We start from the raw sequence: 72,089 nt of genomic DNA on the forward strand, positions 1-72,089 counted from the left end.
CGTTCTCTACTAAGTATTTCTACCATGCTCGTCCACCTTTTTTTGCTGAGCATGAAGTGATCAAGAACAAGCATGGTTATGTAATAGTTTGAAGTTTATTTCTACTTCTGTTTGTTATAGCAATATCCTACAAAACTCTATTATGACTATGTAACTTTTGCTTTAGTAATATAATCTCTGTGTTTTACGTTAAAAAAATACAAAATAAATAAGGGGAATTTTACCTCTAAGAAACTGATACGACCAAAGATCGTTTCAATATTGTATTTTATTCGATTCTGACATTCCTACTTAGTTATACATTTTCTTTGTTAATTTTTCACATAAGGAAGGTTTCATAAATGCATATAATTTAGATGATTTCATATTACTAAATATTAGGAGAAATAATTAAATAACTATTCCCAAAATATTAGGTTAAAATTAAATGATTATTTTACGTAGCGTGAAATCGATTTTGTCACGACCTGGAATTCCCACAATCGGGACCGTGATGGCGCATAACATTTCACTTGCTACGCAAGCCAACTTTAAAGGGTTAGTAATACCAACTTTAACCAATTTCAATAATAAGAACAGTTAAGCTAAACAGAAACCAATAAAGCTTTGCGGAATAACATAAACCCGAAATATCTAAAACATATAGGATCTGGAGTCACAACTCACAAGCTACTATGATTCCCTACAAACATAATCTGAAAGGAAATACACTGTTCTAAAGTAAAAGAAACTGTAAAATACTAAGACTAGGGAGAGACTCTAGGCTCTGCGGACGCCAGCAGATCTACCTTGGATCTCTGGTCACTCAATCTAGCAGTAAACTCACAATCAGCTCGGGCCAGTACCAAAATCTGCACAGAAGTGCAGTGTAATATCAGTACAACCGACCCCATGTACTGGTAAGTGTCTAGCCTAACCTCAACGAAGTAGTGACGAGCCTATGACAAGACATCCACATAATAAACCTGTGCAATTTAACAGTATATGTACAAAATAGCAATAAATAGAAGCTAGACAAGAAATATCGGGAGGGGAACATGATGAAAGGGTTACAAGATAAAGAATCACAACAATAATAAGAACTTGACAAAATAATATACCTTGTACCAATAAGAACAAGTAAATGCAGTAAAGGAAAATGCATGGGATCACCCTTCGTGCTTTTACTCCCAACTTCACCATATAATCAATAGAAAAGGTACGACATCACCGTTCATGTATTAACTCTCATAACATGGCACGACATCACCCTTCGTGCATTAACACTCACAATATGACACGATATCACCCTTCGTGCATTAACACTCTCCCTTACCATAAAGCAATAAACAAAAGACAACAGGGAGATAGAAATAACAAGAACAAGTCTTACTTCAATATTTGGATCCACAATACACACCTCAACTTTGAAATCATTACTCAATTATTACCAAAAGATCTATAAACATGATAAGAGCGATCAACTTGATTATACTAGTCTAAACAAGGATAACATGATCAAGGAAAGCAATAAGAAAAAGAAACCAAGTTCACATGTATGCTTTAACCCGACAACAACGCATAGGTACTCGTCACCTTACATATACATTGTACCCAACATCTAAACACGTAGCAAATAGGCAGATAAGTCCTAATCCCTCAAGTTAAGGTTAACCAAGACACTTACCTAGCTCCAATGACCAAACTCAAAGCTCAACCACAGCTTTGCCTTTAAAAAAAGCCTCCGAACTAAAAGAATCTAGCAATTTACCCACCAAACGATTTAAATTAAGCCTTAGAAACTACCCACGAATGTAAAAAATTCAATTTAAGTCATTATTGAAAAAGTCAACAAAAGTCAACACCCGGGCCCGCTTGGTCCAAACTCGAAATTCGTACCAAAACCCATTCATACCCAATCCCAGTTATGTGATTTGTTTTGGAATCCGTACCAAATCACTAGTTTCTACCCAAAAACCCGCAATTTCAACCATAAGAACTTTAGATTTTAGGTTGAAATCTTAGGAAGAGTAATGAAAGATTGAAAGAAACTAGTTTAGAATCACTTACCAATGATTTGGGGAAGAAAAGTTCTTTGAAAAATTGCCTCTAAGGTTTAAGGTTTTGAAAATTTGAAGAATGAACAAAAAATCCCGTCTAAGTCATATTTACCCAGCTGCAGATATCGCATTTGTGATGCAAAGAGACCATCGCAAATACAAAGCCCTTCACACCTAGGTTTTAGTCGCAAATTTGAAGAATGGTTTGCCAATGCGAAGTCTGATGCTTCCGCAAATGCGACCCAATGATTGCATTTGCGATCACTGCCTACCCAGCACCCAATTCGCAATTGCGAAGTTTTGTTCGCAAATGCGATCTCTGGCCCCCCCAGACACTCTTCGCAAATGCGATGAGTGGATTGCAAATAGGGAACCCAACAGTGGTCGCAAATGCGATAATTGACCTCACAAATGCGGGTCTAAGGCATGCAACAAAAATTTGAAATGCCAGCTGAGTTCTAAGTCCAATTTTCATTCCGTGGTCTATTTGAAACTCACCCAAGCCATCCGGGCTCTAAACCTAAAGTGTACACAAGTATAGAAACATCATACAAACTTGCTTGCATGATAAAATTGCCAAAATAACACCAAGAACTACGAATTGAACACCAAAAATCAAATGAAATTTTCAAGAAAACTTTGAAACTTCTATTTTCACAACCGGACGTCCGAATCACGTCAAACCAACTCTGTTTCTCACAGAATTTCACAAACAAGTCATAAATATGGTATTCAACCTATACAGGGTTCCGGAACCAAAATCGGAACCCGATATCCAAAAATTCATACCTTGGTCAAACATTTCCATTTCATTAAGCCTTTAACTTTCAAATTCTGGCAAACTCTAATATATCGGACTATAGAATTCCGAGTTCGATTCCGGGCATATTCCCAAGTCCCAAATTACGATAAGGACCCACCAGGACAATCAAAATACCAATCCGGCTCCGTTTGGTCAAAATGTTGACCAAAGTTGACTCAAATGAAGTTTTAGGCAAACATTCATATTTTTATCAACTTTTAACATAAAAGCTTTCCCAAAACACCCCAGACTGTGCACGCAAATCGAGGAGGGATAAAATGAGGTATTGAAAGCTTAAAAGCATAGAATTGGATTCTAAACCACAAGATAACCTTACGGGTCATCACATTCTCCACCTCTAAAACAACTATTTGTCCTCAAACAGACATAGAAAAATACCTGGGCCAAGGAAAAAGTGGGGATATCTACTCAACATGTCTAACCTGGACTCCCAAGTATTAACCTCAACGGGCTGACCTCTCCACTGCACTCGAACTGAAGGATAACTCTTCGATCTTAACTAACGAACCTATCGGGCTAGAATAGCCACCGACTACTCCTCATAAGTCAAATCCTTGTCCAAGTGGACAGATCGCCATGATTCTTCTGGAGCATAGACACATGGAATACCGGATGAACTATTGATAAACTGGCTGGCAATGCAAGCTTGTGTAGCCACCTCACCCACTCTATGAAGAATCTCAAAAGGTCTGATGTATCTAGTGCTCAACTTGACCTTCTTTCCTAACCTCATTACACCCTTCATGGGTGACACATGGAGCAACACTCTCTCTCCAACCATGAATGCAACATCACGAACCCCACGGTCAGTATAACTCTTCTGCCTAGACTGAGCTGTGCAGAGTTTATCTTGTATAATCTTGACCTTATCCAAGGCATCCTATACAAAATCTATACCCAATAACCGAGCCTCCCTCGACTCAAACCATCCAACCGGCGATCGACACCGTTTACCATATAATGCCTCATAGGGAGCCATCTTGATGCTCGACTGATAGTTGTTGTTGTAGACAAACTCCGCAAGTGGCAAAAACTGATCCGAAGAGCCACCAAAGTCAATAACACAAGCGCGGAGCATATCCTCTAATATGTGAATAGTGCGATTGGATTGTCCACCCATATGATGATGAAATGTTGTGCTCAACTCAACCTACGTTCCCAAATCACCATGTATTGCCCTCCAGAAATGCGAGGTGAACTACGTACCTCGATCAGAAATGATAGACACGAGCACAACGTGAAGAAGAACGATCTTGCGGATATAAATCTCTACTAACTACTCTAAAGAATAGGTAACTGCCACAGGAATGAAATGCGCTAACTTGGTCAGCCTATCCACAATGACCCAAATTGCATCGAGCTTTTTCTGAGTCCGTGGGAGTCCAATAACAAAATCCATAGTGATACGCTCCCATTTTCACTTAGGAATATCTATCTTCTGAAGCAAACCACCAGTTCTCTAATGCTTGTACTTTACTTGTGGACAATTTAGACACCGAGCTACATATGAAACTATATCCTTCTTCATCCTCCTCCACCAATAATGTTGTCGCAAGTCTTGATACATCTTGGAGGCACCTGGATGAATAGAATATCACGAAATGTGGTCCTCCTCTAGTATCAACTTATGAAGTCCATCCACCTTAGGCACATAAACACGAACTTGCATCCTCAAAACTCCATCATCTCCAATTATAACCTACTTGGCATCACTGTGCCGCACTATGTCCCTAAGGACAAGCAAATGAGGGTCATCATACTACCACTCTTTGATGCTCTCAAATAATAAATACCGAGCGACCGCACATGCTAGAACACGATTGGGCTTGGAAATTTCCATCCTTACGAACTGATTGGCAACGGCCTGAACATGTAATGCAAGCAGTCTCTCACCGACTAGAATGTACACAATGCTACCCATACTCACTGACTTCCTACTCAAGGTATCGACCACCATATTGGCCTTCTCGGGATGATACAAGATGGTGATATCATAGTCTTTCAATAGCTCGAACCACCTCCTATGCCTCAAATTAAGCTCCTTTTGTTTGAACAAGTACTACAAACTCTGATGATCCGTGAATACCTCACATGACAGGCCTTAAAGATAGTGCCTCCAAATCTTCAGCGCATGAACAATGGCTGCCAGCTCTAAGCCATGGACATGGTAATTCTTCTCGTAAACCTTCAACTTCAGCGATGCAAATGCAATCACCCTACCATCATACATCAATACCGCACCAAGTCCAATACGAGATGAATCACAATATGTTGTATAAGGCCCTAAACCTGTGGGCAACACCAACACCGGCGCTGTAGTCAAAATAGTCTTGAGCTTCTCAAAGCTCACCTCACACTTACATGACCATCTAAATGGGGCAACCTTCTAGGTCAACCTGGTCAATGGGCCTGCTATCGATGATACCCCCTCCAGAAACTGACGGTAACAACTCACCAATCACAAGAAACTCCGAATCTTTGTAGCTGAAGTGGGTCTAGTCCAGTTCTTAACTACCTCAATCTTCTTAAGATCCACTTGAATACCCTCTACTGACACAACGTCCCTCAAGAAAGCGACTGAGTTTAATCAAAACTAACATTTTGAAAACTTGGCATATAACTGGTTGTCTCTTAGAGACTGAAGAACGATCCGAAGATGCTACTCATTCTCCTCTCTATTGTGGGAGTAGATCAAGATATAATCAATAAACACAATCACAAAGGAATCCAAATAGGGTTTGAACACCCGGTTCATCAAATCCATAAATGCTGCTGGAGCATTTGTCAACCCAAATGACATCACTAGAAACTCGTAATACCCATACCGAGTCCCAAAAGTCGTCTTACGGACATCGGATGCCCGAATACTCAATTGATGATAGCCAAGCCTCAAATCGATCTTTAAAAAAACCTTGGCGCCCTGAAGCTGATCAAATAAGTTATCAATCCTTGGAAATGGATACTTGTTCTTGATGGTGACTTTGCTCAACTACCAATAATCTATGCGCATCCTCATCGATCATCCTTCTCATCATAAACAACACGGGCGCACCCCAGGGCGAGATACTAGGTCTAATAAATCCCTTATCAAGCAAATTTTGCAACTGCTCCTTCAATTCTTTGAACTCTGGCGCGGTCATAGGTTATGGAAGAATAGAAATAGGTTGAGTGCCCCGAGCCAAATCAATACAGAAGTCGATATCTCTATCGGGTGGCATTCCCAACATGTCTGCAGAAAACACATCTGGAAACTCACGAATAACCTGTACTGAATTTATGGAAGGAACCTCCGCACTAGAATCACGGACAGAATCCAAATAAGCTAGACACCCCTTCTCAACCATATGCCGAGCCTTCACATACGAGATAACCATGCTCGTAGAATGTCTAGAAGTCTCTCTCTACTCTAATCAAGGAAACCCTAGAAAGGCAAAGGTAACTATCTTGGCGTGACAATCCAACATAGCATGATAAGGTAACAACCAATCCATATCCAAAATGACATCAAAATCAACCATATCGAGAAGTAGGAGATCTACACGAGTATCAAGACTCCCAATGTTAACCACACACGAACGATAACCACGATCTACAATGATAGCATCTCTCACAGGGGTGGACACATACACATGATCACTCAATGAATCACGAGGCACAACCAAATACGAAACAAAATAGGATGACACATAGGAATAAATAGAACCAGATCAAATAGAACTGAGGCATCTCTACTGCAAACAGAAACCATAGTTGTGATAATTGCATTAGATAAATCAGCTTAAGGTCTGGGTGGAAAGGCATAGCATCGGGACTAGGCTCCACCACTTTGAACTACATGTCAAGGACGGGCCCTGGCTGGCCGGCCTCTACCTCGAGCAGCATGCCCTCGACCTATAATGGCCTGACCTCCACCTCTAGCTGCCTGACCTATACCCCTAGCTGGCTGAGAGGTCTATGAAGCACCTGGTGCCGGGACCATGGCACTAGAACCCTGATGCTGAGATTTGCTTGATGCTCTTGGGCAAAATCTAGCAATGTGCCTCTGATTACCACAAGTATAACAAGACCTCGTCTACTATGGCTGCTGACTCTGAAACTGACCTTGTCAGCCTGAGTAACCACCCTAAAAACTCTGGAGCGGAGGTGAACTAATTAGAGCTGGTGGTTCACTATAGGCTAGCTAATCGGAATAAGGCATATGAGAGCCACGACCACCTGAATCACCGTGGGATGCCTGAAGTGCTGAATTAAATGGCCTGGGAGGATGGCCTCTACCAAAAGTACTCCAGCCTCTAGGTGAGGCACCGTTGAATCCACCATAATGACGAGGCCTCTTGTTTGACCATTTCCCTCTCTCTTGTGAAATAACATCCTCGATACTCCTAGTGACATTGGCAGCCGTCTAAAAAGAAATCGCACTACCGGTCTTCTTGGCCTTCTACAACTTGATGGGATGATCGAGTCCATCAAAAAACCTCCTTACCCTCTCTTTTTGCTAGGAAGTAGAAGAATACTATGATGGGCTAAATTCACAAAGCATCTCTTATGCTGGGTGATGGTCACACTGCCCTGGTGGAGGCGCTCAAACTGCCTACGGTAGCTCTCTCTCAGTGATAGGAAGGAACTTGTCAAGCAATAGGTGAGAGAACTAGTCCCAAGTAAGAGTAGTAGACCCAGCTGGTCTGGTAAACACATAATCCCTCCACCATCTCTTGGCGAAACCGACAACTCAAATGCAGCAAAATCGACCCCATGCGTCTCCACTATACTCATGTTCCGTAGCACCTCATGACAACTTTCAAGATAGTCCTGGGGGTCCTTTAAAGATGCACAACTAAAGTGAATTGGAAAGAGCTTAGTAATCCTATCCAATCGCCATAAAGCTTTAGAAAACATAGTTGATCCATCACCGGCCTATGTCGCAATACACGATTGAACTACCCCAACTGGTTGGGCTGCTGGGGTCTAAAACTAGGGAACCATCTACTCCGAAATGTGAGTAGTGGGAGTCCGTGACCCTCCCCCAGCCTGAGAGAGGGCTGGTGCCATTGGAAATTTGTCGGCATGTGCCACACTCTCCATAAGGCCCACTAAACGGACCAAAGCATCTTGAAGCACTAGGGTGGCGATGAACCCCTCTGAGACCTGAGTTGGTCCGGCTGGCATAGTCTGGGCTAGAACCTCCTCATTGAACTCTACTCGAGGCTTCACTGCTGGTGCTGCTGCTCAAGGTCTAGGCTGAGCTCTGCCCCTGTCTCGGCCTCTAGAACGACCTCGGTCTCGACCTCTTCCCCGTCGTAGGAGCTGCCACTAGGGGCTCTAGGTGCTGCTAGGCTGAAAATGCGGTACATGTTCTCGCCATCTGCGAGAGAACAAGAGTAGAAGAGTTCAATTAGCTAAGAGAGAACAAAATCTCACGACAGAAAAGAATAGAAGTGAAATTTGTTCCTAAACTGCATAGCCTCTAGAAGATAAGTACAGATATCTCTGTACCGATCCTCCAGAGTCTACTAAGCCTGCTCGTGAATTGTGAGACCTAAGCAACCTAACACTCTTATACCAACTTGTCACAACCCGGAATTCTCACTGTCGGGACTGTGATGGCGCCTGACATTTCACTTGCCAGGCAAGCCAATGTTAGAGGATTCTTAACACCAACTTTAACAAACTTCAATAATAAGAACATTTAAGCTAAATAGAAAACAATACTGCTTTGCAAAATAACGTAAACCTGAAATATCTAAAATATATAAGATCTGGAGTCTCAACTCACGAGCTACTATGATTCACTACAAACAGAGTCTTAAAGGAAATACACTGTTCTAAAGGAAAATAAACTATAAAATACTAAGACTGGGGAGAGACTCCAGGGTTTGTAGATGCCAGTAGATCTACCTTAGGCCTCCGGTCAATCAATCCAACAGCTAACCTCACGATTAGCTTGGTCCAATACCAAAATATGCATAGAAGTATAGTGTATGATCAGCACAACCGACCCCATGTACTGGTAAGTATCAAGCCTAACCTCGACGAAGTAATGACAACGCTATGACAAGCCACCTACATAATAAACTTGTGCAATTTAACAGTATTTTTAGAAAATAGCAACAAATAGAACCTAGACAAGAAATATCGGGATGGGAACATGCTGAGGGGGTTGCAAGATAAAGAATCACAACAGTAATAAGAACTTGACCAAACAATATACCTTGTACCAATAAGAACAAGTAAACACAGTAAAGGAAAATGCACGGGATCATCCTTCGTGCTTTTACTGTCAACCTCACCATATAATCAATAGAAATGACACGACATCACCCTTCGTGCATTAACTCACATAACATGGCATGACATCACCGTTCGTGCATTAGCACTCACAATATGGCACCACATCACCCTTCATGCTTTTACTCTATCGTAGCATGACACGACATCACCCTTCGTGCATTAACACTCTTACTTAACATAAAACAAAGAACAAAAGAGAACAGGGATATAGAAATAACAGGAACAAGTCTTACTTCAACATTTGGTTCAACAATACCCACCTCAACTTTGATATCAATACTCAATTATCATCAAAAGATCCGTAAACACGATAAGAGCGATCAACTTGATTATACTAGTCTAAACATGGATAACATGATCAAGGAAAGCAATAATTAAAAGAAATCAAATCCCACCCACATACTTTAACCCAACAACAACGCATAGGTACTCGTTACCATACCTATACGTTGTACCCAACATCTAAACACGTAGCAAATAGGTAGATAAGTCCTAATCCCTCAAGTTAAGGTTAACCATGACACCTACCTCGCTCCAAAAACCAAACTCAAAGCTCAATCACCATTTTGCCTTTCAAACAAGCCTCCGAACTAATAGAATCTAGAAATTTACCAACCAAACGATTCAAATTAAGCCTTAGGAACTACCCACCATTGTAAAGAATTCAATTTAGGTCATTATTAAAAAGGTCAACAAAAGTCAACACCCGAGCCTGCTTGGTCCAAACTCAAAATTCAGACCACAACGCAATTACCCACTCACCCCCAAGCCCGGTTATGTGATTTATTTTGCAATCCGACCTCAATTTGAGGTCCAAATACCCAATTTACCAAATCCTTAGTTTCTGTACAAAAACCCCCAATTTCCACCACGAGAACTCCAGATTTTAGGTTGAAATCTTAGGAAAAGTAGTGAATGATTGAAAAAAACTAGTGTAGAATCACTTACCAATGATTTGGGGAAGAAAAGTTATTGGAAAAATTGCCTCTAATGTTTTAGGTTTGAAAATTTGAAGAATGAACAAGAACTCGCGTCTAAGTCATATTTACCCAGCTCCAGATGTCGCATTTGCGACCTAGGCTTCACAAATGCGAATCCCGCAAATACGAAGGAACCATCACAAATGTGAAACCCTTCACACCTCTATTGTCTTTGCAAATGCAAAGAATGGTTCGCAAATGCGACTTTGATGCATACGCAAATGCGACCCAATAATCGCATTTGCGATCATTGCCTACCCAGCACCCACTGTGCAAATACGAACTATGGCCTCCTCAGCCACTCTTCACAAATGCAATGAGTGGATCGTAAAAGCGAACCCAACTGTGGTCGCAAATGTGATGATTGACCTTGCAAATGTGAGGTCTGAGGCCTTCAACAAAGATCTGAACACAAGCTTTGTAAGTCTAATTTTCACTCTGTGGCATATCCGAAACTCACCAGAGCCCTCGAGGCTCTAAATCAAAAGTGCACACAAGTCTAAAAAAATCATACAAACTTGCTTGCGCGATCACATCACCAAAAATAATACTTAGAACTACGAATTGAACACCAAATCAAATGAAATTTTCAAGAAAACTTGAAAACTTCTATTTTCACTACCGGACGTCTGAATCTTGTCAAACCAACTCCATTTTTCACCGAATTTAACAGACAAGTCATAAATATGGTATTGGACCTATACGGGGTTTTGAAAAAAAAAATAGACCCGATATCCAAAAAGTCAATCCTTGGTCAAACATTTCCATTTTATTAAGCCTTTAACTTTTAAATTTCGACAAAGTCTGATATCTCGGACTAGGGACTTCTGAATTCGATTCCGGATATACACACAAGTCGCAAATAATGATACAGACCCACCAGGACCGTTAAAATACGAAATCGAGTCCGTTTGCTCAAATTATTGACCGAAGTCAACCTAAATGAAGTTTTTAGGTAAAATTTTTTATTTTTATCAACTTTTAACATAAAAACTTTCAGGAAACACGTCCGGACGGTGCACGTAAATGGAGGAGGGATAAAATGAGGTGTTTAAAGCTTAAAAATGTAGAAGTGGGTTTTAAAACACATGATGACCTTTCGAGTCATCACAGATTTTTAAAGGATAAAAAATACGAGCGACATTTCGCTAAGGTGTTTCGTGCTTTTAATATAGTATAGATATAGATAAATATACATATTTCGTAGAAAAGTTACTCGGTTATTGGAATCACTTTAACCCGTAGTTTGGTAGCTACATCCGTCACTGTATGTATTTTGTGTACAAAATGATAAGAAAGACGAATGAAGATAGAAGATGAATTAAAAGCTTTCTAAATTGCAGGTGGGAAAGAGGTAGTTGAGAAGATTTTGGTTTTCCAAGAATTGACATTGTCATGCTGATGTTTTCTCTTTTTAATTTTTGTTTTGTTTTGGAAACAAATGAAATCGTTCATCACAATTGGAAATGTTAAATGTTGGTATATAGGCCATCTGGATCCATGTTAAGTAGGATGCTAAGGTCTATGTCCAAAAGGAAGCCATATTCATATAATTGGTGTAAATATAAATGCGAGTAAGTTATTATTGTCAGACTAGAATATTGGATTCGGCAGTCACCAAATAAGCCAAGTTCTGATGATCGAAGCGCGATAATAGCCTACCACACCCTGACTCGCCTTAACTTTTACATGAATGCAAAAGTAAGAAGAAGTGTTCTTTCTAAGTAGAGCCGTCAATATGGGCTTGGCCCGTTGGGCCAGCCCGGCCCAGCCCGTGATTTAGCAAGGTTGGGCTAGAATTTTTGGAGCCCATTTAAAAACGAGGTTTTTAAGCCCAACCCGAGTAAGCCTGTAGCCCGTGAGGCTTGACTGAGGCTGGGCTGGGCCGGCCCGTGGGCCTAATAAAATATTTATTTAAAATATATAAAAAATAAAAAGTATACTGCCTTTAGAGGTGAAAAATCAGAATTGGATCTTTACTAAGAGGAACCAAAACTTGATCTTGAAAAGTTTCAAGAGATGATATTGTAATGTATTGGAAGGACCATTCTAGAAAATATCCCGATCTTTCAATGATGGTGCGTGATGTACTTAGCATTTTTATTACCATTGTACCATCGGAATAACCATTTAGCATTGGCGGCGTATTCTTACAAAGTACGGAAGTTGAATTTATTATGAAAATGTTCAAACACTTGTTACTACTCTAAATTGGCTGCATATGTTTTCCCAAACTCAAACTAGTAATATTTTTTTTATGTGAATTTAAATATTATTAATTTTTAAAATTTAATTATTTTTAATATTTAACTAATTAATATTGCATATGAATTGTAGATGAAAGTGAAGATGTTAAGACAACCTTGTCACAAGCGGATTCAAATGTGTTTGATGAAGATGATGTGTTGGATATCTCATAAGCATCATGAACGTTCTCTTGAATAGTTTGTTTTAAGTTTTGACTTTTAGTGAATGAAATATAGTCCTGTTTTTACTTTTTTTAGTATATATGGTGATATATTGGAACAATATAAAAAGTTATTAAATTTTGCGAATTTTTTCCAACATGATATTTTTTTACCATTTAAATAATTATCTTTTTTTAGGTCAGAACTTCAAGAAAAAATATAAAATTATACTTTTTAAAAATGATGGGCCGGCCCGTGAGGGCTCGCGGCCCACATAGGACTGGGGTGGGCTGACCATTATAAGGCCCATCAAAATAGTGGGCTAGCCCAACCCAGCCCATCAATTGCTAAAGCCCACGTAGACCGAGCTGGACTAGCCCGACCCGGCCCATATTGACAGCTCTATTTCTAAGTGGAGAAGAAGAGTAGTAATGGCAGCTATTACTGCAGCAAAATAATGATACGAAGAAATGAGTGTACTGAAAACCAACTCAACGAAGACAATTTGAATCATAGGAAAAGACACTTCTGAATTGTTTCTTTCCTTAACAGAAGAAAAAATACCAAAATTGAGAAAAAAGAAAAATATGAATTCTGGTCTTAAGGAGTGCCACATTACCTTTAAAATATAGATCATACTAATATTATTGATTCATCCTCTCATAAATACTATAGCAGAAAGAAAACATCTTATATACGTATATACACATACATGATGTGTACAGTATACGTACATTCTTTATTATGAAGTATTCACCAACAACAGAATTTGATACTGACACATGAGGAGCGTTAAAAGCCGCCAAAGGGATGTAGTCGAAATGACCCTTTAATACAAGCTTTGACATAATTTAACTGTGGCAAGTCGGATTCTTGAACAAATTTTTTGCCCCCAATGACATTGTCAATCTCTTCTATGGCCCTTTGCATTATCATTGGTTGGTTCAACATTTCTTTGATTGTCCATTGGAATGCATATGACGGATTATCTAACATAGCAAGCATGAATTCCTGCCAAGATAATTGGTAACCAAGAAGGTTAAACAAAATAATCGTATTTGATTTTCTAATAACAAACTTAATGCTTTTCTAAAATCAAATCGAAATATTTTCCAAAAAACAAAAAATGCAAGTCTCATTTCCACATAAACTAATAAAATGATGTAATCCAAACGGACAATCGATCTTCTGACGTATGTTTCAAAAATATTTTCCAAATTCTTCTGAAACTACTTCCTCGTTCAAATTTATGTTAACATTTTTACTTTTCCAGATTCAAACTACGTATATTTTGAAAGACATTTTTTCATCATATCAACATGGGAAGAATTAAAGTTATTGTACTTTTTGTATAGTATTTGAAATCCAAATTTTAACTTTAAATATCGAGTTAATCTAATTCAATTTAGCTTCAAAGATAAGATAAATTGACTCTCGAAAAACGAAAAAGTTCAATATAAACTGGAACAGAGGGAATAAATCAAGAAAAGTCATCGAGTAATGTTGAATTTTAATTACTTATATGGTCAAAAAATATTGAAATTGGTTTTAAGCAAGATTCAAGATAGATTTAGCAGTTTCTAACGAAATCTTACTTGTCTGTTTCTCTTTATATGACTCCTTAAGAAAGAGACTTTTGAAATTTATGACTATACATATGTCGTGACATTTATAGCCGTAAAAGCACGTCACCAAGGTAAAAATGAAAATCTTAAAGTTTATCATGTTGTTCACATGGGTTAAGAGATTGGAAGTATACTCACAAGGACTTGCGCTTTAATCTCTTTAGCATTCAACATAGTATTCCCATTACTATCTCTGAGCATGATAAGAACATCAAGGATGTCTTCTTCCACATTTTTGTTGCCATGCTTCCAAATATGAATCCTCTGGTCAATTTCAAGATCAATGTGTTTTGTTGCTATGGGAAAGGCTTTCTTAATAATTGCCTTGTGACCATCTAAATAAAATCTACTTAACCATGGTAAGTAATCTGAGATACTAAAAGAATGAAAATATTCAAGTAGTGTAAAAATTGCATCAATCTGCTTCTCCTGATCTTGTTGTAATTCTACTAATGGTCCTCCATTTTCTATTATTCTTTTTCCAAGTAATCTCTTGCTGAAAATCATATTGTTAATAACATTTGCACAATAGTATCTTGTCACTTTTCTCAAGTTAATAACAAGACGTTTGTTAATGCACTGATCATAAACGAATCGAATAATATGGTCAGCTTCTTCATCTCTCTTACGAGGAAGCCATTGAAATGATGTAGCTGAGAGGACATGGGAAGGAAGGATTCTTCTCATTTTCATCCATTGATCACCCATAGGAAGAAAAAGTGAAGTCAAGCAGCCATTGCTAACGAGGTTTGCGTACATGCAAATAGGACTCGACGAGAAAATCGAGTCTTGATTCTTTAAAAATAGGCAAGCAAGCTCAGGAGAAGTGACAGGAATGGCATGAACATTACCAAGACGAATGCAAGCAATTTCAGTATTCATTTCCTCCATTAGTTTGTGTATCCACTCAAATGCTGGCTTCTTGTTTAGTACCATTTGAGGAATGCAACCAAATACTGGCCATGGTTTTGGACCTGGAGGCAATAATGGCTTATTTCTTGTAGTACCCAATAATTTGCTTGTTATCTTAAGGATTATGGAAAAGAAAATTTGCCATAGAGTAGTAATATAGCTAAAGAAAGTAGAAACCATTTGAAAAAAATAAAAAATGTGTGGCAATTCAATATTTCTGATCATGATTTTCCTTGTTATTACTGAAGGCTATGTCTCAAAGGTTGCATGCTATCTACACTATTTATACTTTGCATGAGCTTGCACATTAGTATTTTTCAGCAGTAAGACTATGTTTGGATCATCATCACCAATCATTTTATAATGTATTGTATTGTATTGTGTCATTTTTATTGATACAACGCTTGGATAAAATGTATTATTGTTGTTGTTAGATAACATTTTTCACTACTAGAAATCCGGAAAAAAGCGACCACAAAAAGCGACCAAAGTTGGTCGCTTATGGCCCAAAAAGCGACCAAAAAATGACCAAACACGCCTGGTAGCTATATTGATGGTCCCTTTTATTTAGGGATCAAAGTTGGTCGCTATTTAGTGACCAACTTTAATCTCTAAGCTAAAAGGGCCAAATATTCTGATTTTGACTTTAGTGACCAACTTTGATCGCTATATTAATTTAATAATATAAATTTAGCGACCAAAGTTGGTCTCTACATATGAAATACGTTGCTTTTAATTTATCATTAATCATTAGAAAGCGACCAACTATGGTCTCTAATCCAAATATTATATTTTAAAAACTGGACAATAGAGACCAAAGTTGGTCGCTAAATTCAAGAATTTAATTTTTTTCAAAGATAAGCGACCAACATTGGTCGCTATATTTTCAGAAATTGTATTTTTTAATAGAATCTGGGCAGGTAGCGACCAAGGTTGGTCGCTATTGCCCAGAATTTTTTTTTATAGTGAAAAGCGACCAAATAGAGACCAAAGTTGGTCGCTTTTCTTGGTATATTTTTGGCAGAAACTGCCTGTTTTGGCAGCTACACCATCTGCCAGCTTACCAAACATCCTAAACAGGCGTTTTATGCCAGCAACAACAACAACAACAACAACAACAATAATTTAAAGCAACAATCAATAGAACTAACACATTAAGCTAACAAAACTAAGCTAACGCTTATTACAAGCCCATTCGAACTAAAAAGAACTAACACAATAGAACTAAGATTTTTTGTCTAGTTCAAAGTATATAAAGTACTCAAGGAGTGTTCTTTCAGCATCCTCGTCCGAAAGTTGGATTGCCTCGCCCGATTCATTAGGTGGTTGACTGCGTATGAATTCCCCCACGTCAGCTGCATGTGAAGCGAACCTATATGAAAAATTATATATATTGAATTAGTATTTCAAAATTTATATAAAAGTAAATCAAAATACTTAATGAAAAGTAAAAAACTTACATGTATATAGTCGAGGCTCGACCCTTCTTTCTAAATCAGTCTCTTTCTTCTTCTTTACAATACGAGTTTCATTGAATAGCTCATCTTGCTTCATTGGCATCATAAAGATGTCTGGTGGCTTTGGTGATTATCCTCGTGGTACTATTACTCGGGATGAACTTGGATACAATACTTGACAGGGTGTGTCTTTGATCAATTGTTGATCTCTATAGCTACAATGATTATGAGAAGGCAAGGACATGTGTTTCAAAATAGTGATGGTGTAGGTAGGATTTAACATTTCCTAAGTAGATAAAAGAGGTTATAGAGGAATTCTCTACTTCACTTTCTCTACAGAATTACTCTATAAGCTCTTCTTTTATCTACTTAGGAAATACTAAATTCCTACCTACACCATCACTATTTGAAACACATGCCATTGCCTTCTCATCATCATTGTCGCTAATGAGAAGAACAATTAAAGGCACACTTTGCCAGGTACTGTGTCTTAGTTATTCTTGGTGGAAGTTCTATTGCATGTCTAATAACGTCATCAACCTCTTCTAATAATCCTCCGGCAATCTAAAATTCCAAAACATAAACTAAAAGTTCAATTCATATCCTAAACCTTCAATTCATATCCACAAAAGTTCAAGTCATATCCTAAAGGTTCAACTCATATCGTAAAAAGTTCAAGTCATATCGTAAAATTTCAATTTATATCGTACAAGTTCAATTCACAAGAACAAAACCTAAAAACTAAAAGTTCATCAATTCTTATCCTACGAGTTTAAACATAAACTAAAAGTTCAATTTATATCCTAAAGGTTCAATTCATATCCACAAAAGTTCAAGTCATATCCTAAAATTTCAATTTATATCCTACAAGTTCAATTCACAAGAACAAAACCTAAAAACTAAAAGTTATATTCATATCCTACGAGTTTAAACATAAACTAAAAGTTCAAGTCATATCCTAAAGGTTCAATACATATGCTAAAGGTTCAATTTATTTCCTAAAAGTTCAACTCATATCCTAAAAGTTTCAATTCATATCCTAAAAATTCAACTCATATCCTAAAATTTCAATTTATATCCTACAAGTTCAATTCACAAGAACAAAACCTAAAAACTAAAAGTTATATTCATATCCTACGAGTTTAAACATAAACTAAAAGTTCAAGTCATATCCTAAAGGTTCAATACATATGCTAAAGGTTCAATTTATTTCCTAAAAGTTCAACTCATATCCTAAAAGTTTCAATTCATATCCTAAAAATTCAACTCATATCCTAAAATTTCAATTTATATCCTACAAGTTCAATTCACAAGAACAAAACCTAAAAACTAAAAGTTATATTCATATCCTACGAGTTTAAACATAAACTAAAAGTTCAAGTCATATCCTAAAGGTTCAATACATATGCTAAAGGTTCAATTTATTTCCTAAAAGTTCAACTCATATCCTAAAAGTTTCAATTCATATCCTAAAAATTCAACTCATATCCTAAAATTTCAATTTATATCCTACAAGTTCAATTCACAAGAACAAAACCTAAAAACTAAAAGTTATATTCATATCCTACGAGTTTAAACATAAACTAAAAGTTCAAGTCATATCCTAAAGGTTCAATACATATGCTAAAGGTTCAATTTATTTCCTAAAAGTTCAACTCATATCCTAAAAGTTTCAATTCATATCCTAAAAATTCAACTCATATCCTAAAATTTCAATTTATATCCTACAAGTTCAATTCACAAGAACAAAACCTAAAAACTAAAAGTTATATTCATATCCTACGAGTTTAAACATAAACTAAAAGTTCAAGTCATATCCTAAAGGTTCAATACATATGCTAAAGGTTCAATTTATTTCCTAAAAGTTCAACTCATATCCTAAAAGTTTCAATTCATATCCTAAAAATTCAACTCATATCCTAAAATTTCAATTTATATCCTACAAGTTCAATTCACAAGAACAAAACCTAAAAACTAAAAGTTATATTCATATCCTACGAGTTTAAACATAAACTAAAAGTTCAAGTCATATCCTAAAGGTTCAATACATATGCTAAAGGTTCAATTTATTTCCTAAAAGTTCAACTCATATCCTAAAAGTTTCAATTCATATCCTAAAAATTCAACTCATATCCTAAAATTTCAATTTATATCCTACAAGTTCAATTCACAAGAACAAAACCTAAAAACTAAAAGTTATATTCATATCCTACGAGTTTAAACATAAACTAAAAGTTCAAGTCATATCCTAAAGGTTCAATACATATGCTAAAGGTTCAATTTATTTCCTAAAAGTTCAACTCATATCCTAAAAGTTTCAATTCATATCCTAAAAATTCAACTCATATCCTAAAATTTCAATTTATATCCTACAAGTTCAATTCACAAGAACAAAACCTAAAAACTAAAAGTTATATTCATATCCTACGAGTTTAAACATAAACTAAAAGTTCAAGTCATATCCTAAAGGTTCAATACATATGCTAAAGGTTCAATTTATTTCCTAAAAGTTCAACTCATATCCTAAAAGTTTCAATTCATATCCTAAAAATTCAACTCATATCACCTAATACACTTATACTTAGTGCATAGTATAGCGTAAGTATATATATATAAAAAAAAGTTATATTCGATATAGTATTATCTAATACACTTATACTTAGTGCATATAGCATAAGTATATATATTATATATATATATATATATATATATATATAAGCTATATTCGATACAGTATTACCTAATACACTTATACTTAGTGCATAGTATAGCGTAAGTATATATATATATATTATATATATATAAGCTATATTCGATATAATATTACCTAATGTTGATACCCAATTTTTCCCTATATATTTTATACCCAAAATATTTTCAAAATAGCATATATGTGCATATATAAGCACACCCAAGAGTTTTGGTATTTTTGTGATTTTTAAACCAATTTACTGCCTATTTTAATACCACAAAAATCCAAAATCATTCCCAAAATTATCATTTTTGATTAATAACTTATTTCATTCTCATATTTACACCAAAATATAATTAAGGTGATTTTTGCATATTGTTACCAATTTATTTGGCATTTTTAAAGCTAAATTGCACATAATTGCAATTATAGCCTATTTTGTAATTAATAGCATTTTATAACAATAAAATTTGCTCCAATATTTTTAAATTGATATTTATATAATATTTGCCTACCTAGTATTTTTAATTTGCTTTTAAAATCGTTATTACTATTTTTATAAAATAGAAAGGATAAAAGTGGCTATTTAAAACCTAGCCCCAGTTGTATTTCAATTACAACCCAAATTGCACCCCAATTCGACCCAATTTCAATCCCCAAATCAAACGACCCAATTTCAATTTAGCCCGCCCCTGACCCAACTAACCTAACCCGCCCGGCCTCTCCCTTTAATCCAAGCCGTTGATCATTCTGATCAACGACCACGATCAGTTCTTTCCTTTTTAATTCCCACTTACACCCTAACCCTAAATCACTTCTATCTGATACGCCGCCTCTAAATCCTCGTCCTCTCAAACTCTCTCTAAGCCTTCTCCGAAACCCTAATCTTCCCCACCGGTTGCTACCCTGTTTCACCGGAACCCATGGCATCCCAAGCCCTGGGTGACCTGTAATCACCTCCATGTGCTCTTGTACACTTGCTTCTTGAAGAATCGAGGTCCGACCTTGAAGGTTTTCGCTCAGATCTCCGCCGATTAAAGTTTCACGGCCATCTCCGGCTTTGCTCCGGCATGTCCTGATCCTATCTCTGACTCATCCGACTCAGATCAGGCCTTTTCCAGGCCTTTCTCGCCTCTAGGGTTCTTCTGAAACCCTAGCCTTTCGAGGTTCTCCTAATTTCTCTAGATCTATTCTAGATCTATGTTTATTTTAAGGTTTTCAAACGATTTCTCGAAGTTTCTTTCAAAACTTTGCTTTCAAAACCGTTCATCTTCCTCGACTTAGGGTTTCTTTAGCTTTACTTGCTCTACTGTGACTCTCATGTGTTTTTACTGTATTTGTTCTACTGTGATTCTTGTGTGTTTTTCTTCGACTATACTTTCTTCTACCGTTTCCTTATGATTTCTTTTACTGTATCTTGTTCTTTTATTATGTTTTCATGAAATGTGTAAGGTCTTAAGTTCCTTTGGGTTTTCTAAACTTAATTTGTTGTTATTCCTGCCTTATTTACTTGCTTTCGTTTGTACACTCGATTAATGGTAAAAACTCTGGAATTCAGGGGCTTCATTCGAGTTCTTGAGGCCACTTGTTTGCTTCCCATCTCTGAACTTGTTTGGTTTCAAATCCCTAATTTCTGAGTTCCTGAAGTTATTTCATCTTTGCCTGACCTTCTGCATGCTCTCTGATATTCCCGCTTGCCTATAGTCCACTACTCACTAATTTTTGATTGAAATCCAGCCTCGCATGTTTAAAGCTTATGCACTCTTTATAGGTAGAATTTCCCACTCAGAATAACCTCTGATTTTGGGACTGATTTCAGACTTCCTTGTGTAAGCCTGATTGATTCATTCCTTGTTTAATTTGAAGACCCTCTCTAACCTTTCGATTCCCCTATTTTCTGACTCGGTTCATTAGTGATTTTGAATCTCTGATTCCCTGATTTACTATGTACTAATTGATTTACTCCTTGCCTTATTTATTTAACCGTGTGTTTCAAATCCTCCCCTATGTATTTACCCCTTATTTGTATGCTATGCACAATGTGTTACTTGATCCCCTTTCCTTAAATAATTTCTGCCTTTTACCGTTCAAATTTGGACTCCTTAAATAAAGGAATCTCTGCTATTGATTGATTTTAATTGATACATGATTATTTTCTTGCCTTGCTTACCCTGATTTCAAAGTATAAATACCTGCTCCTCTCTTAACACGAGAAAAAAAAAACACTTCAGAATTCAAACACACTTCGAGCACTTTTTTCACAATTGAACACTATCCAATTTCAAAAAAAAAAAACTCTCTCTACTACTACTCTACCTCTAATACTGAGCACTCTGCTCCTCTTCTCTTTTACTGTTCTTGAGTTCCTTTTGAACTCTTAAGTACTTGTGGAGGAATTTGGATTTTGATACTGCTGACTTCTGGCTGTTTTATTTACTTTTGTTGTTCTGTTGTTCTAAAACTTGCAACTGGCATGTCACTCTAGTTAAATAATACCCTCTCTACTATGTGTTTATTTTACTCCTAGCCTGTTGCGCTTTATTGCACTATGCATCTACATACTAGTCTGTTATGCTCTCCTTCCTTATGTTTCCGCACCCTTAACCTATTATGCTTTCTTTCTTTCCTTGTGTTTCTGTAAATGCTTTTCTAGGTGAGTCCCTTCCTTCTGACCCCCTTTTGTGTGAGAGTACAATTCTGAGTCATGGCAGCACCCTGTTATTACTGCCCATGACTTTGAACTAGGTTCTTGAACCCTTACTTAAATCAATTCCCACTCCCTTCTTCCCCCTTTATGTGCTGAGCCTTGACTCAAGTCTGGTGATGTTCTAATCACCATCCAAACTCAAGTCTGACTTCTAAAGTCTGATCTTAATTTTTTTGGGCCAAGGAATTGGTCAGGGGTGTGCCAGTCTATACCCATGGCTGGGCATGACCACCCTTTGCTATGGTTCCCCAATCCCTCTTTCACTTTGCACTAATTCCTAGTTCTAAGTTTTGCCCCTCTCTAGTAAGCCATGCTTTGGGACCCTTGAGCTCCCACTGAACTTGGATGCCTGAGGGCTGGCGGTTCCGCACTGCACTATTCTAATTCTAAATGGTATCTTGAGTGTAAGCAATGCCGGGAATCCTTGAGATTCTTTGGAACTTTGAAACACTTTGGATAAAGAGAAGGCTTTGGAAATTCGGAATTGGTTAATCACATGTTGTTGGGCATTAAGATTGAATTAGGCTGCTCGGATCTAGCTGTTAGTTTTTAATGTATTTTTTTTCGTTCTTTTGGTCTGTAATAATTTTTATAAAGGATTTGGGGAATATAGTAAAATGGTGTGGGAGGGGTTTTACATTCTTGCATCAGTAGGGGTAGAAACCATGCTTTAGGATTGTAATTTTTTAGAAATTCTGCCTATAGGGCTGTTCAATATTTCTGGTTCCAAATCACATAGAAATCATGCCTATATGACTTAACGTTCATGTAATCAATGCATATAGAGATCATGCCTATAAGGAATGCATATGCATTAGGCAAACTGTAGGGTTAATTAACCCAATCATATTTTACAAGTTCAACAACAAGTTTTAGAAAATCAAAATAGAAATCATGCCTATAAGATCAGCATCAAACTCGTCTGATTCGCTTAAAGTAATAATAATCTATTAACTGGTCCTTAACGTCTTAATACAACAACGATTTCAGAAGTCTTAATTCTTTGACAAAAACTCTCTTGACTCAGTATGCTTTTAAATCCCTCAAATCGGCATTTTTTTCTGAAACAGTTTCTTTCTAAGCATTCTGTCTAAATGTTTTACTCAGACCCTGAAATTGTCTTTTAAAACAGTTGCAACTTACCCTTTCCTTAGATATTTCTATCTCTGAAACTCTTTCACAACCATTTCTGTGTTTTATTTTAACCGCAGTCCATACTTTCTTTTCAAAACTCCTCTGCATTGGACTACTTTTTCCTGAAACCAGTACTTTTTAAATCACTCGCTTGAAATACCTTAATCTCTGACAATTGGATCCGAGTTGCCTAATGTAGACTTTCTGTCTAAATGTATGTGTTGAACTAGTCCGCTCGCCGCTTAATTTTTTTAACTTAAGACCAAATCAGTATATGCTAAGACATGCTAAACTAAGTGTTTGTTTGGTTAAGGGGTTTACTTGAGCCTTACCTATTTGTTTTGTTCATCCTTATATTTGTTACTTGTTTTGTATGTCGCAATTAGAATTTTAACCTTTGAACCCCATATATGCCTATATCCCTTTCCTTCCCCTTTAGGATTAGAAGTCCTGATACCCCGGGACTGATAGGTTGGGACGGGTAATAGCATGCAATAAATAACGATACCATTTCGCGCCTTAACACCTTAACGGGGTGGGAAGGGTAGATATGGATATGATGACCGATGCGCTAATATCACGTGTGACCCCTCTTATGAGGAGTGATCGCTGGGTATTGCATTGAAATGATCCATATTAATTATAAACTTAGGACTCTTCTCCCTTTACTTGCTTTCATCTCTTCTTGTAAAACTGTTCAAATCTCTTTTTCATGAATTTCTGCCTTCTCTACTTATCTTTGAAAATTTTCAACTTGGTCGCAATCTTATGTGCGAATCCTTATTTGAGCCTTGATTGTTTACTTGTAAAGTCACAATTGCAACATGGCCGGGAACCACACTAGTGGATCTTGAGGGGTGCCTAACACCTTCCCCTCGGGATAATTTCTAGCCCTTACCCTAATCTCTGGTCTCTTCATCTCAAACCCTTCTTAAAGTGTCCTAATGCACTATAATCATTAGGTGGCGACTCTTCAACTTCCAAACCCAATTCTCGAAAGGGAATAGAGTTGTCCTCCCAATGTCGTATACCCAATTTCTGACCCCACGGTTAGAGGAAAAGGGGGCGTCGACAGCATGGCGACTCCGCTGGGGATTTTCTTTAGGCTTTTACCATTGCATGTTGCTTGTGACTTTACTATCTCATTAATTGCTTTATTTACTGTCTTTTATTCTTTCACTACGAAATTGAATTCGCTCTTCATGTCTTTTCTTTCCTTTAGTTGCTTTCCTTTATTGCTTTATTTCAATGCTGTTGTAATTACTACAATTATTGTAATTATTTATCTTATGAACGTGAAAATACATGTCAATTTGTTTCATTCTTGTAAACTACATCTTCAACATCATATTCCACTCGTGCCAAACAAACACCATAGAAACGCTTATAATGAGTGGTTGCGCTCTTCCAATATTATCACCCTTTCAATTCGGCAAAGGCGTATTTGCAGTAAAATCAGTCGATCAGCGGTGCAGTCGACGGTTCCGTGCCTTTCCCTCTTGAGTTGTCCGCTCAAGGGTACCTATCTAATACCCAATACAAACCTTACTCTGTCTAACTGTGCATGCATCATGGTCAAACCTAGCCGAGTCAGTTATGTTGTCCACATAATGACTCATTAAGATAGCCTTGTCCAAAGCCCATCGGGTTTCCCTGGAACCCAACCAGACACCTACATGTTCTGTGCATTTATTTGGAGAACTAAATGCTTTTTATGCTAATTATTGGTTTAAATAGTCGAGTCTGGCGTGGTAAGGGTCTAACACTCTGTTTTGCAGAAAATGAGGCACGAAGTCCCCAGATTCGGCATGGTAACCAACATTCATCCAAGGCTGCTGAATTGGTGGGAAGATCTTCACTCCAGTGATCAGACACACGTCCGCAAATACTTAGGGAATCTGCCTTCTCTTCTAGAAATCCAGCCTGACAACAAAATCATAGAGGCTGCAACTCTGTTCTGGGATAGTGACAGGTCCGTATTCTGCTTCGGGAACCTTGAAATGACTCCTTTGCTCGAAGAAATTGGAGGCTTAGCTGGTATTCCTTGGGAGACTCCGGGTTTGCTTATGCCAGAGAATCGCAAGGGTAGGGGTTTCCTTAAGATGATGGGACTGAAGAAGAACCCAGACTTGACCTATTTGAAAGACTCCTATATCCCATTCGACTATTTGTATGAGAGGTACAGCCATAGCAAGTCATACCGCACCTACTCAGATGAATTTGCCCTCACCTCACTGGGGCATAAGGGTCTTCGTATTCATGTTTTGTTTCCTGGGGATGATAGTGTTCCCTACGAAGAAGGCTAGGATCCACACCAGATTGGCCATGGTAACCAAGACTCTGATGGAAAGAATCGGCGGACAACCTTTCAGCATAGCGCCCATGATTGTTGCTGAGATATACCGGGCTCTGGACAACTGTCAGCGAAAGGCTAGTCATTTTGAGGGATGCAATTTATTACTTCAGCTTTGGCTCATGGAGCACCTCCAGAAAGGAGAATACCGACAGGAGATCTTACGCAGAGACTGGGATGATCACATTGCCTTCCACCAGCCAAGGCGTATGAATTATATGCCTAACATGTTCGCTCAGCCAGAGGACGCTGGAAGATGGGTGGAGCTATTTGAGAATCTAAAAAAAAACCAGGTACAGTGGATGGTCGAATGGTTCCCTACGGAAGAATTCATTGTTCGATCTCGAGATGCACCATTTCTCATACTCATTGGTCTAAGAGGAACTTATCCCTATGTTCCCCTTCGAGCCATGAGGCAGGCTGGAATAAAGCAAATCATACCAAGGGTCGACAAAATAAGTCACTTTAGGGCCGATTTCCAGGACGATGATAGTGCTCACAAATGCCAAGCTCAACACATGTGGCATTGCAAGCTCATTTTGGGGAAAGAATCTATTGAGCTAGATAGGTATCACATTGGTTGCGTTCCGCATTATTCAGGTTGGTTGGAAGATATTCACAATGGTATGGGTCAGCCCGGGTTCATTCACGGACACAGAATCATCGATGAGAAAGCTGAAGCATGGGTTAAGTACAATCGACTGCGCAAGAGGATTCGAGAGTGTGAAAGTGAGCATCGGAAAATACAAGAAGCCCATCAAAAGTTGATCGAGGAATGGAAGTATATGGCTATCAGCGCCAACAAACGACTAGGGTATTTGGAGCGGGGTCTAGTGGAGCTAGAAGGAAAGTTCCTCAAGAGGATTGAAGATTGTCAAAACGCTGAAGGGAATGCATGCCATTTGGCCCAAGCTTATCTATTGCTAGGACTGCGCGAGCTGGTGAAGCTGTTCGAGGGGGATAAAGATACCGAATCTGGGGAAGGTCCGTCTGGGACCAAGTAGTTAGGAGTCTTTTATTTTGCTTCTAAGGATGTAATAAGGCCGATGGCCACTAGTGACATTTTATTTTCCATTATTTAGCGTCGCTTTGGAGTCATCTTATTTTTTATCAATAAAATGAGGCATTTAGCATTATAAGTTCTCCAAGTTAATTTGTCGCTAGGCCTACCTCAGGCACAATGAGGCACCTAAATTAGGACGTGATTTATATTCTTGCACAATGTGTTTAAATATTGCAACATTTTCTTCTCATAACCCGCACTAACTTGTTACCTTTTTTGTTTTTCTTTATTTTTATTCCCCTCCCCAAAGGTTAGTTCGTGCATTCTGGCACCATCATCATACAGTACGAGATCCAAGGGCCCTCCACCTCCTCCTCGTCCAAGTCCTATCCGGAACAAGATCAAAGGTAGAATGGGAGATTCAAGCGCCAGAAAGGAAATTGAAAGAATTGAGATTCCTCAGGGTACCCCGGTTGCTAAGGAAACTGCTGCCCAACTTGAGCAGAAACTATTAAAGTTCCGAGAAGAACTGGATCAAGTTCGGAACTTAGCAAATTTGTCATTCTCTCTCACCGCTCCTGATGTCAACTTTCCAAATGCTCAAAATCCCGCACCTCCACAGAACACCCCACAACCACAGATGCAACCCACTCAACACTACAACACATGCCACACTCCAAACAACCACCTCCACAACACTCCCATCTATGTAGATACCACACCTCACTACACTCAACCAATATCAAGTGCACCTGAGTCTGATGACAAGGACTCTCTTATCAGAAACTTGGCAGCAGAACTCAAGAAGCTGACCAGCCGTGTCGAGGGCATGGAAGGAAACAAAGGCATAGAGGGGCTGAATTATGAGGACCTCTGCATTCAGCCAGATGTTGAACTTCCTGAGGGATACAAACCTCCCAAGTTCGAAATGTTCGATGGCACGGGAGATCCCTGAGTCCATTTGAGGACATATTGTGATAAGCTGGTAGGAGTCGGAAGGAATGAGCAAATCCGTATGAAACTCTTCATGAGAAGCCTAGATAGAGATGCTTTATCCTAGTACATCAGTCAAGACCCCAAGAAATGGACGAGCTGGGTAGGTATGGCATCAGATTTCATGGATAGGTTCCGATTCAATACAGAGAATGCACCGGATGTATTCTACATCCAGAATCTGAAGAAGAAACCTACCGAGACATTCCGCGAGTATGCTACCCATTGGAGATCAGAGGCTGCTAAGGTCAGGCCGGCCTTAGAAGAGGAACAGATGAACAGATTCTTCGTCCGGGCTCAAGACCCACAATATTATGAGAGGTTGATGCTGATCGAGGGCCGAAAATTCTTCGATATCATCAAGCTGAGAGAATGAATTGAAGAAGGCATTAAGAATGGTATGGTTACTAATCTTGAAGCATTGCAGGCCACCAACAAGGCTTTACAGTCTGGTGGCACGTCCAAGAAGAAGGATGTCAATGTCGTGATGGTCGTACAGGAAGCCAAATCACCACTAAAATACCACACCTACTCGTCGCCTCCACCTACACCCGCACCCTCTTATCAAAATCCACCACCCGTTTACCAATCATCTCCACCTCCCGCATATCAATCCACTTTACCCAGATACTCTCAACCTGCACCTGTTTACCAAACCTATAATGCCCAACCCTCTCACTACCAATCACCTCCCACTCGCCAAAATTTCCCTAGACCCAGACCAAATTTTGACTGCAGACCTCCCAGACAATATACAGCTATCGCTGAGCCAATTGACCAGTTGTATGAGAAACTTAAAGCTGCTGGTTACGTCTCCCCTATCCCTGCCATAACTCCAGAAAATCCTTCCTAGTGGATCAACCCTAATAAGACCTGTGCGTACCATTCCGGCATGAAAGGTCACACCATTGACGAATGCCGCTCGTTGAAGGACAAGATTCAAACTATGATCGACAATAAGGTTATCATAGCAAAGGAGCCTGCTCCTAATGTCCGCAACAACCCTCTGCCTGATCACAGAGGTAGGGATATTCACATGATCGAGATCGAAGATAACTGGGACCCCAAAGGATCGATAAGATTGATTGCTGAGGATGATGATCCAAAGAAACTGATAGTCACACTTAACCCGATTGTTGTACAGAACCAGCCATCCAAGGGCAATGAAGTGGACATGTCTATACCTCTCGAATTTGAAGCACCTTCTTCTGCGAAGGTGGCCGGGCCAATTGAGGTTGAGTTTGGGGTTCCAAAGGCACCTGTACCCTTTGAAGTTGCTGTGTTACCAGAGGGTACCCATGTCTGTAGCAATGTCAGACGTAACACCGTTCCTCTCAAATACCATACCATGGGATTATACAGCTGAAGCAAGGAGGAAAGTAAAGACCAAGATGGGAGAAGCAATTGATGCGCAGGGTATGACCAGAACAGGCAGGGTTTACACTCCAGAGCACCTAGCTGAGTCCAGTAAGCAAGCCTCGGGACGGACTACTGAAACTGGTCCCGATGATCTTTGGAGGAAAATACAAGCTAAGGAGTATTTGGTCGTGGAACAGTTGAACAAAACACCAGCACATATCTCCATCCTAGCTCTCCTACAGAGCTCGGATGCACACAAAAATGCCTTGATGAAGATATTGAGCGAAGCTTATGTGCCCAGCAACATAACTAGGGGCGAAATGGCAAATATGGTAGGACAAATACTGGAAAGCCACAAAATAACCTTCCACGAAGATGAACTGCCACCGGAAGGACTGAGTCACAACATGGCCCTACACATCACCGTGCAATGGGAGGATTACATCACTAGAGTCTTGATCGATAGAGGCTCCAGCCTCAACATCTGTCTATTGATAACTCTCAGAACATTGGGAAAGAGCCTTCACGAGATCAAAGATGGGGCCATCAATGTCAAAGCCTTCGATGGGTCCCAAAGGTCCACTATCGGAGAGATCAGCCTATGCTTGCAAATGGGGCCAACCTGGTTCGACGTCGACTTTCAAGTGATAGATGTCCCAGCATCCTACAATTTACTGTTGGGATGACCGTGGATCCATGCCGTTGGAGCTGTAGCATCGACCCTACATCAGGCAATGAAGTTCGAATGGAATCACCAAGAGGTGATCATTCAAGGCGATGGTAGCAACCCCATATATAGTCGCCAGACCATCCCGGTGATTGGAGGCAGAAGGAGAATAGGAGGAGAAACATACCACCATATTGAAAGAGTCAACGTTGTAGACAAAGATAAATGGTGGGATAACAAGATTGAAAGTATCCTGAATTGGTTTGGATACGAACCTGGAAAGGGATTCGGCAAAAACCTCCAGGGAATCGTCAAACCCATCAAGCTGAAGAAACATGGCACTACATTTGGTTTGGGGTATGAGTAAACTTGGGAGGAGTTCAATCACTGGTCGCCACCATAGCGCGGTCCCTACTACCCACTGGAGCACCCGATACCTCACTTGGAGCAGATACTATATATGGGTCGGAGGAAGATGAAGCATTGGTAGCCGTGAAGAATCTATTCCTGGAGGATGGTGATATGGATTGCAGTGTTATTTTTGAGGAGGAAGGGGAGGAAGGCCCTTCTATATAAGTTGTGAACCGAGGAGAGTGCCTCGGCAATTGTTCAATCAGAACTACCAGGGCCCGGAAAGCTTCGGGGTAGCAAGGCTAAGCACCATGCATCACATTTTACTTTTTACTAGCTGATTTTATTTCTGCATTGTCTTTAATTCTGAAAAGAGCTCTGATACTCAAAACAATTATGAATCTAATCGAAGCATTTCAGTTTATTATATATCTCGCTCTTATTATTTTCCTTTCATTCACTTTATTTTACACAGCATTACTATTACTTGCCTTGATGATGAACCAATGATTGTGACTTACAACGAGACAACGAAACAAACGGATACAGACTCCGAAGGGGATGATATACCAGAAGAGGTCGTTAGAGGAGTTGAGAATTTTGAAAATAGGCCTAAGTCTAATTTGGATGAAACTGAGGTCGTTAATCTGGGAGATGTAGAGAATGTCAAAGAAACGCGCATCAGTGTTCACTTGTCACCATCAGAAAAGAAAGAGTACACGGAGTTCCTAAAGGAATATGAAGACATATTCACCTAGTCATATGATGATATGACTGGTATCAACACATCTATTGTAGCTCACAAACTGCCAACAGATCCAACATGCCCGCCGGTAAAGCAGAAGCTCAGGAAATTCAAACCCGACATGAGTTTGAAAATTAAAGAAGAGGTTACAAAGCAAGTCAAAGCCAAGGTTCTCAGGGTAGTAGAGTATCCGACATGGTTAGGCAAAATCGTGTCAGTGCCAAAAAAAAGGATGGGAAAGTTAGAGTTTGTGTTGACTACCGAGATCTTAATCGGGCCAGCCCCAAAGACGACTTCCCCTTGCCTAACATACACATTCTTATCGACAATTGCGCCAAGCATGAGTTGCAGTCTTTTGTTAATTGTTTCGCTGGGTATCATCAGATATGGATGGATGAGGAAGATGCAGAGAAAACGGCTTTCATCACGCCGTGGGGAATGTACTGTTACAAAATGATGCCATTCGGTTTGAAGAACGCTGGTGCCACCTATATGAGAGACATGACTACCATCTTTCATGACATGATACACAAGGAGATCGAGGTATATGTGGATGACATCATCATCAAATCCAAGAAAGCCAGGGATCACATGACAGATCTAAGAAAGTTCCTCAACAGACTGAGGAGGTACAATCTGAAACTGAATCCTGCCAAGTGTGCATTCGGGGTTTCTGCTGGAAAATTATTGGGTTTCATCGTGAGTCGTCGAGAAATAGAATTGGATCCATCAAAGGTCAAAGCTATACAAGAATTGCCACCGCCAAAGAACAAGAAGGACGTGATGAGTTTCCTGGGAAGACTCAACTATATCAGCCGGTTCATAGCTCAATCCACGGTCATTTGTGAACCTATCTTAAAAATGTTGAAGAAGGACGCTGCTACCAAATGGATTGATGACTGTCAGAAAGATTTTGACAGAATCAAGGAATACCTATCAACGTCGCTGGTCTTGGTTCCACCTGAGCCAGGAACACCCCTACTGATTTACCTTGTGGTATCGGATAGAGCATTCAGTTGTGTTTTAGGACAACATGATGAAACAGGGAGAAAGGAGCAAGCCATCTACTATCTCAGTAAGAAGTTCACACCTTACGAGGCCCGATATTCTCTTTTAGAACGCACTTGTTGTGCTCTGACTTGGGTCGTGCAGAAGTTGAGGCATTACTTATGTGCTTACACTACTTATCTCATATACAGAATGGACCCTCTGAAGTATATCTTCCAGAAGCCCATGCCCACTGGCAAGCTCGCCAAGTGGAAGATCCTGCTAAGTGAATTCAACATTGTTTACGTAACCCAGAAAGCAATCAAAGGGCAAGCCTTGGCGGACCATCTCACCGAGAATCCCATAGACAGAGAATACGAGCCCCTAAAAACGTATTTTCCCGATGAAGAGGTATCTTTCATAGGAGAAGATATTGCAGAATCCTATGATGGTTGGAGGTTGTTTTTTGATAGAGCTGCAAAATTCAAAGGAGTTGGCATAGTAGCAGTCCTGGTATCAGAAGCCGGTCAGCATTACCTGGTATCCGCCAAGCTCAGGTTCCCATGCACCAACAACATGGCCGAATATAAAGCCTGCGTTCTAGGGATTAAACTGGCCATTGATATGAACATTCAAGAGTTACTAGTAATCGGATACTCGGACCTACTCATACATCAGGTTCAAGAAGAATGGACAACCAAGAATCCCAAGATACTCCCTTATCTGCATCACATACAGGAATTGAGAAAGAGGTTAAGAGAGATAGAATTCCAGCATGTTCCCAGGGTACAGAATGAGTTCGCCGATGCACTTGCCACTTTGTCATCTATGATTCAGCATCCAGATACAAATTTCATTGACCCCATCCAGGTCAATATTCATGACCAACCAGCTTATTGTGCTCATATTGAGGAAGAAGCCGATGGGAAACTATGGTTCCACGACATCAAAGAGTATTTGACCACAGGAGAATATCCAGAGATTGCCAATGCTACCTAGAAACGCACGCTTCGGAGACTATCCAATAATTTCTTTCACAACGGAGGAATCCTGTACAGGAGGACTCCTGATTTGGGTTTACTAAGGTGTGTCGATGCAATGGAAGCAACCAAGTTATTGGAGGAAGTACATTCAGGGACCTGCGAACCGCACATGAATGGTTTTGTTTTAGCAAAGAAGATACTCCGAGCAGGATATTTCTGGATGACGATGGAAACAGACTGCATCCAGTACATCAGAAAGTGCCATCGCTATCAGATACATGCAGATATGATAAAAGTGCCTCCAAACGAGCTTAATGCAACAAGCTCACCATGGTCGTTCGCCGCTTGGGTAATGGATGTTATCGGTCCAATCGAGCCTACCGCGTCAAACGGGCACAGGTTCATCTTAGTAGCAATTGATTATTTTACTAAATGGGTTGAAGCAGCATCATACAAAGTAGTTACCAAGAAGGTGGTAGCAGATTTCGTCCACGACAGTATTGTTTGTCGGTTCGGAATTCCAGAGTCAATCATCATCGACAACGGTTCCAATCTTAACAGCGACCTGATGAAAACAATGTGTGAGACTTTCAAGATCAGACACAAGAACTCTACGGCTTATAGACCGCAGATGAATGGAGCCATAGAAGCGGCCAACAAAAACATCAAGAAGATACTAAGGAAGATGATCGAGAGGAACAAACAATGGCATAAGAAGTTGTCATTCGCCTTATTGGGTTATCGTACCACAGTCCGCACATCAACCGGGGCAACTCCCTACATGCTAGTTTATGGTACAGAGGCGGTCATTCCCGCTGAGGTAGAAATTCCATCATTAAGGATCATACAAAAAGCCGAGTTAGATGACGCAAAATGGGTAAAAGGTCGCTACGAGCAGTTAGCCCTCATAGATGCAAAGAGGATGAATGCAGTCTGTCATGGTCAGTTATACCAGAACAGAATGTCCAGAGCCTTCAACGAGAGAGTTAAACCAAGGAAGTTTACACCAGGACAACTGGTGTTGAAGAAGATATTTCCACATCAAGACGAAGCCAAAGGGAAATTCTCTCCTAATTGGCAAGGTCCATACATGGTTCACTGAGTTCTAACCGGAGGAGCCCTTATTCTTGCAGAAATGGACGGAGAAGTTTGGCCGAAGCCGATCAACTCAGACGTAGTAAAGAGATACTACATTTGATTGTATGCTTTTCTTTATGATGTAATTTGAACTACGCCTGACCTGATTCCCGTTTAAGAGGGATACTTAGGAAGCCCTATGGGTTCGGTCACATTTTAATAAAAATTCCATTTTCCCCGCTATTGGAACTGGGGCAGAATTTTGAGGAGGATCCTCAAAATTCCGAAGTCAGTTTGTCGGCTTTCGCATCAACATCAACCCAGTAAACTGGGGCAGAATTTTGAGGAGGACCCTCAAAATTCTGGAATCGACCCGCTTTTAGTTATTCAGCACAGCCGTCAGCAGTGCCAGCCCAGTGAATTGGGGACCCTCAAAATTCTGGAACCGATCCGCTTTTAGTTATTCAGCACAGCCGACAGCAGCGCCAACCTAGTGAACTGGGGCAGAATTTTGAGGAGGACCCTCAAAATTTCGGAGCAAGCAAGGTTGTCGTGTCTTGAACCACGTTGCAGTTGTTGGTTCATCCAAAATAAAATCATTTTTTTTTCAAAATATATATAAATGCATTACATTTACTGAATCATGCATAAACATCATTTGCATCACCGTCGTTTAGCAATGCTACCCCAATGATACGTAACGTCAGGAGCCAAGGGATACGAACTAACCTTCCCTCTCTACAGAACTCATGATTTTTCTTTGGATGCAGGAACTCAGATCGCAATGCAAAACGCATTCACTCTTCAAAGTCGAAACCTTCGAAACAATCACTCAACTCACAAAGGTCTACTATCTACACCCAACATTCCCCAGCAGTCATGATATTGCAACCGCCTATCAGCTAAGAAAATTACTACTATTTGCTCCTTTACATTCCTGCACTGCATAAGACTACTTTCGGCCTTTCGAGACTAAGCTTTGTCTCCATCTGTATTCTTGCATAAGGCTAGTTATCTGCCTTTCGAGGTTAAGCTCTACCTCCATCCTGCATAAGGCTATCTTCTGCCTTTCGAGACTAAGCTCTGTCTCCATCTGCATTTTGCATAAGGCTACTTTTCTGTCTTCCGAGGTTAAGCTCTACCTCCATCATCACCTGCATAAGGCTACCTTATCTGCCTTTCGAGACTAAGCATTGTCTCCATCCGCATTTCCCTGCATTGCATAAGGCTACCTTTCTGCCTTTCAAGGTTAAGCTCTACCTCCATCTGTATTTTGCATAAGGCTACTTTTCTGCCTTCCGAGGTTAAGCTCTACCTCCATCCTGCATAAGGCTATCTTTTGCCTTTCGAGACTAAGCTCTGTCTCCATCTGCATTTTGCATAAGGCTACTTTTCTGCCTTCCGAGGTTAAGCTCTACCGCCATCCTGCATAAGGCTATCTTTTGCCTTTCGAGACTAAGCTCTGTCTCCATATGAATTCTTGCATAAGGCTACTTATCTGCCTTTCGAGGTTAAGCTCTACCTCCATCCTGCATAAGGCTACTTATCTACCTTTCGAGACTAAGCTCTGTCTCCATCTGCATTCTCGCATAAGGCTACTTTTCTGCCTTCCTAGGTTAAGCCCTACCTCCATCATCACCTGCATAAGGCTACCTTACCTGCCTTTCGAGACTAAGCATTATCTCTATCCGCACTTCCCTACATTGCGTCATTCTACCTTTCTGCTTTCGAGGTTAAGCTCTACCTCCATCTGTATTTTGCATAAGGGTACTTTTCTGCCTTTCGAGGTTAAGCTCTACCTCCATCTACATTTTGCATAAGGCTACTTTTCTGCCTTCCGAGGTGAAGCTCTAATTCCATCATCACCTGCATAAGGCTACTTATCTGCCTTCCGAGAGTAAGCTCTGTCTCCATTTGTATTTCTTGCATTGCATAAGGCTATCTTCTGCCTTCCGAGGTTAAGCTCTACCTCCATCCTGCATAAGGCTACCTATCTGCCTTCCGAGACTAAGCATTGTCTCCATCGCGCTTGGGATGAAATATCGCCACTTTATTTTTTCGAACGGCTGAAATATCGCCACCTGCATTCAATCTCTCACTTCGGCTGAAATATCGCCACCTGCATTTAAATTCTCGCTTTGGCTGAAAGATCGCCACCTTTTGCATTCATTTGGTTGAAAGATGGCCACCTTTTCATGGGCTGAAAGATCGCCAACTTATTCAAAGGCGTCATAGTTTGGAGGCACCACTTGCATAGCCCGAGAACACCATTTCATGGCCTGCGAATCTTTATTTTTATGCTCTTCATGGCCCAGGACGTCATAGTCTGAGGACGTCATCCTAACCGTCCGAAGACAACATTCATGGTCCAATGGGAACTTGCATCATGTTTTAATTATGCACAATATACGCCGCATTGCTCATTTGAAGGTACACCGGCTGGCCCACGGCCGCCTCAGCAAGAGCGATCCCGCTCCGGTTCTCCGCAATCTATTCGACTCCAAACACCTTTTAAATCTGACCATCGCGTCCGTCTTTTCGAATCTCCATCGACACATTCCGTCAATGGTTCCTGAACTACATGTGGCCTGATTCCTATAAAACCATGGATATGTAGGCAGCTCAGAAACCAAAGCGTGGTCAAAGTTCTTTTTCAATCACCGTTTCCGGTCAAAATTGGCCATCTTGTCTTTACCCGACAACTTTTTCATCCTCCTCGGGTAAAGAGGGGCAGCTGTTGATACCTAATTTTTCCCTATGTATTTTATACCCAAAATATTTTCAAAATAGCATATATGTGCATATATAAACACACCCAAGAGTTTTGGTATTTTGGTGATTTTTAAACCAATTTACTGCCTATTTTAATACCACAAAAATCCAAAATCATTCCCAAAATTATCATTTTTGATGAATAACTTATTTCATTCTTATATTTACACCAAAATATAATTAAGGTTATTTTTGCATATTTTTACCAATTTATTTGGCATTTTTAAAGCTAAATTGCACATAATTGCAATTATAGCCTATTTTGTAATTAATAGCATTTTATAACAATAAAATTTTCTCCAATATTTTTAAATTAATATTTATATGATATTTGCCTACCTAGTATTTTTAATTTTCTTTTAAAATCGTTATTACTATTTTTATAAAATAGAAAGGGGAAAAGTGGCTATTTAAAACCTAGCCCCAGTTGCATTTCAATTACAGCCCAAATTGCACCCCAATTCGACCCAATTTCAATCCCCAAATTAAACGACCCAGTTTCAATTTAGCCTGCCCCTGACCCAACTAACGTAACCCGCCCGGCCTCCCCTTTAAATCCAGGCCATTGATCATTCTGATCAACGGCCACGATCAGTTCTTTCCTTTTTAATTCCCACTTACACCCTAACCCTAAATCACTTCTATCAGATACGCCGCCTCTAAACCCTCGTCCTCTCAAACTCTCTCTAAGCCTTCTCCGAAACCCTAATCTTCCCCACCGGTTGCTACCCTGTTTCAGCGGAACCCATGGCATCCCAAGCCCTGGGTGACCTGTACTCACCTACATGTGCTCTTGTACACTTGTTGCTTGAAGAATCGAGGTCTGACCTTGAAGTTTTTCGCTCAGATCTCCGCCGATTCAAGTTTCACGGCCATCTCCGGCTTTGCTCCGGCATGTCCTGATCCTATCTCTGACTCATCCGACTCAGATCAGACCTTTTCCAGGCCTTTCTCGCCTCTAGGGTTCTTCTAGAACCCTAGCCTTTCGAGGTTCTCCTAATTTCTCTAGATCTATTTTAGATCTATGTTTATTTTAAAGTTTTCAAACGATTTCTCGAAGTTTCTTTCAAAACTTTGCTTTCAAAACCGTTCATCTTCTTCGACTTAGGGTTTCTTTAGCTTTACTTGCTCTACTATGACTCTCATGTGTTCTTACTGTATTTGTTCTACTGTGATTCTTGTGTGTTTTTCTTCGACTATACTTTCTTCTACCGTTTCCTTATGATTTCTTTTACTGTATCTTGTTCTTTTATTATGTTTTCATGAAATGTGTAAGGTCTTAAGTTCCTTTGGGTTTTCTGAACTTATTTTGTTGTTATTTCTGCCTGATTTACTTGCTTTTCTCTGTACACTCGATTAATGATAAAAACCTTGGAACTCGGGGGTTTCATTCGAGTTCTTGAGGCCACTTGTTACGTGACTTGTTTGCTTCCCATCTCTGAACTTGTTTGGTTTCAAATCCCTAATTTCTGAGTTCCTGAAGTTGTTTCATCTTTGCCTGACCTTCTGCATGCTCTCTGATATTCCCTCTTGCCTATAGTCCACTACTCACTGATTTTTTATTGAAATCCAGCCTCGCATGTTTAAAGCTTATGCACTTTTTATAGGTAGAATTTCCCACTCAGAATAACCTCTGATTTTGGGATTGATTTCAGACTTCCTTGTGTAAGCCTAATTGATTTGTTCCTTGTTTAATTTGAAGACCCTCTCTAACCTTTTGATTCCCCTATTTTCTGACTCGGTTCATTAGTGATTTTGAATCTCTGATTCCCTGATTTACTATGTACTAATTGATTTACTCCTTGCCTTATTTATTTAACCGTGTGTTTCAAATCCTCCCCTATGTATTTACCCCTTATTTGTATGCTATGCACAATGTGTTACTTGATCCCCTTTCCTTAAATAATTTCTGCCTTTTACCGTTCAAATTTGGACTCCTTAAATAAAGGAAGCTCTGTTATTGATTGATTTTAATTGATACATGATTATTTTCTTGCCTTGCTTACCCTGATTTCAAAGTATAAATACCTGCTCCTCTCTTAACACGAGACAAAAAAATACTTCAGAATTCAAACACACTTCGAGCACTTTTTTCAAAATTGAACACTATCCAATTTCAGAAAAAAAAACTCTCTCTACTACTACCCTACCTCTAATACGGAGCACTCTGCTCCTCTTCTTTTTTACTGTTCTTGAGTTCCTTTTGAACTCTCAAGTACTTGTGGAGGAATTTGGATTTTGATACTGCTGACTTCTGGCTATTTTATTTACTTTTGTTGTTCTGTTGTTCTAAAACTTGCAACTGGCATGTCACTCTAGTTAAATAATACCCTCTCTACTATGTGTTTATTTTACTCCTAGCCTGTTGTGCTTTCTTGAACTATGCATCTACATACTAGTCTGTTATGCTCTCCTTCCTTATGTTTCCGCACCCTTAACCTATTATGCTTTCTTTCTTTCCTTGTGTTTCTGTAAATGCTTTTCTAGGTGAGTCCCTTCCTTCTGACCTCCTTTTGTGTGAGAGTACAATTCTGAGTCATGGCAGCACCCTGTTATTGCTGCCCATGACTTTGAACTAGGTTCTTGAACCCTTACTCAAATCAATTCCCACTCCCTTCTTCCCCCTTTATGTGCTGAGCCTTGACTCAAGTCTGGTGGTGTTATTATCACCATCCAAACTCAAGTCTGACTTCTAAAGTCTGATCTTAATTTGTTTGGACCAAGCAATTGGTCGGGGGTGTGCCAGTCTATACCCGTGGCTGGGCATGACCACCCTGTGCTATGGTTCCCCAATCCCTCTTTCACTTTGCACTCATTCCTAGTTCTAAGTTCTGCCCCTCTCTAGTAAGCCATGCTTTTGGACCCTTGAGCTCCCACTGAACTTGGATGCCTGAGGGCTGGCGGTTCCGCACTGCACTATTCTAATTCTAAATGGTATCCTGAGTGTAAGCAATACCAGGAATCCTTGAGATTCTTTGGAACTTTGAAACACTTTGGATAAAGAGAAGGCTTTGGAAATTCGGAATTGGTTAATCACACGTTGTTGGGCATTAAGATTGAATTAGGTTACTCGGATCTAGCTGTTAGTTTTTAATGTATTTATTTTCTTTCTTTTGGTCTGTAATAATTTGTATAAAGGATTTGGGGAATATAGTAAAAGGGTGTGGGAGGGGTTTTACATTCTTGCATCAGTAGGGGTAGAAACCATGCTTTAGGATTGTAATTTTTTAGAAATTCTGCCTATAGGGCTGTTCAATATTTCTAGTTCCAAATCACATAGAAATCATGCCTATAGGACTTAACGTTCATGTAATCAATGCATATAGAGATCATGCCTATAAGGAATGCATATGCATTAGGAAAACTGTAGGGTTAATTAACCCAATCATCTTTTACAAGTTAAATAACAGGTTTTAGAAGATATCATGTCTATAGGATCAGTATCAAACTCGTCTGATTCGCTTAAAGTAATAATAATCTATTAACTGGTCCTTAACGTCTTAATACAGCAACGATTACAGAAGTCTTAATTCTTTGACAAAAACTCTCTTGACTCAGTATGCTTTTAAATCCCTCAAATCGGCATCTTTTTTCTGAAACAGTTTCTTTCTAAACATTCTGTCAAAATATTTTACTCAAACCCTAAAATTGTCTTTTAAAACAGTTGCAACTTACCCTTTCCTTAGATATTTCTATCTCTGAAACTCTTTCACAACCATTTCTGTGTTTTATTTTTACCGCAGTCCATACTTTCTTTTCAAAACTCCTCTGCATTGGACTATTTTCCTGAAACCAGTACCTTTTAAATCACTCGCTTGAAATACCTTAATCTCTGACAACCGGATCCGAGTTGCCTAATGTAGACTCTCTGTCCAAATGTATGTGTTGAACTAGTCCGCTCGCCGCTTAATTTTTTTAACTTAAGACCTAATCAGTATATGCTAAGACATGCTAAACTAAGTGTTTGTTTGGTTAAGGGGTTTACTTGAGCCTTACCTATTTGTTTTGTTCATCCTTATATTTGTTACTTGTTTTGTATGTCGCAATTAGAATTTTAACCTTTGAACCCCATATATGCCTATATCCCTTTCCTTCCCCTTTAGGATTAGAAGTCGTGATACCCCGGGACTGATAGGTTGGGACGGGTAATAGCATGTAATAAATAACAATACCATTTCGCGCCTTAACACCTTAACAGGGTGGGAAGGGTAGATATGGATATGATGACCGATGCGCTAATATCACGTGCGACCCCTCTTCTGAGGAGTGATCGCTGGGTATTGCATTGAAGTGATCCATATTAATTATAAACTTAGGACTCCTCTCCCTTTACTTGCTTTCATCTCTTCTTGTAAAACTGTTCAAATCTCTTTTTCATGAATTTCTGCCTTCTCTACTTATCTTTGAAAATTTTCAACTTGGTCGCAATCTTATGTGCGAATCCTTATTTGAGCCTTGATTGTTTACTTGTAAAGTCACAATTGCAACATGGCCGGGAACCACACTAGTGGATCTTGAGGGGTGCCTAACACCTTCCCCTACCGAGTGCGGAATGCTGTCTTAGGGACATCGGATGCCCTAATCCTCAACTTATGGTAGCCAGATCTCAAGTCAATCTTTGAAAATACCTTGGCACCCTGAAGCTGATCGAATAAATCATCAATCCTCGGCAACGAATACTTATTCATGATTGTAACCTTATTCAACTGCCGGTAATCAATACACATTCTCATTGACCCATCCTCTTTCTTAACAAACAACACTGGCGCACCCCACGACAAAACACTGGGTCTAATGAAACCCTTCTCAAGCAAGTCTTGCAACTGCTCCTTTAACTCTTTCAACTCTGGCAGGGCCATGCGATACGGCGGGATAGAAATGGGCTGAGTGCCCTGAGCCAAATCAATGCAGAAGTCAATATCCCTATCGGGTAGCATCCCCGACAGGTCTGAAGGGAATACCTTAGGAAACTCGCGAACAACAGGCACAGAATCAATAGAGGGAACCTCAGCACTAGAATCGCGAACATACGCTAAATAGGCCAAACACCCCTTCTCAATCATACGCCGAGCCTTTACGTACGAGACAACATTGCGGGTAGAATGACCAGGAGTCCCTCTCAACTCTAAATGAGGCAAACCCGGTAGAGCTAAGGTCACAGTCTTTGCATGACAGTCTAAGATAGCATGGTAAGGTGATAGCCAGTCCATTCCCAATATAACATCGAAATCCACCATGTCTAGAAGCAACAAATCCACACGAGTCTCAAGACCCCCAATCATAACTATACATGAACAGTGGACTCGATCTACCATAATAGAATCACTTACCGACGTAGACACATAAACAAGATCACTCAAAGAATCACTAGACATAACCAGATATGGTGCAAAATAAGAGGACACATACGAGTATGTAAACCCTGGATCAAATAACACTGAAGCATCTCTATCACAAACCAGAACCATACCTGTAATGACTGCATCTGAAGCCTCAGCATTGGGCTTGGCTGGAAGGGCGTAACATTGGTGTTGGGCCCCACCACCCTGAACTACCTTTCTGGGATGGCCTACCGCTAGCTAACCTCCACCTTTGGCGGCCTGAGCTCCACCTCTAGAACCTCTACCTCCCCCTTTAGCACCTCTACCCCCACCTCTAGCTGGCTGGGTGGCCTGTGGAACACCCGAGGCCTGAACCATAGCACGGGAACCCTGATGCGGAGAACTGCTCGAAGCTTGAGGGCAATACCTAGCAATATGCCTCATGTCGCCACAAGTAAAACAAGCCCTCAGCTGCTAGGGCTGACGACCTTAGAAACTCTGAAGCGGTGGTGCACTGATAGGTGTTGGTGGTACACTGTAGGACTGCTGATCGGAATACTGCATCTGCGGACGACGGCTACCTGAAGTGCTGTGAGAAACCTGAAGAGCTGACTAAAAGGGCCTAGGAGGATGGCCTATACCATATGAATCTCTGCCTCCAGACGAGGCACCGCTGAACCTGCCTGAGTGACGGGGCCTCTTATCTGACCCATGTTTACTTCCCTATGACCGGACCATCTCCACTCTACGGGCCACATTGGCCGCCTCCTAAAAATGATCTCACTCCCAGCCCTCCTAGCCATCTGAAGGCAAATCGGCTGAATAAGACCATCAATAAACCTCCTCACCCTCTCTCTCTCGGTAGGAAGTATGACAAGAGCATGGCGAGCTAAGTCGATGAACCTGGTCTCATACTGGGTAACTGTCATGGAACCCTGCTGGAGGCGCTCAAACTGCCTCCGATAGGCCTCTCTCTGAGTAATGGGGAGAAACTTCTCCAAAAATAACTGTGTAAGCTGATCCCAAGTCAAATATAGCAATCCGGCTGGTCTAGCCAAACAGAAATCCCTCCACCAGGTCTTGGCGGATCCAGACAAACGTAATGTAGCAAAATCGACCTCATTGGTCTCAACAATACCCATGTTCCTGAGAACCTCGTGGCAACTGTCTAGATAATCCTGGGGATCCTCAGTAGATGCACCGCTGAAAGTAGATGTGAAGAGCTTGGTGAACCTATCCAGCCTCCACAAAGCATCAGCAGACATAGTTGCTCCATCACCGGTCTGAACTACCACACCCGGTTGTACTACTCCAACTGGATGAACTGCTGGAGTCTGAATCTGAGGAGCTACCTTCTCCGGAGTGCGAGTAGCAGGAGTCTGGGCCCCTCCTCCGGCCTGAGAGATGGCTGGTGCTACAGGAAGCAAGCCTGCTCGGGTGACACACTCCATGAGGCCCACTAATCGGACCAGAGCGTCCTGAAGAACTAGGGTAGCAATAAACCCCTCTAAGACCTGACCTGGGCCAACCGGAGCTACTGGGGCCGGAACCTCCTCATCAAAATCAAATTGAGGCTCCGCCACTAGTGCTGCTGCTCGGGGCTGAGCTCTGCCCCTACCCCGACCTCTAGCACGGCCTCGGCCTCACCCTCTTCCCCTCGTGGGAGCTACTGCTGGGGGCTCGGGCTGCTGAGTGGTAGATGAGGAAGCGTGTGTTCTCACCATCTGCGAAAGAACAGAGTAGAAGTTCTATTAGCATTGAGAAACAAAATCACACGACGAGAAAGAACAAATGTGAAGTTTTTCCTAACTCTATAGCCTCTAAGGATAAATACAGACATCTCTGTACCGATCCCACAGAACTGCTGAGCTTGTCCGTGAATTGTGAGACCTATGTAACCTAGAGCTCTGACACCAACTTGTCACGACCCGAAATTCCCACCCTCGGGAGTCGTGATGGCGCCTACTCGTAGAAGCTAGGCAAACCATGAACTTAGAAATCACTAACTCATTCGTTTTTATGCATGTTTATCCAGTTAAATTATCCATGATTAGGCATTTAAATGACAGCGGAAAATAAAATTTAGCAGAAGTCTTAAATAAATATGAAACCCAAATATCTAGAAACCAATACATGTCTCTACCCAGAACCTGGTGTCACAACAATCACATACTAATAAGAATACTACATACATCGGTTTGAAAGAAAGATAATATTGTCTGTCTCGAATACATGAGATAACAGAATATAAACTAGGATAGAGTAGACGCCGGGTCTGCGGACGCCTGCAAGGCTACCTCGGTGTCTAGGTGGACTGAAGGCTGGTTCCCGAGCTAATGCTATTGCTCATACGCTGCTCCGGTATCTGGACATAAGTGCAGATTGTAGCATCAGCACAACCGATCCCATGTGTTGGTAAGTGTCTGGCCTAACCCCGGCAAGGTAGTGACGAGGCTAGGACCAGATTCCAGATAAACCTGTGCAGTTATATAATATATTGCGGAAAAGTAAACAGATAATAAGCAATCAAAGCTGGGGAAGGGGAACATGCTTCGGGGTAGCAGATAAAACATAGTATCAAACAATAATAAGGAAACTACAATTTAACTTCTAACACGAATAAAGAGAAATAAGGCAACTTTCACTTTCTGTTTCATCTTGTTGCAGGCGTGCAACCCGATCCCATTTCTCATATCTTGTGGTAGGCGTACCACCCGCTCCCATTTCATTATATCTTGTGGTAGGCGTACCACCCTCTCCCATTTCATTATATCTTGTGGTAGGCGTAGCTCCCATTTCATTATATCTTGTGGTAGGCGTACCACCCGCTCCCATTTTATTATATCTTGTGGTAGGCGTACCACCCGCTCCCATTTCATTATATCTCAAAATTTCAAAAAATTCCGGCAAAGGAACAAAAGCAATATAGTAACTTCCCGACAAGGGAACAACAATATCGAAACAGTCATGCCGACAAGGAAGAATCAGCTATAACCAAATCCTAACTCATTTTGTAGTATCTCAATAAATGACAATACTCAATCATAACTAAGATCTACGAGGATAAAATCAATCTTTGCGCAATATAGAAGATCACTAATTAAAGCATCCGAAGTGTCATTTAAGAACACAACAACGTTCAAATTTAAGACTCACGGTCATGCTCGACAGCAACGTATATATACTTGTCACCATGCCTATACGTCGCACTCAACAAGAAGCAAGTAGAAAATAGGACTCAACTCCTAATCCCTTAAGCTAAGGTTAGACCGAACATTTAGCTCGAAGCTTTGAACACCACTCAAGCTTCAATTATAGCATTACCCCTTGATTCCACCACCAATCCGCTCGAATCTAGTCACAAGTTACTTAATTACATCAATAAATGCTAAATGAATCAACTCCAATGCATGAAAATGAGTTTTCCCAAAGTTTTACCCAAAAATTCAAAATCACCCCAGGCCCACGTGGTCGAAACCCGAGGTTCGGACCAAAACCCGATTACCCATTCCTCAACGAATCCAAATATATAATTTATTTTGAAATCGGACCTCAAATTAAGTCCAAAACCCCAATTTTAGAAAAACCTAGGTTCTACCCAAAAAACTCAATTTTCCCCATGAAAATCTTTGATTTGAAGTTGAAATCATGTTAAAAGATGTTAAGGAGTGATGAAAATGAGTTAGAAATCACTTACCAATGTTTTGGAGAAGAAAGGTTGTTTGAAAAATCGCCTCTTATGTTTTTGGGATTTTGGAAAGTGAAAAAATAACTAATATTCCCGTTTATTTATACCCCTCTCAGACCCCCTGTGCGGACCGTATCAAATGGATCGCGGCCGCACAGGCCTCCCTGAAGACCTGCAGTTCAGCACCCTGTGCGGACCGCACAAAGGCGACTGTGGCCGCACAGTCTCCACCGCGCTCCGTACAAAGGCGACCGCGGCCGCGCTGGCCCCTTCGCGGTCGCACGCGATTTCTCGCGGACCACACTAGAGGGTTCAGAGACCTGCAACTTCCTGAACCTGCAACATCTGACTTTCTAAGCCTAAGGCATCCCGGAACCTACTCGAAACTCACCCGAGCCCTCGAAACTCCAACCCAAGTAAACACACAACCTCAAAAACATCGTACGGATATATTCGTGTAATCAAATTACCAAAATAACATCACGAGCATCGAATTAAACCTCGAGATCAATGAAATTTCTCAAAACTCTTTTAAACATCAAATTTCTCAATTAAGGTCCGGATCACGTCAAATGACGTCCGTTTTTAACAAAATTTCACAGGAATGACTCAAGTCATATATAAGACCTATACTAAGCGCCGGAACCAAAATACGGGCCCGACACCATTGCTTTCTAATAAGTTTTCATTTCAAATTTCCTTTAAAAAATTCTGAAAATAATTTCACCTAAAAATTCATTTCTCGGGCTTGGGACTTCGGAATTCGATTACGGGCATACGCCCAAGTCCCATATTTTCCTACAGACCCTCCGGGACCGTCGAATCACGGATCCGGGTCCGTTTACCCAAAATGTTGATCGAAGTTAAATTTATTCATTTTAACATCAAAACTTAGCATTTTTCACAAAGTTTCATATTTAAATTTTCCGGCTACGCGCCCGGACTGCACACGTAAATCGAGGTGACTGATAAGTGAGGTTTTCAAGGCCTCAGAACACAGAATTTAATTTACAGCAAGTGATGACCTTTTTGGGTCATCACATTTTGGTTGGTGGAATAATAATAGATTTTACTGAAAAAGGGTGGGTGAAGGGGGAAGGTGTGATTCGGTGGTAGGTGATTATGATTTGAATATGAAGCTTTCATGTAGGAGGAAGAAGATGATGGTGAAATGGGTGCGGTTTGGAGTTGTTGGTGGACTATTGGCTATGTATGGTGGAGAAAAAAGAGAAAGAAAAAGAAATAAATTTTTTTAAAGATTAATTTTTTTTAATAATATAGGACCCACAAATTCACATGTTATATAATACAGACCAAACATGTGACATGGCATTCATGTCAGAGCGATTTGCGAACACGTTCAACAAAAAGTATTTATTAGTATTCATTCCGTCAAATTAAAGTGCTCAAATAAAAAGAATATAAGTTCATGTAACGGCTTTACAAACCGGTACAAGTTAAGTGGCCAGAAGCCATTACGCCTTAATTAAATGTAGAATTTTAGTTATACAACTTAGTAGAAGTTAATATTTAGACCAAATGGGTAAAGATACAGTCCAGTCTTATAGCCCGGTTGGCCAAGCTGCAAAAATCAGCTTATTTTGAGTAGTGCTTTTTTTCAAAAGTGTTTTTCTCAAAAGTACTTTTGGTGAGAAGCAGTTTGTGTTTGACTAATTAGTTTGAGAAGCACTTCTGAGCAGCAATTAGTGTTTGGCCAAACTTTAAAAAACTGCTTCTAAGTGTATTTTTCTCAAAAGTGCTTCTAAAAAAAGTGCTTTTGAAGAGAAGCTACTTTTTTCTGCTTCTCCAAAACTTCTTCTGCTTCTCCTTAAAAGCACTTTTTTTTCTTCCAAAAGCTTGGCCAAACACCTCAATTTTTGGCCAAAAATGCTTTTAGCCAAAAAAAAAAAAAAAAAGCACTTTTGGCCAAAAATAAGCTTAGCCAAACATGCTATTATTCCCTCAAGAAATGTTCAATTGCTTTTTAGACTTGTACCGTGTGGTCCATAATAGTTAGTCTCGGATCCATTTCAAATCTTATACTTATCACATGAATTAAAAATGAAAATTTACACTAATAGCAGCCTTTAATTTTTATTTTATATATAATTATCTTGGGTCTATGTCTATTGGCACATGATATCGTTTCATTCGTCCCTTTAATTTACTATAATAATGTTTGTCTGTTAATTACTTTCCCTATATTTTTGGATTTGTAGTCATGTCCATTAGCACATGTAAAACATTTCATTTATCCCTTTAATTTGCTGCAATATCTGTCGGTTGCATATCCTATATATTTTAGATTTGTTGTCATTTCATTTACACTAATGGCAGCCTTTAAATTTAATTTTTTATATAATTATCTCGAGTTATTGGCACATGACATTATTTCATTCGCCTCTTTTGTTTACTATAATATTTGCCTGTTAATTATTCTCCCTATACTTTTTTTGGATTTGTAGTCAAGTCCATTGGCACATATAAAATATTTTATTTATCCCTTTAATTTGCTACAATATCTATCGGTTGTATCTTTTTGGATTTGTTGTCGTGTCATTTACACAAATGGCAGCCTTTAAATTCTTTTATATATAATTATCTAGGGTATATTAGCACATGACATCATTTTATTCGTCCCTTTAAGTTACTATAATATTTGCCTGTTAATTACTTTTTCAATATTTTTTGGATATGTATTCATGTTCATTGGCACATGTAAAACATTTTATTTATCCCTTTAATTGCTACAACATCTGTCGGTTGCGTATCCAATATTTTTGGATTTGTTGTCATGTCATTTACACTAATGGCAGCCTTTAAATCTTTTTTATATATATAACTATCCTGGGACTACTGGCACATACATCATTTTATTCATCCCTTTAATTTACTATAATATTTGCCTGTTAATTAGTCTCCTTATATTTTTTTGGATTTGTAATCATGTCCATTGGCACATGTAAAACATTTCATTTATCCCTTTAATTTGCTACAATATCTATCGGTGGAGTATCCTATATTTTTTGGATTCGTTGTCATGCCCATTGGCACATGTAAAATGCTTCATCCATCCCTTTAATTTGCTGTAATATATGTGTCACGACTCAAAATTCATTAAAGGTAGTGATATCGCCTAACACCGCTGTCAGACAAACCAACAATAAATGATTAACTTATTTAATTATTTTAGTTTTTTTGAAATCATAATTTCCTTCAATTAAACATTAAACATTAAGAGATAGAATTCACAGAGTAAATGATAATATTTCTCATCACTCCGCTAATGAACAACCCATAAGCATCCCAAAACTCGGTGTCACAAGTGCATGAGCATCAACTAGGAAATATGGTAAAATACAATATCTGTCTCGAATACAAATTAGACAGGAGAGTGTAAATAACTCTGATGGAGAGTCTATGTGCTGCAAGTGGGCAAATTTGCAACATGGGATGCAACTCACCTAAGTCCCTGCAATAGCCGTGCCTCTGCGTCTAGAAGATCACTAGGCATATATGTACCTGCACAAAATGTGCAGCAAGTGTAGTATGAGTACATAAATCAATGCGTACCCAGTAAGTATCTAGTCTAACCTCGAATAAGTGACGACGAGGGGTCGACTCCGACACTGACTATGGGCTAACCATAAAACATCGATATTATAATTAAGCATGGATCACATAATATAGCTGAAAACTCAATGACCGAAAATAATAAACAATCTTTTTACTAATAGGAATTTCAAAATTTATTTTTCATCACTAAACTATTTATATCTCAAACCAATCAAGCAATGTCAATTATTATTAGTTCCAAAGAGTTATCATGCGCAATTCATGTCGAGGTCGTACAGCACGATCCAACATAAAATATTTAAGTTGTGTATTGTCGAGGGTCGAACGACACGAACCATAGATGCATCTATCTGCTAGCGAGACTTTTGGTCTCATCCACAAAAGAGAAAATACTTTATAACAACTGATTTAAGATTTATTAAGAGGTTAATATTCAAAGAAATATCAATTCTCATTAATGGTCAAGTGACCCGTCCAAAACTCAAGTAAATGAAGTTTAACCTTTTATAATTTCTTTATCAAGTTTTAATATTATTTAAATAATTAAATTAACGAGTAGGGTACAAACATCGCAAATATAACATGATTTGGGTCCTAAACTACCCAGACATAAGCACAATTATTAGCTATGTATAGACTCTTGCCACCTCGTGCGTACGTAGACCCCCACAAATAGCAAAACATATTAAATCAATTCACCAATGGAGTTAATCGCCTCTTACAAGGTTACAAAAGAAACTTACCTCGCTCCGAAGTTCCATTACCGGCTCCGACGTGACTCTAACACCTCAAACCAAAGCTTGACGGTCCAAAACTATGCAACCAATGTGCAAATATGTTACGACGCAATTTCCATTTCAGACAGTGATGGCACCCAACACCGCTGTTAGGTAAGCCAGCACTGATCAAACTAGTAGTTTCCCGTTTAAATAAATTATTAAGTGGGTGTTACTTTCTCATTCATTAAAAAATTAAGAAAATTAGCAAATGGAACACAATTAAATGGAAGAGAAAGAGTACATATCGTAATCATGTAAACAATTCCAAAATCATTAGTCTACTAGTATTTGTGCCAAGATCTGGTGCCACAAGTATTTTGAAAATCTAGTAGAATATACAAAAGAATGCTAGCCTAGTATCTGAAAGAAAATAGACAAAAAAATATAAAATAAAGAAGACTCCAGCTACTGCAAAACGACTTAGAAGATAGCTCACCGTGAAGTATCGAATCCTGTACAATTAAGTCTAGAAGTGCAATACGAGTAAATAAAAATATGTACCAAGTAACTATCTAGTCTAACCTCGAAGAAGTAGTGACGAGGGGTCGACTCCGATACTTACTAAGGGCCAACAATATAATAACATGCAATTCTTATTAAGCATGACATAGAGAGATGACAATAAAACTCAGAACAAGAAATAGCCGAACAATTCTTTCATCATATTTAAGAACTGAAAACACTTTCTTCATTTAAAACAAATGATCTCTCAAATAATGAATTTATACAAGATATGAAAAGGACTTCCAGTTCTATTATCACACACAAATTCCCCCGAGGATGTTTTGTCTGATCCAATATAATTGTAAATTGTGAGCCACCGAGGGTCAAATGGCTCGAACCATAGATGCATCTATTACCCCGCTCGCAAATCAGACATGCGACGTGGTCAAATATAAATTTATTAATAAATCATAATCGTTTCTTGATACTTTTAAAAATAAAGACAATTCAACTTGAAGCTTTTAAATCCTTAGAAATCCTCAACTTAATTACATTTGATACAATTACCAAGTATAGTCAAATAACTGTGTCCGCAAAGCATGGTGTAAACCTAAAACTACCCGAACATAAGCAAGAATAGTAGTTACGTACGGACTCTCGTCACTTTGTGCGTATGTAGACCCCACAAATAATTCACATATTAATTAAGTTCACCTATGGAGAAATTTCCCTCTTACAAGGTTAAAAAAGAGACTTAGCTCGCATCAAAGCCTACTTCCAAATTCAAGAATGCGCTCAAACTCTCAAATCAGAGCCGAATCAATCCAAAACTATTCAAATTAAGTAAAAACTAATCAACATATGATCAAAAGTTTATATCCCCACTATTAAAGTGATTTCACCCCAAATAGCAAGATTCCTAAAATTCACCTTGGGGCCCACGTGCCCGGATTCCAGAAATTTTTGAAGAAAATTATTACCCATAACCTTAGGAACATAAATATATGATTTTTACTAAGTCCCCTAACCAATTTCATGGTCAAATCTCATTTTTATCAAAAACATAAATTTTCATCTAAACCCTTGATTTTCACTAATTTTTACATGTTAATCCACCCATAATCTCTGTATTTAACTCATGATGTGTAGAAATTACTTACCGCAAAGTTCTAGGTAAAAACCCTCTTCCAAAAGCTCCAAAACTCGCCGAAGAGATGAAGTGAAATAAAATAAATGGCCTCAGTCCCCCATTAAAAGAGTTGGACACAAGCCTCTGATGTCCCATTTGCGACACCAAGTTCCTAAATGCAAGTGTCATAAATGTGACAAAACACTCACAAATGTGAAGCCTAGCTTCAGCTGCTCAGGTGGCAAATACGACGCAGTGAGGTCGCAATTGCGGCTTATGTGTCGCAAATATGAACAATGCCCCAGTCAAGCTTCTTTACAATTGCGAAGCTCTTCCCACAAATGCGAGGTTCGCATTTGCAAACTATTTCTCGCATTTGTGAGATCTGCAACTGATGCTAGGAAACACCAGAAATATGGTGTGTTTTTTATCCCTTTCGAATGTCGAAACTCACCCGAGCCCCCGAGGCTCCACGCCAATCACCCACACAAGTATAGCAACCTCGTACAAACTTGCTCGCACGAGCGAAACAATAAAATAACATCAAAAACCACGAATTGGATGCCAAAATGCATGAATTTATTCATGAACTCCAAAACTTCTAAAACACTTCCACGCATCCAATTCCAATCAAATTACCTTGGAATGGCGCCAAACTTTGTGTTGAAGTCTTAAATTACATTACGAGAGTACTCCAACTTCCAGATCTGGAATCCGAACCATATATCAAAAAGTCCACACTCGATAAAACTTTACAAAAACTTCAAGTTTCTAATTTTGTCTAATGACTCCGAAACGACCTACGAACCTCCGAATCTACTTCCGGACGCGCTCCTTAGTACAGAATCACTGTACGGAGCTATTCCAAAGCTCGGAATCCCAAACGGATGTCTATAATGTAAAAATCCATTTCAACCCAAACTTATGGAATTTGCTCAAAATGCCAACTTTCACTATTAGTCGCCAAAACACTCTCGGGTCATCCAAAACCCGCTCCGAACATACGCCCAAGTCCGAAATCATCATACGAACCTATTGGAACCGTCAAATCCTGATTCCGAGGTCGTTTAGTAAAAATGTTGACCGAAGTTAAAATTAGCCTTTTAAGCCAACTTTGTGGAACCAAATGTTTCGATTTCAACTTGAACTCTTTCCAATCCTGAACTATCCATCCCTGGTAGTCATAAATCATTAAAAGAAAGTACGGGAAGTCTTATTTAGGGAACGGGGTTCTAGAAAGCAAAACGACCGTTCAGGTCGTTACATTCTCCACCTCTTAAACAAACGTTCGTCCTCGAACGAGTTTAGATTCACACCTGAAGTGTTGAATAAGTGTGGATATATACTCGGCATGTCCTCTTCAGACTCTCATGTCTCCTCTTCGACTGGTTGGCCCCTCCACTAAACCTTTACCACAGAAATCCTCTTGGATCTCAACTGGCGCTCCTGTCTAGCAACTATGGCAAATGGCTCCTCCTCATAACCTAAGCTCTCATCTTGCTGAATAGTGTTGAAGTCTAACACATGTGACAAGTTGGTGTGATACCTTCGGAGCATAGACACGTAAAAAACTGGATGAACCCTTGATAGGCTGGGAGGCAAAGCAAGTTTATAAGCAACCTCCCTAACTCGCCTCAACACCTCAAAAGAGACTATAAACCTTGGGCTCAACTAGCCCTCTTTCTGAATCTCATGATCCCCTTCATCAGTGAGACATTCAAAAGAACCTTCTCACCTACCATAAATGACACATAACACACCTTCTGATCCGTGTAACTCTTCTGTCTGGACTGTGCTGTGGGAAGTCGTTCATGAATCATCTTTACTTTTCCAAGGCATCCTTTACCAAACCAGTACCATATAACTTCCAAACTGCATCAAACTTCCACAAGATTCGAGGCAACCCAACTACAAAGTCCATAGTAATGCGCTCCCATTTCCACTCTAGTATAGTCATCTGCTGGAGTAGGCTACCTAGCCTTTGGTGCTTATACTTAACATGCTGGCAATTTATGCACTTAGCTACATACTCGACTATGTCTTTCTCCATATGTCGCCACAAATAATGTTGCCTCAAGTCACAATACATCTTCGTAGCACCTGGATAAATTGAATACCGAGAACTGCGTGCCTCCTCTAGAATATTCCCTCTCAAGCCATCGACATTAGGAACACATAGATGACCCTGGAGTCGCAGAACACCATCCTCACCAATAGAAACCTCCTTGGAACCACCCTGTAGTACCATCTCTCTGAGAACTACCAAGTGCAGATCATCAAACTATCTCGCCTTTATCTACTCCAACAGTAAAGACTGAGAGACAACACATGCAAGAACTTGGTTGGACTCTGAAATGTCCAACCTCACAAATCTATCAGCGAAGGACCGAATGTCCAAAGCTAGTAGCCTCTCCTTTGCTGAATGGAATGCCAAGCTACCCATATTCTCTGCATTTTGGCTTAAGGCATCCATGACTGCATTTACCTTGCGGGATGATAAAGAATGGTGATGTCATAATGTTTCAGTAACCCAAGCCATCTACACTGCCTTAAATTGAGATCCTTTTACATGAAAAAATGATGTAAGTTGTAATGATTAGTGTAAACCTCACATGATACCCCATAGAGATAATGCCTCCAGATCGTAAGAGCACGAACAATTGCGGTTAACTCTAGATCGTGCATAGGGTAATTTTTCTCATGAATCTTCAGCTGACGCGAAGCATGTGCAATAACTTACCTCTCCTACATCAATACACAACCCAAGCCAATAGTGTAAAGCATTATAATACACTGTATACATCCTTGAACCAGAAGGCAACAATAGAACTGGTGTTGTAGTAAAAGATGTCTTGAACTTCTGAAAGCTCTCCTCACAATCATCGGACCAATGGAACGGAGCACCCTTTTGGGTCAATCTAGTCAGAGGTGCTACAATGGATGGAAAACCCTACACAAATCGGCAATAATAACCTGCTAACCCCAGGAAACTGCCGATCTCAATCACTGATGTTGGATGAGGCCAACTTTGAACTGCCTCAATCTTCTTGGGATCCACCTTAATACCGTCTCCTGATACCATATGCCCGAAGAATGCCACTGACTCTAGCCAAAACTCATACTTGGAGAACATAGCATATTGCTTATGTTCTCGCAATATCTGAAGCACCACTCTCAAATGCTGCTCGTGCTCCCCCAGGCTACGTAAGTAAAGCAAGATGCCATCAATGAAGACAATAACAAAGAAATCAATATAAGGCCTGAACACCCGATTAGTAGAAGGACATTAGTAGAAACTCATAATGGCTATATCTAGCACGAAAGGCAATTTTCGGAACATACGAGTCCCGAATCTTTATTTTATGGTACCCCGACCTCAAGTCAATCTTAAAGAATACCCTAGCACCCTGCAGCTGGTCAAACAAATCATCAATACATAAAAATTGGTACTTGTTCTTGATGGTTAACTTGTTCAACTAGCAGTAATCAATGTACATCTGTATAGTCCCATCTTTCTTCTCCACAAATAGCAGTGGTGCACCCCAAGGTAATACGATTGTCCTGATAAACCCCTTTGCTAACAACTCCTCAACCTGCTCCTTCAACTCCTTCAACTCCTTCAGAGCCGTACGGTATGTTGAGATAGATATAGGCTGGGTACCTGGAGCCGAATAAATACAAAAATCAAATTCACAATCTGGTTGCATGACTGGAAGGTTGGAAGGAAACACATCGGCGAACTTCCGAATTACTGGCACTGAATCAATTGTCGGAGACTCTGCGGTGGTATCCCGAACATAGGCTAGATAAGCCAAACAACCTTTCTCGACCATATGTTGAGCCTTCAGAAAAGAGATGACCCGACTAGCTATACTGTCACGGCCCAAACCTGGGGAGGCGTGGCTGGCACAACCCGACTAGTTGTACTGTCACGGCCCAAACCTGTGACTATCGTGGGCCAACATGGCCACAACTCATAATGTACAACTGTAAGTGGAAAACACTGTATCACTAAACTATTTTTCTTAAAACATGAATACATATGGGCCATCAAGGCCTTTGACAAACTATACAATCTGAATTTCTGATAAAGCCTCTAAGATAATTTGACATCAAATGGGATAGGGTACCGGCCTACCCATAAGTGTGTATCAAAATTCTCACACGATGACTCATAAAACTCGGCTGCACTCCGAATGAGGTGGAGTCCTACCAATCCTTCGCTGAATGCTGACCTTATCTACTATAAGGGCTCGTCAAACTGATTGTCTATACCTGTAGGCATGAATGCATCGTCCACAATAAAAGGACGTCAGTACGAATAATGTATCGAGTATGTAAGGCATGTAAATAAGTATATGAAGGATATGGAAGAAACATGGGGTAAATGACTCAACCTATAAGTCTAGATAGCTTCATAAATCATGAAATATTTATAATGTCATGCATATGCGTGTAAATGTCATGTAATGCATAGGCCTGTACATACATAATATCATCAAGCCTCTGAGGGCATCCCATCATATTATCTCAGCCACTATGGACAAAAAATCATTTATGTATACCAGTTGATCAAGTGGTGGCGCGTATATAATGCCGTAGCCTTTTACCTTATTCCACATACTTATATATATACATATATATATGCGTATATAATGTCATCTGGTCATGGGTCAATGTACATGTATGAATGGATGTAGTGTATGAGAAGTATGTCAATAAATCTCTCAGATCGTCATACAACCATTATACCTTTGATTAATGTCATCATTTGACTATTGTACAACCTTGGTTCGATTTTTAGCTTGTAATTCTAATGTCATACTAACAAAGAACTTTGTTTAGTAACTCCTGATATACATTACTCCTGGGAGAAATATTTCAAATGAAATTTCCTACTGTTACTCAACTTAAAATTGGCTTTATGGACCAATATGGAAGGTCTTCGTGAAAGAGTTTTGCAAAAACTTATTGGAAGAACTAAATCAGCAACTTTTTGGAAAAGCTTTTTGCAATAATTCAAAAATGATCCACAAACAGAATTAAATGGTATGTCCTCATTGGGAATTAGTATATCAAATATTTTATCCATCTAAAAAGGATATTAATTAGACAAAGTCGCCCTCCATAAGTTTGTAACAAATTCAACAAAGTTAACTTTATCAACTAACATATTTTCTGAGACCCATAAACAAAAGATATAATAATAATTCACATAGGAAATCAAGAATATAGACACCCCTAGTATTCCTATAAGTAAAGTCATTTATGAAAATTGCGTATTTTGCTTGTTTCATTGGATCATGCCACAAAGAAAGAAGGGATAATCTTAACATACTTGGAGTAGAGAAAAATCCGTATGATATTTTTGAGGCAAAGTACTTGGATTGTAACATAGAAAAGTTTTGGCAAGCTCCAAATTAAAATATACATCAAACCCTAGAAAGGATTTTGACTCCAAGGACTTTCGACACCACCACTAAAGTCAAGAGCAGAAATGGACGATCCCTCCTAGACCCTTAGTTACCTCACCTGGTAAATTTATGTTTCGAAACTACGAAGAACTAGCATAATCGCCGAAATTTTCAATTCATTCCATGAAGGAGAAGCTTTGAAGTCTTATTCATTGAGTTCACAATTGCTTTTGTTCCTAAAGGGATTTGAAACTAATTAGTATACACAGTAATCAAGAATGGTAATCCTAAATAGCTAAAAACACTAAAGCAAGTCGTTTATGAGATTATGTTAGTCCTAGCCTAAGCATAATATTTAACAATTATTTATGACTTTAGACAAGCTACATATATCTTCTAAAAATAATCAGCATTGTAAATAGGACCAAGGATAGGATCTGTCACGACCCTAAATCAACTGATCGTGATGGCACCTAACCTAACCCGCTAGGTAAGCCAACTATTAATAATCGCTACGGCGTGCAGCCCAATCCACACACACACACACACACACACATATATATATATATATAGTCAATGGTGCTTAATGGGGGTGTACAAACTCCGGAGGGGCTCCTTCAGCCCAAGCACTATATCATTGCAGCATGCAGCCTATAAGTCATGAAATATTTATAATGTCATGCATATGCGTGTAAATGTCATGCATATGCGTGTAAGTATATGAAGGATATGGAAGAAACATGGGGTAAATGACTCAACCTATAAGTCTAGATAGCTTCATAAATCATGAAATATTTATAATGTCATGCATATGCGTGTAAATGTCATGTAATGCATAGGCCTGTACATACATAATATCATCAAGCCTCTGAGGGCATCCCATCATATTATCTCAGCCACTATGGACAAAAAATCATTTATGTATACCAGTTGATCAAGTGGTGGCGCGTATATAACGCCGTAGCCTTTTACCTTATTCCACATACTTATATATATACATATATATGCGTATATAATGCCATCTGGTCATGGGTCAATGTACATGTATGAATGGATGTAGTGTATGAGAAGTACGTCAATAAATCTCTCATCATACAACCATTATACCTTTGATTAATGTCATCATTTGACTATTGTACAACCTTGGTTCGATTTTTAGCTTGTAATTCTAATGTCATACTAACAAAGAACTTTGTTTAGTAACTCCTGATATACATTACTCCTGGGAGAAATATTTCAAATGAAATTTCCTACTGTTACTCAACTTAAAATTGGCTTTATGGACCAAAATGGAAGGGCTTCGTGAAAGAGTTTTGCAAAAACTTATTGGAAGAACTAAATCAGCAACTTTTTGGAAAAGCTTTTTGCAATAATTCAAAAATGATCCACAAACAGAATTAAATGGTATGTCCTCATTGGGAATTAGTATATCAAATATTTTATCCATCTAAAAAGGATATTAATTAGACAAAGTCGCCCTCCATAAGTTTGTAACAAATTCAACAAAGTTAACTTTATCAACTTACGTATTTTCTGAGACCCATAAACAAAAGATATAATAATAATTCACATAGAAAATCAAGAATATAGACACCCCTAGTATTCCTATAAGTAAAGTCATTTATGAAAATTGCGTATTTTGCTTGTTTCATTGGATCATGCCAAAAAGAAAGAAGGGATAGTCTTAACATACCTGGAGTAGAGAAAAATCCGTATAATATTTTTGAGGCAAAGTACTTGGATTGTAACATAGAAAAGTTTTGGCAAGCTCCAAATTAAAATATACATCAAACCCTAGAAAGGATTTTGACTCCAAGGACTTTCGACACCACCACTAAAGTCAAGAGCAGAAATGGACGATCCCTCCTAGACCCTTAGTTACCTCACCTGGTAAATTTATGTTTCGAAACTACGAAGAACTAGCATAATCGCCGAAATTTTCAATTCATTCCATGAAGGAGAAGCTTTGAAGTCTTATTCATTGAGTTCACAATTGCTTTTGTTCCTAAAGGGATTTGAAACTAATTAGTATACACAGTAATCAAGAATGGTAATCCTAAATAGCTAAAAACACTAAAGCAAGTCGTTTATGAGATTATGTTAGTCCTAGCCTAAGCATAATATTTAACAATTATTTATGACTTTAGACAAGCTACATATATCTTCTAAAAATAATCAGCATTGTAAATAGGACCAAGGATAGGATCTGTCACGACCCTAAATCAACTGATCGTGATGGCACCTAACCTAACCCGCTAGGTAAGCCAACTATTAATAATCGCTACGGCATGCAGCCCAATCCACACACACACACACACACACATATATATATATATATAGTCAATGGTGCTTAATGGGGGTGTACAAACTCCGGAGGGGCTCCTTCAGCCCAAGCGCTATATCATTGTAGCATGCAGCCCGACCCAATATCGTTGTGGCGTGCAATCCGATCCATATATCGTTGCGGCATGCAGCTCGATCCATATACATATATAATTAACATATCACTGCAGTGTGCAGCCCGATCCATATACATATATAATCAATATATTGCTGCAGCGTGTAGCATGATCCATATACATAAATATAATCAATATATCATTGTGTCGTGCAGCCCGATCCCATAGAGTATAATAGATATAATATGGTGCCTCGTGCAGCCTGATCAAAAAATGTCACTCTTACTCAGGCCCTCGGCCTCACCCAGTCATGAATCTCTCCAGCCTCACTCACGGGTACACAATGTCATGAATCTAGCCCAACAACAATGATATGATGTATCAATAATAACAACTGAGACTGAGATATGATATGAATGCATGAATATGACTGAGTACAAAAATATCAATGGAAATCAGTGAGATGACAGCCAGAAATAACCACTATGGGTCCAAACAATATCAGTATGAAGCCTAAACATGATATTTAGCATGATTGACAGCTTAATTACTTTACCACATGGTGAAAACACAAATATCCACAAAATAAGGCCACTATACAGGGTCATGGGAACAACAGAGTCCCAATTCACAGGGTGTACACCCACACGCCCGTCACCTAGCATGTGCGTCACCTCAAAACCAATCACATAACATGTAGTTTGGGATTTCATACACTCAGCACTAAGCTTAAAAGAGTTACTTACCTCGAACGAACCAATACCTATGCCGAGCAGGCCAAGCGATGCTCCAAAAATGCCATCCCACGCGTTTCGACCTCCGAACGGCTCGAAACTAACCAAAAACAACTCAAATATATCAAATAATGCTAAAGGAACCAATCCCAATAGAAAAAAGTCAAATCTTTAATCAAAAGTCCAAAATCGGCCAAAAAGCCCAATATGGGCCGCACCTTGAAACTCGAAAACTCACAAAATCCGTCAACTCATTCAATTACAAGTTTAACCATACTAGTTTCACTCAAATATGACTCTGAATCAGTGTTCAAAACTAAAAAATTCATATTATGAAACTTTAGGCCAAAACCCCCCAATTTCTTCTTTAAATTCATCAAACAAAAGCTAAAATCGAAGATAGATTCATGAAATATTAACAAAACAGAGTAGAGAATACTTACCCCAATTCATATGCTGAAAAGTGCCTCGAAAAATTGCCCAATTCCGAGCTCCCCAAATCAAAATATATTAAATGCACAAAACCCTCATTTTAACACTATTCTGCCACGTTTCTTATACCAAAGGATCTCGAAACTCACTTTTGAAACCTCCAGTGGATTCCTTATAAGATGCTAGTCAAGTTAGGCTCTTAAATCACTCCATTTGACCTTATATTGAAGGAGATATGTTGGTTTCAATATGTGGAAATAATGCATATTTTTAAATACTCAGCAGTGGCAATTTCGTAATTAATCTAAAAAAATCTGGCATCCCAATTCTTAGTAACCATTCGCCAGTCCAACAAGTTGTGGACTCCTTTGATAGGAACTATAGAAAATTTCTAAGCCGATCAACATCAATATCCTTCCAAATATACCGTAGTCTAATCCGATAGCACCCATTCTAGGTATGATAACCTCATCCCATCTAACATAATCACTCTACTGACATGACATATTAATAAAGTCTAAAGCAGCAACTCCTGCCATCCGTACACCAATAAGCAACATTCCAAATGTAATCAATCATGGAAAATGATTCAATCGAAGGAACTATCTCACAAGTTCAACAGGTACCGCCACAAAGCAATGCTAAGAACCTATCACACACCGTATAACCAAAACACTTGAATCTAACACAAATGATCATGTCTCAACATAACTCCACTACAATGTGTGACACATCCAAACGCTGGTCCATATTATGTACCTTGATCCATCCTGCTCAAAATCAATAATGTCACGCCCCAAAAATGAGGGGCGCAACCGGCGCTCAACCGAGCAATCCTATTAGGTTTCATTCTACCCAAAATTAATTTATGAAAAACAAGGAGATGAACTCCATAAATCCTACTATATGAGCATTACATTGACAATTTTTATCTTTGTCTTTCATTAACAATTCAACCATACTAACCAAATTATTACAATTAATAGATACGAAGGAAATATTCTGCCAAATAACAACATATCTAGTTCAAATTTTCAATATCTGACACCACCCACAACCTGTCTACGGAGCCTCTAAATACAACTGAAAAGTAATATGAAAATGCTGGCAACAAGACTCTGATTATACCTCAAAATACAAAGTACATGATAAATAACGGTACAGGACCCCTAAATGAAGTGGAGCTCACCAAGTCAGCTGAAATGAAGATGCGTCACTAGCTGCGACCAACACTACCTGCTATAAAACCACCTACATCCATTTAAAGAGGTAGCACCCCCGACAAAAGGAATGTTAGTGCCATCGAATAGCACTAGTATGTATAACTAAACACATTCTCATTAAAAAGAACAACCATACAAGAACAAAGAAATCACAAGGATTCAACAAAAGCTTTAAACAATCACCACATTATCAAATAAAAGGAATCACATAGCTTTCACATAATTTCCATAGCTTTAGGTTGGGACATTTCATACTGTTGCACCATCATTCACAATACTACCATTTTTTTGCGCGGAGTCCGATCACAAGTCGATCGGCTAGGTTGCCTCATTTGAGACATGTACCACAGTCACAATTTCATTCTCACTTTTTGGTTTCAATATCAGCATAATACCACCATGTGTGTAGCATGAAGTCTGATCGGCTAGGCCGTCTTACCAAGACATTTTCCTTTTTTCCATCAATCATCTCATTTCAATCTTTATTTCATGTATATCAGTTTGTCGGCACTTGGGGCCACAATTATCACATCATACTTGGCACTAGGCCACATTTCATAACTCACATTCCACATCACTTTCACTTTCAACATAAAACTTGCAATTTAAGATAATGGACACATACAAGAGCAATTCAAGTTGTAAGCATAAAGAGAATTCTCATGATTCGGCATAATAATCACATTTAAACTTGACTTGAAATCTAGGCAATTTAGCGTATAGTTCACATTCTTCACATATCCCTGTGAGCACGTGATTTTTGCCTCACATGAATTACTCCAAAAGAATTCTCAAAATTAGATCCTTTTCTTTAATTATGTGTTATTCTAGGAATTACTGTGCAATTTTCCGGATTGTTTGCATATTTTATGCCTTTTAATGCATTGAAAATACAAAAAATATAGCATCTCCATTTAGAATTTAGTTTTACATTCTTACATTAATTAAGTAAATTGTTGTTTTACAAAAATGAAAATTTCACAAAAAATAACGTATTTGTGCATTTTAGTGTTTAATATCAAATTTTGTGATTTTTCTTTAATTTTAATTTAATTTGGTATTTAATTATTTGTGATAGGTATTATTTAAAGTTAATTAATCTTTTTATAGTTAATTAGGGTTTTTAAAAAAAATAATTAGGGTTTTAGTTTTAATTTTCGGAATAAAAGAAAATGGAAATGATTAAATAAAAGAGGGGCAAAATCTGTTGCGCTATTTCTCATTTTACCCAGGCCTAAGCAAAATCCACCCCAATACCCACCCCAAATCATCCCAAAACCCGTTCCCCACCCGTTCCAGCCCTAGTTGAAACCAAACGACGTCGTTCCTCATTAGTGAAGTGATCCAGGCCATTGATCGTGAATGATCCAACGGCCAAGATCAAATCCCCACCCCACTATATATTCCTAAAATCATACCCCGCCTCCTAAGCCATACCCCCCATTCGCCTCTTCGTCTCCAAACCTCAGAGACCAAATGCATCTACCACCCTACACCATCGTGCTCCTCCCACCGGAAATCTCCTCACGGCGGTTCCGGTGGTTCAAACATCCCCAAAATTACACCACAGCCTCCCCACGACGTCCTCTTTCCAAATCCCGAATCAGTTTTCTTCGAATCTGTACCAGACGCTTCGAATCTTAGATCGAAGAATCGAACCAAACCCTAATCCGTTCAATGGCCACCAAACTCACACCTTTTGCCCACTAGACCACCCTCGTCCCAAGTCCCCTACTAGTTTTGCGCGAATCAGAGCGGAGTTGGTCGAATCTTAAAACGAAAGAGCGAACCCTAAAGGAAAAGAATTGAGGTCGTGGTCGACCTTAGTCGTGTGTTCTCAGTCGAGAACACTCGTTTAAGGTCCGTCTCGGCTTCAAACACAAGTGGGAGTTTCAACTAAAACAAACGGGAACTGGGACTGAAATTCTAAGGTATTTATTTTTCTTTACTTTTTCTTTTGTTGTTTCATGGTTTGTCTGATTAAGTTTTGTTATAGTTCTGTCTTTTTCAATTACTTTCCTTTCTTTCTTCTCCATCGGACTTTTTCTTGGTCCAGTTTTCTTCTACTAGTCAACATATGGTTAAACAGTTTAGTCGATTAATCCGGTTTAATTGTAGTTCAGTAGTTCTGGTCAAATCATTTGCTGTTATGCCAAATTGTTTCATTTTTATGTGATGTTTGGTCCCCTACTCTGTGACGTGACTTGGCGTATGAATTTAGTTGTTCATTCAATGTATTTACAATTTCATTTGCTCGTATTTAGGTTTAGTGTAGAATTGTGTTAGTATATTCCCTGAATCAGTAAACCCTTCATCTTGGTTGCAATACTGTTCGTTCTGATCTGAGTTCAATTATTCTGTAAGTTTAGTGGTTTGAATCTGACTGTGGTTCTGTTTGAGTTTGGAGTCCGATGGAATTGGACTTGTGGTTAAATTCAGCTTTAGTTAATCAGTGATTAGGTTTCTTCTTTAAGAATTGGTTATAGCTGAAAGATATAGCACAAATTTAAAGGGGTTAAGTTAGGATAGTAATCACAAGGGTTCCAGGAGGTAATTTGGGAATTGAAAACTTGAAGAAATGGGTAGTTTGAGTGTTTTGTCCAATAAGTACTAATGTACCATTAAAATAATGCATTTGTTTAATAATTAGTGGGGAACACAACATATTGGTATGGGGGTAATGATAAAAAGCTAAAGGGGCGCACATGGGAGGGAATAAACAGGCTGAAAAGTGCAAAATTTGAATAAAAAAGAGTTTAAACATTGGTCTTTAAAAGGGGAAGACCTAAGAGAAGAAAAGGAGAGGATCAGTTTTTTGGGTCAGTGTTAGAGAAATAGAGAGAGTTCTTGGGAGTTTCACCCGTCCTGAAGAAATCAGCTGGTGAGAAAAATATTTTAAGCCAGTTCTTCTTTAAGTAATCTGAGAGTTTGAAAACACTTAAAATGCTGGAGAGTCAGTCAGTCTCTTAGGGATCGGTTTGGAGAGTTTTAAGCTTGAAAAGAACAGAGAGAAATACTGAGAAGTCTCACTGTGTCATTGAAATTCTTCTCCTGCTTCAGTGATTTCATTTTCCTAATACAAATACACTAGACTGATCTTGAGTGACTTTGGGTCCAGCTGAAGTGGTTTTTGATTGAACTTTAGCCTATTGAAAGTTTCAAGTGGTTCTGGTCGTCTCTTTGAGTTCATTTGGTTTGTTTGGGTACTACTGTGGGTCAATCTTTTGGTTTCTGTTTGGTTTTTGGGTCATTGAATCATTCGTGGGTTGAAGAATAGCTGTGTGTGGCTGTGTGAAATTCCTAATAGTTGTTGACTGCCCTACTGAGCTAACTGCTTCTACTTCCTGTTGATTTCTGATTTCCAGGTACACAATTTGAACCCACCTTGATGTAACTGCAGATTTGAATGAAATGAAACCATATTTCCAGAGCCATGGTCGTTTGGAATGCATATGGCTGTATTTGATCATTTGTTGAGTAGTATACATATTTAGTTCATCTAATTTGTATTGTATTAAGGACTGTATAATTAGAACCATTTCTGAACTACTTAGACCAGCTGACTCATACTGGACCGTATTTGGACTGTGAGTATTTGGTTTTCTCAGACTTGTGTGAATACTCTTAGCTAAGCATTCAGTTATACTTATGTTTAGTTGAGAAATGTCTTAACTAGCTAAGGTTAACTCTAGTGGTCATTTCAGGTTGCTTCATGAAGTTATTCTAGTAAGTAATATAGTTGCAATAAAGTCATTTTAAGAAGCTATTTCAGCAGTAGTTAAGTTTGATTAAAATACTAGCTGAGTGTGCTAGGGAACATAAAGGATGTAAATAGCCAAACTATGTAATCAGGGTGGTAGTTCATATACTTGAGGTTACCTCATGAGCATTTTACTCAATCCAGTCTTTGCGTTTAATCTTGTCTGGGGTACGAATTATTAAAAGTGGAAACCAAAATTCCAGCAAGTGTTTAGTCTTGTTTAAATTGGAGTTGTGGTTCATTTCGTCGAAAAGGGGCTAAGAGCCTATATTTAGGCGGTTTTGGCTTCAACATGCGAACAAGGTGGCCCAGGTCCTGTTTCACATTAAATTCATTTGGACCTGGGCCCAGGCCTGTGAATGGCCTGCCCTTATACTTATTTGGGTCTTAATTTTTTAAAACGGGTTTCTTAAGTCATGTTAATTAATTAGACCCTTTTGCTTTATTTTAGAGAGACAAGTAAAAAAAATCACCGTAGCTTTTAGGTTTGCCTTTTGAATGATAAAAATGAGATTAGCCTCGCTAAACAAACAAATAAATTACGGGGCCCTCATTAAATGTATATATAAAAATACTTAGATTTCGGGATGGTCCGTTTAGCGAATTTCACGGTTTTTCCCCAAAGTAATAACGCTAGTCTCTTTAGGCGCGTATTTTAATAATGTTACCTTCCTAAACTCGGGTGCGCATTTATGTGACCCAAATCCGAATCTCAACAATGTTAAAATATGTCAAAAACCACGGGTGTATTTATGTGACGTGGTTCAAGACTTGTTTTAATGACGTTGCAATTTTCCTTTAAAAATAAATAAAAAAGCGGTTGAAGTTAAAATTTGCACATAGGTTCAACATGTATTAAAATCAGATAAATAAGCCGAATATGACAGTTGAGCGACCGTGCTAGAACCACGGAACTCGGGAATGCCTAACACCTTCTCCCGAGTTAATAGAATTCCTTATCCGGATTTCTGGTGCGCAGACTGTAATATGGAGTCATTCTTTTCCTCGATTCGGGATTAAAATTGGTGACTTGGGACACCATAAATCTCCCAAGTGGTAACTTTGAATTAAATAATAAATCACGTTTCGATTGCCCTTTAATTGGAAAAACTCCCCGTACGCCCTTGCGGGTGTAGGAAAAAGGAGGTGTGACAGCTCTGGCGACTCTGTTGGGGACACGAACCCAGAATCTCTGGTTCAGGGTTCAAAATTCGAGCTTAGATAAATTGTTATATTTGGCTTTATCTGATTTTGTTACATGTTTTGGCCTAATGTGCTAAGTGATGTTTTTACCGCTTTGATATTATCTGAACTGTATATAAACTGTTACGAAACCCTTCTCTTCTCATCTTCGGGGATGCGCTCGCTGGTCGGGACTCCCTATTCTGTTAGTGTCATACCTTGAAATAAGAAAGAGGCTCGGACAAGTTACTAAGCCGGATGGCCTTTTGGTTCCCGGTACGTAGTCCCCTCCTCGACTCGAGTTGTCCGCTCGGGTACATAGCCTAGAACAAATACCCAGGTTATGAACCTAAAATAACTCAGCTTAATGCCGGATCCCGAGTAGGAACGTTTGTTTGCATCACGTGCATTTAACTTTGGAGGCTCAACATAGGGGTTGGGTCTGTCTAGGACAGGTGTACCAAAAATGACAAAAGACCATCCTGATGCATCTTACTTGCTACTTGTGCATTTGTTTGCTTCGGACTGGCATGCTGACCGGCTTTTGAATATTTCGAGGAAAGAGAGATAGAGGTACGAGGGTTAAAAAGAGTTAATCGCCTGTCTTGAAAAAAATCAATGTTCAAATAGTGTCGAAACTCTGCTGAATTTTTGAGAAAATGAAAAAAAAATGAAAAAGAAAAAAAAGAGAAAAGGAAAAAAAAAGTTTTGTTTATGAAAAATAGTTTTATTTTCCAATGAAGAAAAGTATTGTTTTCAAAAGAAGTTTGTTTTATCCGCCCGAACTACGCCAGTTTGATTCTCACAGGGTGTGAGATACGTAGGCAACCCCCATCGGGTCCAGCTTCCTTTTTTCAAAAAATAATCCGAAAGAACAAAAATTTTACCTTTTTATTTGAAAATAGTTAGGGTGATTCCATTATTGTCAGAAATAGCCGAATGACCATAAAAGGGCGCCGAAAGGCTGTTTTTGCAAAAACAGCTGCCCATGGTCATTTTTCAAGGTTTTCACCGATTAGCCAACACATCCTTAAAATCTTCGTCTTCGAGGTGCTGAAAGGCCGTATTTGCAAAACCGGATTTTATTTTGGAAAAATAAAATGAGTCAATTTTGTCTTCGAGTCAAATGAGTCTTGATTTTTGCTTAATCACCCTAATAAATGTCCAGAATGAGCACGAGTCCAAGTTTGCCGATAGCAGTTATGAACAAGATCCCTTTGGAGTTACGTATGTGGTGGGAAGATCTGGGCAAGTCAGAGTAAGATAAGGTCAATCTACATTTGGGGGGTCTCACCGGGTTATTAAAGATCAGACCTAGAGGAGACATTATAAAGGCTTTGGTTACGTTCTGGGACCCGGCCCATAACGTATTTCACTTCTCAGATTTTGAACTCACCCCGACCATGGAAGAGATAGTAGGTTATATGAAAAGTACTGCAGGTTTGAGGCATAAGTATCTGATCGCTCCAAGGGCCGTTAACTCTCACACATTCATGGATTTGCTAAAGGTAAACAAGGGAATCCCATATTTCGAGTTGGAAGGGGGGTTTTCCTCTCTATGTTTTATATACCAGAAGTACGGACATGTAGGAGGGTTCAATGATCCGAAAAGCGGGGTTTGCAGTAAAGGGAACTGAATAAAATGGGATGAGCATAGGCGTTTCGCTTTCATGGTAGCATTCTTAGGCCTTGTGGTGTTTCCCCGAAAAGACGGGAATATCAATTTGCGGGTGGATGGAGTCGTCAAGGTCCTGGTTACCAACGCCAAGAGCACTCTCGCCCCTATGATAGTGTCTGAGATATACCGAGCTCTCACAGCTTGTAAAGTTGGGGCAGACTTCTTCGAGGGATGCCATTTGCTACTACAAATGTGGATGATCGAGCACTTGTGCCACCACCCTTAGTATATGAGTTATTGATCTGCAGAGAAAAGCTGCATTGAAGAATTCAACACAAGGGTTTTAGGGTTCAAGTTACCGGAGGGGTTTGGAGAATGGATAGCCCGCCTTTGCGCCATCACTACGGGACAAATAGAATGGACACTAGGTTGGCTTCCTGTTGAAGAAATTGTGTATATACCCGCCACAGGCCCTTACTTCCTCCTAATGGGTCTTCGAGGTATTCAGCCTTACGCTCCCTACCGAGTTATAAGACAATTAGTAAGGTGTCAGGTGATGCATCCAGATGAAGATCTCAGTATCCACACGGTTGAGATTAGCTCCGACGGCCAATTTCACGAAGAAACAGTTCGTTCTATTTGGAATGAGTGCCAATATTTGACTGCAAGCACCCGAGTGAGGAACCTATCTAAAGGAGAGGTCTCACCCGCCTACCTTGCCTGGTATAGAAAGAAGAACACTGCAAGGGTCGAATCAGAAAGACCGACCAAAAAACCACACATTCAGGAATTCGTCGAGGCATCGCAAGAACCGGGGGCTTGGTTGGCCAAAGAAAATGAGTACAGGGCCACGATAGGAAAGCTGGAGAAGCAAGTCAAAGACCTTCAATTCGAGAACGGCTTACAAGCAGCGGCGGATGAGGGTGAAAAGAAAAGTCTAGCCAAAGAAAATGAAGCCCTTCGAGCTCAAATTCAGAAACTGAAAGTAGCAGCAGAAAATCCAGTCCGAAGTAACAAGGATGAAAAGCTCATAGCTATCCTAAGGAAGAAAGTGAGTAACTATAATTTCTATTTGAACAAAGCAGAAAGTGAACTAGCCGGGGCTCAAAAACAATTGGCTAAAAACGCAGATGAGCGGGCATGCCTGGTTAAGCAGTTGAGAGAAAGGTACGACGATGAGGTTGCGGGGTTGAAGAAAAGGGTCATCGCCACGAGAAACAAAATGATCAAGTAGGGAAAAGACTTCAAGGATGAAAGGGAACACCGTTACACGACATTGGTACAGTTAGAAATAGACTTGTAACAACTTCAGGAACAAAACTGTGCAGCCAAGCAAACTTTGGAGGCCAGGTCCCAGCAGATTAGGCGTTTGTTACAAGAAAAGGGCATCATAAGAGAGAGAATTAGAAACGTCACTGACTACATCATTATGAAGTGCCACATTTGGGAGGATATGACTCGCACTACATTCTTTGTGGCGGTGATGACCTTTGTTAAACAAATAATGTACAGGTTGGACCGACTTCAAAGGGATCTTGCACATAGGCCCGTGGCGAGACCAAATGATGTCCCACGGACACCAGGAGCATTGATGTACTCATGATTTTTAGTTTGAGTCTGTATTTCCTTTTCTGTCAGAGCCTGTAAGGCATGTTGTGTTTTCTCTCTGTTTGAGTCTGTATTTCTTTAAAGTATGATAAATTAATTTCAGAGTCTGTATCTTGTCTTTGCATCATAGTCTGTTAGTCTTTTGAAATCTGTTAGTATTAAGTCTTTGTGATCGAAGCATCTGTTTTTATAAAAGTTGAAAATCCCAAAAATATTTTATTCATTTTCACACTTATTTGACAGAACTACGCACGGTCTAATTCATGCGGGGACATGATACGTAGGCAATCTCTATAGGATTCGACCACCACTAAAAGGGAAAACGAAAAATAAAGAAGGATAGAATAAAGAAAGTTTAAAAGAAGAGGCACAATTGTGAGAGGCCGGAATGACGCACGCAACCGAAGCAAATGCATTATAGAAATGGTTAATTGCCTAGGTGCATTGCATCCCAACGTGTAATTGCATATGTGTTAAACTCTAAAAACTAACAAGTTTGTTGTTTTCCAGAGAATTCAAGCAGTTAGTTTAATTAGAGGATACTGGCATATTTCATTACCAAACCAGATCGAAAGGACCAATACCAGAAATCATGTCTATCCCAGATGTCGACACTAGTGTTGAGGTAGAGGAGTTGGACGTCAATAAAATGAAAGAGGAGATCCTCAATCTTATGCAACAGATGGCCGAAATGTACTAGGCCTGGTCCAAAGGGCAATCACCGCCAGCTTACCCTACTAACCCTGCTTTAACCCCACAATTAGCTCAGTCTCAGGATCATCCCGCCACCGATCCAGGTTTTCCCATTTATCAACACTACCATGGCACTACTTCTCATACGCCACAAGCTCCACCACCAAAATCAATTCCATACCCTCCTCCGCCAATTACCCATGTCTTTGTGGCATCTCCACTAGCTGCACTCCATAAATCCCCGAGTGAACCTGTGTTCCAAGCTCAGGACAACCAGTATTATCCCCCGGAGCTTACCTTCAAAGCGCCCGAAACCTATCCATATGATCCACATTCTGACCTACCGGGGAAAGCAGAAAAACTGGCCAGAAATCCTGAATAGGAAGAGATGTTCAGAAAAATGAAAAGCATAGAACAATCCTTCAGGGATATGAGAGGGTTAGGATGTCAGGTAAGTGTAGCTTACAAAGACTTATGTTTGTTCCCAAATGTACAACTACCGGTGGGGTTCAAAATTCCCAAATTTGACTTGTACAACGGACACGGTGATCCGGTGGCTCATCTGAGAGGTTTTTGTAGCAAGATGAGGGGAGCAGGCGGAAGAGATGAATTACTGATGGCGTATTTCAGCCAAAGTTTGAGTAGATCGGCGTTAGAATGGTACACCAGGCAAGATCATAGCAGGTGGTACACATGGGACGATTTGGCCCAAGCATTCGCTTGTCACTTTCAATATAATCTTAAGATCATTCCGGACCGACTATCCCTGACCAAACTGGAAAAGAAGCACAGTGAAAGCTTTAGAGAATATGGTTTCCGGTGGAGGGAGCAAGCAGTAAGGGTAGATCCCCCAATGAAAGAGAGCGAGATGGTTGATTACTTTTTGCAGGCTTTGGAGCCGACCTACTTTTGTCATTTAGTGTCCGCAATTGGAAAATCTTTTAATGAGGTTGTAAAAATGGGAGGCATGGTCGAGGAGGGGCTTAAGTCCAACAAGATCATGAGTTATTCAGCAATCAAAGCAACCACCCAGGCCATTCAAAGCGGCACTGGGGGTGTACTAGGGAAAAAGAAGAAAGATGATGTCACGACTGTTGAGTCCGGAGCCTGGTTCGGATCTAGAGGCCCGTCACCCTACTATAGCCAATCACGACCCTACCACCAAAATTACCCCATACTTCATATAGACCTCCACAACACTACTACCCACCGCCAGATCCCTATTTTTTCGTCCATCATGCACAAGCGTATACCCAAACCCCGACACACGCACAATGGCATGCGCCGGCTCCACAAAATCCATACCCAGCTCCACAAAACACATATCCACCCCCAAGAGCCTACAGAAATCCCCCCGGGACAGGTTTCCGACCAAACCAAGCCCTCAAGAATGAGAGGTCATAGAAGCAAAAGATTTTCACTCCAGTGGGGGAATTATATACCAGTTTTTTCCACAGGTTGAGGCAGTTGGGTATGTTGAATCCAATTGAGCCTAAAATGCCAAATCCTCCCCCTAGAAATCTTGACCACTCGGTGAGTTGTGAGTACTGTTCAGGGTCCCTTGGGCATGATACAGAGAAGTGTTGGAAACTTAAAATAGTTGTGCAAGAGCTTATTGATACTCATCGGATCGAGGTTCAAGCCCTAGAAGCACCAAATATCAATCAAAATCCACTGCTAGCTCACCATGAGACACACATGATTGAGTTGATACACAAAGAGGGGGAGCCCAGG

General features: G+C 39.5%; 2 protein-coding genes across 2 annotated transcripts; one reads left to right on the forward strand and one right to left on the reverse strand.

Annotated features, from left to right (window-relative positions):
- Positions 1-13,330: 13,330 nt before the first annotated feature.
- LOC104210855 (isoleucine N-monooxygenase 2-like) lies at positions 13,331-15,255 on the reverse strand. Its single transcript, XM_009759828.2, has 2 exons — positions 14,302-15,255; positions 13,331-13,549 (listed from the first exon to the last, which is right to left on the reverse strand). Exons 1-2 carry the CDS (start codon positions 15,253-15,255, stop codon positions 13,331-13,333), a joined length of 1,173 nt encoding a protein of 390 aa, XP_009758130.1.
- Positions 15,256-28,450: 13,195 nt separating this feature from the next.
- On the forward strand, positions 28,451-32,522 carry LOC138881133 (uncharacterized). The gene is made up of 2 exons (XM_070161334.1): positions 28,451-28,714; positions 31,839-32,522. Exons 1-2 carry the CDS (start codon positions 28,451-28,453, stop codon positions 32,520-32,522), a joined length of 948 nt encoding a protein of 315 aa, XP_070017435.1.
- Positions 32,523-72,089: the final 39,567 nt, after the last annotated feature.

Source organism: Nicotiana sylvestris, chromosome 11, assembly GCF_000393655.2.
Source record: "Nicotiana sylvestris chromosome 11, ASM39365v2, whole genome shotgun sequence".
NCBI lineage: Eukaryota > Viridiplantae > Streptophyta > Magnoliopsida > Solanales > Solanaceae > Nicotiana > Nicotiana sylvestris.

Coding starts and splice junctions, on each gene's coding strand:
- LOC104210855 (XM_009759828.2), bottom strand. CDS start 15,255: ATGGTTTCTACTTTCTTTAGCTATATTACTACTCTATGGCAAATTTTC. Junction 13,550..14,301: donor AGATTAAAGCGCAAGTCCTT/GTGAGTATACTT, acceptor TTATCTTGGCAG/GAATTCATGCTTGCTATGTT.
- LOC138881133 (XM_070161334.1), top strand. CDS start 28,451: ATGATCGAGATCGAAGATAACTGGGACCCCAAAGGATCGATAAGATTG. Junction 28,715..31,838: donor TGTTACCAGAGGGTACCCAT/GTCTGTAGCAAT, acceptor TACGTAACCCAG/AAAGCAATCAAAGGGCAAGC.